The following is a 72,089-nucleotide window of genomic DNA, read 5'->3' as shown; positions in this document are numbered from 1 at the left end:
GCATCTTCTTCTCTGTGACCTGGCAAGACAGCCCCACGAGGGAAAGTGGTCGAAAAGCATGCAACAGAGTCCTTGTCATAGACAGCACCCTCTCAACTTACTGTGGGACCCATATGAAGATCAAAATGCCCATGTGTAGGCCTCCTAGGTCCAGGCCAAATACAGTCCTTCATTGGTGCTTCAGTTTCTGCAAGTCCCTCGGGGCCCAGGTTTTTCATCTGTGTGGTTTTTTGGGGGGGAGTTCTTGTCCCCTCCAGTCCTTCTATCCTCCCCAGTGCCCCCACTCTTCCACAAGGCTCCTTTAGCTCTGTCCCATGTTTGGCTGTGAGTCTCAGTATCCCTGTTTTCATCCTTTGTTGGATGAAGCCTCTTTAAGAGCAGCTTCCCCTCCCCCCCTTTAACATTTTTTTTTTAATGATAAGGAAATGTGTGGTTTATATATCTAAATATGCAAATGGTGCTCTGGAAGTATTTAACTATTGCATTTTTTTTCCTCACTTGAATCACTTCTTTGCAGTGCTTGGCCCCATTTTCTTATATGTTTACTTACCAGGGATTTTCCTTCACTTTTCTTATTCTCTGCTGTATGTCCTGTCACTTTCATCTTTAGTTTTCTTTAACATGCCTCATATTCACATTGACAGGCATAAACCTTAAGTATGTGATTGATGTCCTCATCTAGTGTGAAATGCTAGGTGTATAACATACACACCTGTGTTTAGCCAGCATCCAGATCTTGCATCACCGTATTGTAGCTTATACTGGTATCAGTTTGAATTTTTCACTATAAGTTCTCACCAAGTTAATATTGCCCTTTCATTTTGCTACTTGATTTCACTTTGATAATAAGTGCAGAGTGGGGAATATATGGTTTTGGCACCTATTCTCTTGACCGCCTTCAAGCCTACATGTTAAAAGTAGCTAAATGATACAAACTGGCCTGACAGATGTATTCTTCAGTATTCCAAATCATGTGTATGCAATGGACAGAATGTTATTTTGTAATAAAAATCTGGGGTAATATTAAATAATTCTAAAGCAAACTCACAAATTTAAATATACATTTATTAAGATTTCTACTTTTATTTTCTGTGCATGTGTATGCCTTCATGTGAGTACCAAGAAACATAAGTGAAGCAAAAGACAGCTTTAGGAAGTCAGTTGACTCCTTACCCTATGTGGATCATGGGGATTAAACTCAAGTCAACAGGCTTGGGAGCAAGGAACTTTAACCATTTTACCATTTCAACTATTAAATGTCATAAGTGTTAGTATTGAGCTAAAACTATATTACAGAAAGAAGGTTAATATAATTTTCATTCTTCCCTGAGACCTTATTGGTATCTCCTCTTTTCTTAATTTGCTGAATAAGTATCATCTGTAACTGAAAAACAAATAAAAAACCATTACTTTTCTTTCCAAAAAATAATGTTGTATTAATAACAAAAATTTCTAAACAATGAAGATATTTTCCTGAGGCTATTAAAAGCATATCTACTCTTATAAAAAATTACATCTTTCATCATCACATGTATTGCCAATTAACTTTATAAAAATTGACATCCTTATTCAATTCCTTTAATTGGAGGTTTGCCTTTACAAACACTGATGTGAAAAGTATATACTGATTTGGTGATGTGGTAGATGCCCAGTTCTTTGTTTTTGCATGGATTTTAGAGTACCAGCTGGTTAGAAGCTGCCATATTCAGAATAATGCAAGAGTATACACAATGTGACAGATAAGTCAAGGTTTTACCAGTACTTTTGTGCACAAATTACTTGTCTCTTCCAAAATTCTTTTAGAATTTCTATTCTTGAAATAATGAAGAATAGTTTTCAGTTGTCATGCCGTATAGAAATTAAGTCCTGTTTTCAGATCGGTCGTACAATCACATCATCTATGTATTTGGAGCTGACTTTCAAGAGACAAAACTGCCCATGTGGCACGTTTAAAGAAAACACGATCTTTTACCAAGTCATAGGTATCATTCTGCAGAGAATGTTACAGAAAGAAACTTGCTCATGTCAATAAGCTTATATTCTTGGTGCATACACACTGCACTCTGAGCAGCTGAAGGCACAGAGCCCAAGACTTATTATCCATGTCCCTTAGGTATGCAGATGCCACAACACAGAGTAAGACTAACTTAAAGCAGGTGAACAAAGAGAGAGATGCAAGAGTGACTTTGCTTAGAGCTATGTTTTCATCTTTACTATGGAGATTGTCACGTTACGTCTCCCTGGGAGAAACCAGATATTTCCATGAGAAAACAAATTCAGTTTTCTAAATGTAAAATGTGAATTATTTAAGCTTCATATTGAGTTTATGAGAATTCAGATTTAATTATGGGCAATAAATCCTTGTATTTACATAAACGACATTTAAAAATCTCTATCATGTCTCTGAGCATAGCAGAGGAAGCAAAATCAGGTGAAAAAAAAGTCCAATCATTTTTAAATTTAATAAGATTTTTTTTGTACATAAATCACCAATGTTCTGCCAGCACAAAGAAATGAAAGATTGTGGAATGTATTTTAGAAGTTGAAATTGTATGTTATTTTTATGCCTGTTTCAGCATGGATGTAGATACAGATTAACCTAATATAAGTGTTGAAGATTGGCATAGTGATAAATTTCACAGGTGAGTTGGAGGAGGTGAGAGGTGGTGTTGGCTCATTTCAGTATATGAGCAATAAACAAGATATATGAAACAAAATACTAACATTGTTCCTTGTGTGGCAATACTGGAGATGTTTGCAAGGGGGCGTGGCTTTGAACAATTTTTGTTGGACTTCCTCATAGCTTTAAATAGCTAGAGAAACAAATAATACCTGACAACTAACAGATTTTTTTTCTCTTGAGTGAAAGTCAAGCTAATTAAATTCTAGGAAAAAAAAAAACATTTTTTCTTCTAGCACCTTTAATCAGTCATCCTTTCTTATCTAAATAATTGGAGTTTTAAAATTTGACAGTAATATAGACAGGCACATGTATGTCTTTGAAACAACAATAAATATATTTTTAGCAGGTATAAAGCACTTTAACTAACCACAATAATTTGACTTTAAAAGTTTGTTTCAAAATGTGAATAGTTCAATAGTTCAGTGGTATTGTTGAAATTCACACATAAGCCTATTTTGTTAGATACCTGGTTCTCATGTATATTAAATATATGTGCCACTAATATGCTATTATACATTCTACTTACAAAAACATCTCTGAACATAATGAGGTTTGTATTTTTTCAGATGCTAATATCTAAAAAATATATTGTATTCATGTCAAATAAAATTCTCTGAAATACAAGTATGGACCTCTTTAAAAAGTGGAATTTATGTTTCCCCACCTTTATTTTACAGTCTCAGTACTTACAAAGTTGGCCTATACTATTATAAATATATAATTTATTTGACATCAAGTGTAAACAGATGAAGTCTCAGTATTAAAATTTCAGGTCACTGTTTTAATGTGAGATATCTTTGACAACTAATTCCTTACTATTCTCATGTTCCTTGCAGCTCTGAGTACTATTTATGGACTGGAGAGGACCTCACTTCTGTAGCCATGGTGAGGCAAAGGAGGCTATTACCTCTAACATCATATATGGAGTCGAGATACTAGAAATAAGTGAACTTAAACTAGGGATTTATGTAAGGATAAAATTGTGAAAGTAACTTTGGGCTTGCAAAAATGTAGATCAATTATTAGCGAAGCCTTGACAAAAGGGTCAAATAAAAGAAACAGACGTATAAAACATCATAATTAGGATTAATCTTAAGAGGAAAGAAAAATACCATTTTAATAGCCATTGCTACTCATTAGAACTATTACTGTCCTCCCTAATTTGCCTTTTGTTTATGTATTCATATACTTTTGCAGTTTCTGTTCATTATGTATCTCAATTTATTGTTCGTTTTTCAATCTTTTTATATCATCTAACTATCCATCATATGAAATTTAACTATCATTATCTATCATTTGCCTATCCATCTACCTATCGTTGGTGGTGTGTCTATTATTTATGTGTCATTTGTATGAATATGTGATATCTATTTATTAATCTATGTATCATCTATCTATCTATCTATCATCATATATATCTCACCTATCTATTCATCATCTATTTATCTATCAAATTTTAATCTACCTATTCAATATCTATTCATCAATCATCTGCCTAGATATTTTATTTTACATTTGCCTAATTGATTTTCTATTTAAAAACAGTTTAAGCACAAATACACTGTATTTCTTTTGTTATCTTTTCTACTTTCCTTATACTACATGTTTTTTCAATTATTTTCTTCACTAGGGACAAATGATTACAACTTTTCGGCATATTTCTTTAAGCAATTACCATAGTGAAGCTGTACAAGGATTGAGATGTGGGCAGTATATAATATATGACACTACAGAAGTGGAAGTGGGGGAGTGACACAAGTAACAAAAAGAGAATAGTGAATATCCACTTTGAAAACATTTTCAACGAATAATCAGGGAGAACTCTAAAATAGAGACTATGTAGAATCTTTTCCATTATAATCATTTTACAGACCAATTTTCAATGTCTATTAATTGAGGGATAACATTAATCTCTGTATGTTATCATGCAGTGACATTTTGTATCTTACAGATGGGACTAGGGAATGTCCAGAGAATGTGGAATTGGGAAAATGCACAGCAGTCAGTTTACTTGAGTAGCCTGTGGATATACAACAGCCGTAGTAGATACTGTAGGAAGCGTGGTATATTTATAGGATATAATGCAGAATAAAAAATGATTCATGAGATCCCATTTCCATCAGTAGATACCTTTTATTATATAGTCTTTAAAATGCAGACATTTTTGAAGGATAAACTTGTTTGTTATGAATAATAGAACAAACAATAGTGTATCTTATTACAACTTGCCTCAAAGTCACAATAAATGTAAATTGTATATGTTTTAAGTTTTGTTTACTTTTCAGTTATGCTGGCCTACTTAGAAAGATCCACCTCTTTCATCTTCTTGTCTAACCCAGATCAGTATTGTCAGTATGTATAGGAGCACATAGATAGCTCGGTGGATGCACAGAGCTGTGGGCCTGTTTATCACCCTCACCAATACAGAGCAGCAACTCAGATTCCACAGCATCTGTTGACCAATTCAGTAAATAATTTAGGTTGGTCCGTTGGTTTATTAGTGCACGGTAGAACTTAAGGCTTTAGGTCAACTGAGATAGTCTCCGCATCTCATCAAGGACTGATAGAACTTCAAGTCGTGAGGCCAGCATTTGTGAGGAAAGATTTATACCTTACTATGTAGGTGAGTAGGAATGACTACAAGAGAGGTCAGTATTTGTGTGTAGTGTGGATACTGAGAACCACACCATAATGAGTTTGTTGTGTTTCCTGTGCATTTAGGAAGAGGAAATTCCACTATCCCACAGTGAATTTCTTACCTAGGCTGTCACTGTTGTTAATGATTCCCATTATATGTGAGGATGAGTACTGATGAATGTGGGTACATGCAGCCAATGAAGCCTGTGTTCACAGCCCTGCTCCTCATTCATCAAGTAATGTGTATCTTCATTAATGGGGAGTTCAAAATGTTGGTCCCACATGCAGTTCTGCAAATGTAAGGAGAACTGAAATATTGATAGTGTGACAAAAATATTCATTCAGGTTGCGACTCACTTATGTAAGTTCATTAACTTTCTTCCATACATTCTTTTGTGTATAACTTACCATATGTATGCATTTTAGTTGCATAGATCAACAGTCAAACCATTTGTTCACCTGTTTTGTTGTGCACACTTCTACATCTCAGGCTGCTTCTTCCTCCATATAATACAGAACTTTTCTGCCTTATGCATGCATTGATAATTACCTGTTTTCTACCCAACTCTGTGCTTAAGAGACAGCAACAGGGTAGTTTCTCATGTATCAATAGTGCATGGGGAGAGGATTATGACTTTCTCACATACTCTAGTGCCTCACATTTGACCATGTCCCCTGGAGGGGGAGACCTGGTGGCACACAGAGGAGGGACAGCAGGTTGCCAAGAAGAGACTTGATACCCTATGAACATATACAGGGGGAGGCAATCCCCCTCAGGAACAGTTATAGGGGAGGGGAATAATGGGAAAATGGGGGGGGGAGGGAGAATGGGAGGATACAAGGGATGGGATAAACATTGAGATGTAACAAGAATAAATTAATAAAAAAAATTAAAAAAATGAGTCAGTACCCTCTGACTTCTGGCCAACGATGCAAAAAAAAAAAAAGTGCATTTATAACCTACAGCTATATTTCAATAAAAAAAGCACCAAATGATCAGCTCTAAAAATACATGTAAGTAACAGTATAAGGACTGAGCAGGCTATATGTGAAAGCAATAACAATAACTGAAAAGGGAACCATAAGTCATAAACTTAAAGGAGAGTGGGGAGGTCTATATGGGAGTACTTAGAAGGAGGAATAGGAAACAAGAAACATAATTGCATTATAATCTTAAATATAAATTAAACAATAAAACATGTTTTAATTGAGGAGTCATTGGATTGTGTTGTTCTTGTTTATTTATTATTTTTGTCTCTCCTCTGCAAGGCAATCCTGTAAAACTTTGCACAAGGCAAGTTGGGTGATAAATACTGCATAAACCTGATGTTAGTGTTCCCTCTTTGTGTGAAATACCTGCACTAGAGGGAACTAGTTAAGGACAATAATGAATCATAACAGAAAAGTGTTCAACTCTTCTAGGGCAAGGGGTAGGAAGCATGCATTTAAGCACTTGCAAATTCTGAAGATACTTCTAAGTATCCATGAAAGTGTCACTCTGGTATTGCACCTTCCTTACACCTTCATTGTTAGCTCTCTATAATATTTTTCCTTTGTGAATATTGAAATATCTGGAATGGGCCACTGGGGCCTGTGAATGGCAGCACACATACAATGGCCCCTATAACTAACACCTGATATTAGGAGCTATTAGCCAAGCTTCAGAGTTTCTATTAATCCTTGAGGAAATTTTTATATCAAGCAATGATACTCAGTGGTTAGAGGCAATGGATGAATGGTTCTACTCTCAACTCTGGAAACTAGTTGAGGTAAGCTTCAATTCCTTTGTCTGGATAATATTCTTTAACTCTTCATTCTATAAATGTGGACCACTGAGGGTATACTTCAATTTGGGTTCCCTTCCTCAGTGTAACTTTCTATCTTTGCTCAGTGTCCAGATGTTTCTGGACTTCTCTGGCCAGAACTGTCATTATTGTTCAAGACAGTAAGTTGAATGCAGATATTCTATTGTTGTCAGAGTAAATAACTCCCCAGTACTTTTAAGACTCATTTATTCTTTCTTTGAGTTACATATTAACTTTCCCCATACGTGATTTTCTTTACATATTTCATTCCTGCTTATTTTCTCCATTGCTTATTAACCATAATATTTCTAACTGTTTTTCATCAATTTTGTGAGTTTCAGCTATTCCTTTTCAAACATTCATTTTCTCTGTCACTTGTGACCCTGACCCCGACCCCACATTTATCTTCTCTTTAAATACCCAACCTCTTCTTAAGACTTCAATCTAGCTACTAGAAATTCTGACTGGGTTTTCTATCTTTAGTATATGATATTCATTTTCAAATGTTCTATAAAAAATCACTAATATTTGGGTATAAACATTTGAATATTGAACCAAAAGTACAGCTTAAGTTCTCTCTTCTACTCTACAGTAATCTTGGTTGAACTAAACTGTGAATATATTTGTAGTCAACTTTTGCTTTTTCATTGTGTCTGATGATTGCATAAAATAATAGAATGCTGACAGATAGTAAGAAATGCCCCACCCCCAGAAAAACTTTTCCACTTACATTCCTGTTTGAGTTATTCCGGCAAACATTAGAGCTCGAGCTAAGATCTAGGCTTAAATTACATGTCAGATTCATGGTCATTCTAATAGTGATGCCTTCACATCTCTGATAATTCTGCCCAAGAAGTTTTCTAATCCTAATCAAATAATTTGTCTTTTGGAAACTAGATGCTTTTCAACTTGAAATTTTTTGTTCTTACTGCTGAAATTGTGGTCCATTCAAGTTGAAACAAACATATGAAACCATAACAAATATTAAATATTAATTTGATTTTTAGTTGAAAATAGCAATGACACAAAATGCTTTCTCATTCACCACTAAAATACTTTCCAATTTTGCATGTGATAATTTACACATGCTTTTTTCTTTTGTGTCTCCCTTAAAATTAGATTCAAGTAACATGTCCAGTGTCTGTTACTTCCACATAATATTGAACATAACTGTCAATCCAAATCAAAAGAAGATAGATCAGTCAATTCTCATGAATAATGATTAAGGCTTGCATCAAAGCTTTGCATGAACATGCTATTATATAATAATAAATTTAATCCCTTTTATATAAATTATTAACCTTTATTCATAATTCCTTGTATGCACCTGCACATAAACACTCACACTCACAGAAGGCTTCCACTTTTCCTAGTCTGGATTACTTTGTATCCACTTCCTCACTGCCTCGGTGCCTTTAATTTATATTGTTCATTTATATTCAATGACATCTTAATTAATGATCCTTACTTGTTTAAAAGAATTTACCAGAACATGACTGATGAGATTCATTTAAGGTACCTAACATTTCTAGTACCTGTTTTATCAAGCAATTATATTCCTTTAGATTAGGTACTAGCCAACTATTGAAATTCAGAAAAAAACGCCCTACAAATTTTTCTACATTTATGCTTTTTGTATATTATACCATGACAATTAATTTTGATTATATATGAAAATTCTCTACATCTTATTTTCCTTATGCTAGTAGGGAGTCCTTAACATTCAGTTTTATATGCTCTTCAAAGCTAATGGCTTCTAGACATCCTACTTCATCAATAACTTTCAGTAACATTGTTGTGTCTCCATTGACTAGTGAGTAGTATTTAGCTCAGCAGACTGCTTTTTGAAGTTAAGTGAAAGAAAGCTATTCTATTAATATGTAATAAGTCATTACAACATCTTAAAATTTATCTCAAATGACAAAAATTAATCTCTCTCTCTCTCTCTCTCTCTCTCTCTCTCTCTCTCTCTCCCATTTGTTACATGTTACAAATTTAGTGGGTCACAAAGAGCCTAGTCATTTGGCTACATGTGGATGTTCTCTGATAAGAAGAGGACGTGACTCCTCATATTGAGTTAGGTAATGTGGGTAGCTCTCCTACAGTGAACACAGGGCCAGTTTAAGCAAGTACTTCTTCCTAGATTCTTCTATAAAAATATGACACTAACATTCAGCTGAATTAATCTATTTGTTTGTTTGTATGTTTGAATATATCTTAAGTATAAAAATTTAATACAATGCAATCATAGAGTGTGCTGTTTGCATTATAGGGAAAATAAAATGTTGCATTATAGGCAAAGCAGAACAGATCAACTTGACCGTGAAAGACTTTTCAGTGAACTCATACAAGTGAATATACCCTCTGAGACTTTTGGGGGCCTGAAATATGCATATATTAAGCCAAATTCTCATTATATGTCTCAGGAGAATAAGATTAATTATTTTAGATAAATATGACTATAAAAGATTGTTCCTTTGGGGTAAATTTAAGTAAGCGAATGATCAAGTGAGTTTTTCTTAAGTTTTAAGTACTTTTCTCAAATTGCAATATTTGCAGATGGAAATAAATTTAAACGACAAGGCCTCCTAGCCTTCATTATGAAAGAATCAAGTAAATTAAGAGGGAACACAGCAGGGTTTTATTATCAAGGAAGAAATTAGTTCAGTGTCTTTTTAAACACAATTTCGGAACTGTGAGTTCACTGGAAGGCAATGGAAGAAATATGTTTGGCTGTCAAGTAGAAGTGTTCATTAACTCCCATTTTCTCTCTAATATCTTTTGTAATTTTCTCTCCTTTTCTTGTCCCTGTTTCATTCCCTAAGTATACTCTTAATTTTTTCCCATTTAATTCACAGATAGAAATATAGAAGCCATTATGTGGTAATTATTATTACTTATCTTGTGTTTTAAGACTCAATATAGAAGCACTTTGGATTACATGTTTAACTGCCCTTGAGGCTTTAATAATTCAAAAATTAACATATATTACCTGCCAAGAACCACAGTTTGACAACATGTAACCTATCCAGTATATGTGTAACTGATTGAAATTTGCTGCATGGTGTTGCTTGCCAGAATTATTGGAAAGTAGCATTCCTCATGTTTCTATCCCAAGGTAAAAAGATCACATGTTTCTATCCCAAGATCATAAAGCAAATGTTGGAGCATATATGTTATTGAATTCATATCACTTCCATAACCTAATAAAGCTAACATATCCTAAACTGAACTGCTGTAAGTAAGGGATTATCAGTAAAAGCAATTGAAAAAAATTGAATACTATTTTTAAAACTGATTCACAAATCATTTTCTTATTGTTATATTTTGGAGAAAATGCATCTGGCAGAACTATTCATTTAGCCAGCCTATGACTGCAAGAGAGAAAAGTATCTTTTGTTAAGTTTTGCAAGATGCCTGGGGTGGAAAAATCCATTTATGCAGATAGACTCTGAGCGCCATTTGTGAAGTTAAAAAAAGATACCTAGGAATTTAACATACACTAAATCCAAATCCCTGAAGCATTCATAATCAGTCCATATACTTTCCAAGAAAGGATTGTGGTGAAAAACGGAACCAACCCTCTGAGCAATATAAATGGGAATTCTGGGATTTAAGGCAAATGTCTTTTATACAAAACTGAATGCTAGGACTGTTTGCAGATATCTTTGTAGGAGTTCTGTTAGCTATGTGACGATTTCATCTCATGGTGGCTACTGTGTCACATATGTAAGAGTGCGGCATACTAGCAACTTAGGTCAGAGGACAAAGTTAGTTTAGTCTATTATTTTCTTATTTTCCCTCAGTCATCACGCCTTTTTCTCTCCTTTCTCTCATATCCTGTTTTTATCCCCGTATATAATTTCTTTTCTCTCCCTTTCCCAGCCTCTTCTCTCTTCACTTAGAACCTATGCCAAATTATCATGTACTAATACTATATTAGTAAAGGAAATAAACTGTGAACAAAATACAAAATAGACAAACTTTCTGAGATGAAAGATTAAATATCTGTGCAAAAGTAGGGGGTAGATAAGTATCTGAACAACTGAATGCTTTACTCTCTGACATGGTGTATATTGTTATGAAGACAAATGTATCATCACAGACAATGATTGAGAGCATTTTGTTATCCAGATAGTCACCATTCACAGTTTAGGTCACTTTGACTAAACAAAAGAAGGCCCCTTTGCGAAGATAAATGGCAGTATTCTTTCTGGCACCAGGAAAGTAGATACAAAGGCATAAAGTATGAAACAGAACTCTGTACATGCAAGTAGCTAAGAGAAGGCAAGAGACTTTGGTCTTCATTTATCTGTAATCAAATACACACTGGTTGAATAGATTAGATGCAATAAAGGTACCTGAGCCAAACTTGTATTTATTCTAATGGTTAATTTTAACATAAAGTTATATGATATATTTCATTCATAAATAGCTTTTTAAATTAAAGACCAGTTTTAGATTGATATTTTTTCTTTTTAGCTTCTCATTTTGTTTTTTATTCTTTTAAAATTGATAATATTCATATTATATCACAATTCTTATCCCATCCCTTGGATCCTCTCATTCCTCCCTCTGTCCTGCTTTCACACTATTCCCCTCCCCATGACTGTGACTGAGAGGGACTTTCTCCCTCTCTATATGATCCTAGGGTATCAAGTCTCTTCTTGGTAGCCTGCTTTTAAATGGATATTTTTTTATTATAACATTTACATTCACAGAGGGTTTCTGGAACACTTAACAATCATTAAATATTCCTGTTGGATGCATTGATATTAAATAATTTAATATTTCTCTAAATTGTTTTAACATATATGTCAATATGCAATATTAATAAAATTTTTACTGATGTTCTTTCCTATGTTAACCTAGTGAGGAGTCATTATAATCTCTTTTATTCTATGGATTTTCAAAATTGTCTTTGTTTTGGTTTGTGGCTGTTTCTACAAAAATGTAAATAACTCAAAATTGAAATAAGCATACTGACAAAATAGAGTCTGTAACTGAAAGGGAAGAAAAGTATTTGAATATAATTCCAAAGCTATATTATGTAACAGTACTAGAAAAACCAGTTACAATTATATTTAGAAACCATGGTGAACTGACTAGCCCTCACACATATAAATAAATAAAGCAATAAAAGGAAAGATATGTACCCATGTTAAAGAATCTACAGGCCAAATGACTGAGTTCATGATTAGAGAATCAAAACCAGATTATTTTCAGTTCTTTTTGTCCTTTTGAAAGCCATTTATTTTTTACATTTATGTTTGACCCCTGATCTAACATCATTTTGACTATTAAAATGTTTTCCAAAGTGTTTTGAAGAAAATACCAGGTGACAACTGAAGGCTACAACAGGAATTTCTGCCTACCTCAAAAACCATCTCTTAAAACAACCTACAGATGTAGATTGCTGTTAGCCCTGATGCAAGAAATCCTAGGGGACAATTGAAGTTAGTAGAAAGCACACTCTTTTTTTTTTTTTTAATTGATTTATTCTTGTTACATCTCAATGTTTATCCCATCCCTTGTATCCTCCCATTCCTCCCCCCCCCCATTTTCCCATTATTCCCCTCCCCTATGACTGTTCCTGAGGGGGATTACGTCCCCCTATATATTCTCATAGGGTATCAAGTCTCTTCTTGGCTGTCCTTCCTCTGAGTGCCACCAGGTCTCCCCCTCCAGGGGACATGGTCAAATGTGAGGCACCAGAGTACGTGAGAAAGTCGTATCACACTCTCCACTCAACTGTGGAGAATATTCTGACCATTGGCTAGATCTGGGAAGGGGTTTAAAGTTTACCTCCTGTATTGTCCTTGGCTGGTGCCTTAGTTTGAGCGGGACCCCTGGGCCCAAATCTGCCTATCATATTGTTCTACTTGTAGATTTCTAGGACCCTCTGTATCCTTTTATTTTGCTGTTCTCCCATGCATCTCTCATTTAGAGTCCCAATAGGATGCCTTCCCCTCTGTCCCAGTTTCCTGGTAAGTGAAGGCTTTGTGGGACATGCCCCTTGGCTAGTATGCAGATATAAGTGAGTATATACCATTTGATTCTTTCTGCTTCTGGGTTAACTCACTCATTATGATCATTTCTAGCTCAATCCATTTATCCACAAATTTGGGAATTCCTTGTTTTTAATAGCTGAGTAGTATTCCATAGTGTATATGTACCACAGTTTCTTTATCCACTCTTCTACTGAGGGACACTTAGGCTGTTTCCATGTTCTGGCTATTATGAATAAGGCTGCTATGAACATGGTTGAGCAAATAGAAAGCACACTCTTATTAGCAAAGCTAGAGACTTTTTGAGGTGGGCAAAGCAAGAACAATGGCCATAGCACCATTGGCTGACGTGACTCTCTCAAGCTGGGCTGGTGACTGAGGTGACGATTGATTTCCTTATTCTATTTTTCTGCCCTCAGCTTCCTGATTCGATTTAATAAAACATATTAATGAGTAGATGCCTTTAGAACTTAAAATAAATATGGCTGATTAATTTTATATAGGAGCTTAGATTTGTGATTCCTTTAAGATCTTCATAAGATTACTTAAGAAAATTGATTCCACTCAACTGTAGAGAATGTCCTGTCCATTGGCTAGATCTGGGGAGGGGTTCGAAGTTTACTGTATGTATTGTGTTTGGCTGGTAGCATAATTTGAGCAGGACCCCTGGGCCCAGATCTGCCTATCATAATGTTCTACTTGTAGGTTTCTAGGACCCTCTGAATCCTTCTATTTCCCCATTCTCCCTTGTTTCTATCACCTAGAGTCCCAATAGGAAGTTTTCCCCTCTGTCCTACTTTCCTGTTAAGTGAAGACTTTCATGGGAGTGGATAGTGGGGACTGACTTTCACACGAAATTCGGTGCCCTATATTGACCAGTCTTCTGGACGGGGAGGCCTGGTAACACTCAGAGGAAGGATAGCAGGCTACCAAGAAGAGACTTGATACCCTGTGAGCATATACAAGAGAGAAGGTCCCCCTCAGTCACAGTCATAGGGGAGGGGAGTAAGGGGAAAATGGGAGGGAGGGAGGAATGGGAGGAATCAAGGGATGGGATAACAATTGAGATGTAATATGAATAAAATAATAAAATATATTTTTAAAAAAGGAAAATTGATTCCTTCTTTGCAACTGCAAATTGAAGCCTGCCAGTTAAGAAAAGTTGGCTGAGAAATTCCCTTGCTTGCTTATACTGTTAATATCTAACAAATGTATGTGGGTTCTCAGAAATAACTTGTTATTCATGTTTTTTCCTTACCCATAATATGTAAAACACTTGGTCATGTGAAGGTATTGTGAAACATGATTTTCTTATGTATATCCATTGTAATCATTTATTTTTAGAGAAATAGAATGTAAACAAATTGCAGTTTTTATACTGCTTGAATGACTTTGTTGGGATATATAAACTGTGAAAAGAAAAGGATAAAGATAGAAAGAGAAACAGAAGAAGTAGAAGAAATAGAAGAAGAAGAAGAAGAAGAAGAAGAAGAAGAAGAAGAAGAAGAAGAAGAAGAAGAAGAAGAAGAAAACAGATAGGAATAGGGATAAGGATGGAAATAAGAAGATAATAATAAAAGGAAGAAGAAACAACGTGTTGAAACCTGCCGGCTGGAGTCTGTCTTACTTCGTCATCTAGTGTAAGTGTGTGTGTGTGTACGGTTCCTTTCTCTACTTTTCCTTTCTTTTTTAGATGCTTGCCACTATCTTTGGAAGCCCATGCTAGGAACCATCAGCTCTAGCCCCTACTTGCCACTGTCAGTGGAAGGCCCCTCTAAGAACCATCAGCTCTAGCCTCAGCTTGTCATCATCAGTGGAGACTATTGCAGTTCCAGCTTGGAAGGTTGCCCTCAGAGAAAGTCTACAGAGTCATCAGCCAGTCAGCCACAGGATTCACGCCCCACCTTAGTTTTCCCCAGTTTATATTGAACTGGACTTACATAGGAATTGAACCAGGTCTGCTGAGCCATCTCTCCAGTCCCTGTTCATTAAAAGCTATGAAACCTAATTCATCCATGCACTGAATACTTTAACTTGAAGAGGATGATCAATTTGTATCAAATAGGTGATCTTAATTTACTTTAAAAATTTATTAATTAAATATTTTTACATATACATTTATATTATCACACACACACATAACTACCTACAGCAAGAAGAACCACAAAAAATGAGGAATTATATATACATTACATTATAGTGTTTTGGTTATTTGTATTTAATTTTAGTTTAAGGCTTTAATAAGATTCAAGCACCCCAAATTTGTAGAGCACATAAATACAGAAATCAGTAGTGACATGGACAGAAAGATCACTGAAAAAAGAAGATCAATGACTACTTGGAGGGGTTCATGGTTAAGAAATATGTCATTGCTACAATGTTGTCTCCCCCTTTTTCAGCAGTGTTCCTCAGTCTCCTAGGGGAGGAACATACTGGAGACTCCAATTTAGAATTCCTCTTTGAGAAATATATAGATGTGGGTCACTGCATTCACACCTATCTGCGACTGGAGAAAGTCTCACTGATGATGAATAGACAATGCACTGTTCTAAGAATATAAAAGAAAATTATTAAGATTATTAAGAATCGTTTCATTAATTTTTTTTCCCAATTCTGTTGGGTTCTATCTGAGGTTTTTAGGCTAGCCAGTGTCAGGTTCTTGGCCTGACAGGCAGTATAGGACATGGGCTCCCTTTTGTGGAATGGGCCTCAAGTTAAGACAAACATTGGTTGGTCAAGCCCACACCTTCTGAACCACCATTAGCCCTGCACATCTTGCATTGAGCACAGATTGTAGGTGGGCAATTTTTTGCATGTGTTGTAGTTCAGGTTTCTCTTCCAAAGATTATAGGAGTTAGAGGGCATGAAGGACACCTGGAGGACATGGTACACCGAATCAACTAAGGAGGGCTCAATGGATTTACAGAGGCTGAAGCAATAAGATGGGGTCTGCACCTCATCCTTGGTTTTTATGTTGTGTTCACTAACTTGGTGTTTTGTGGGACTCCTAACAGTGGGAACAGGTGTTTGTCTAATATTTTGCATGTACCTTAATTTTTTCTTCTTTTTTGATTGCCTTGTTCATTTTCAATATGAGGGCTTTTGCCTTTTTTATATCTTGTTGTGTCCTTTTAGGCTGCCCTTTCTTGGAGGCATGCTATTTTCTGAAGAGGAAACAGAAGGAGCAGAACTGCAGTAGATAAAATATATAAGTGATTTTAAAAACTGTTGGAAATATTGGAAATGACAAGTCAGGATGTGCAGTAAAGCACCTTAGAATTAAATTATTGGGACGAAGATGATACGTTTGTAGGTATACACAAAAAACATAAATATTGTCTTAAATTATTGCCTGTTACTCTTGTTATTATAGAAATTGTCATGACAATCAGAACCCTCCAAGTTCAAATTTTAATTATTACCCGCTATGGGATAGAACAAACCTTCATTGACATTAGTTCACTCATTTAAAATTCAGTGAATGTGTCTTTAATATACCCATGTGATAATTAAATAAGTCATCATTTGTGAAACCTTTGGATAGAGAATGTAGTGAAAGCAAAAATCACAACTGCTTCTTTCATTAATAAGTCACAAATAGAATCAATGAATTGACCTTAGGTAGCAAAAGTAGAACTCTATGACTGTGGTGATTAAGTACGGTTGTACTCTAGCAGATACGCTCAATTTTGAGAAGTAATTTTTTTAGCATGTCTTCTAGGTAATGGAACAGCAGTTCCCATAAAATAACAAATGTGTTTTTAATTACTAATTTATTTTCTATATTCCTTGCCAATGATGGATGATGTAACACAACAATGCTTTGTAAATTATACCTAAATTAATATTAACAGAAAAGTTTTGCATTAATTTACTTTTAAAAAATGACTGGCTATAGTTATCTAGTCTGTTTGTTCATCTTACATTTTATTTCTATTTATAATGAGGATTGTTTAATGTAGAAAAGACACAGCTGTTCCTTTTTAGTTGGATTTTCAAGTGATGACACCAAAAATATGAATTGAGTTTTCTGAATGTTTTTAAATTAGCTGCTTACTTTATGATTCATTACCCTGTTTATCAGTCCTTAAATAATAATTGCTAGGCATGAATTACAGATGAAGAATGTTTGTTTGTCCTATATATCAGGCATGTTCACATCAACATTAAAAAGTATCTGATCATGAAATATAATTTAAAATGAATAAATTGAAGGAAAGCTAACGGTCTTATTAATTTACTTTTTGTTTTTATCTATAGATATATCCTTAAAACTCATTCAAATATACATATATTTGTATGTATGCATATTTCCATGTTACCATCTATATACTCACTGATATACTGATATGTGTCTTTCTGGGCCTGGGTTGCCTCAGTGAATGATATCTTTTCTAGTTCCATGCATTTGCCTGCAAATATCAAGATTTCCTTGTTTTTAATAGCTAATTTATATTCCATCGTATAAATGTACAACAGTTTCTTTATCCGTTATCCAGTAGTGGGGCATTTAGGTTGTTTCCAAATTGTGGGTCTTATGAATAAAGCTGCTATGAACATAGTTGAGCAAAATGTCCTTGTTATATAGCAGAGCATCTTTCTGATATATGGCCAGGAGGGATATAGCTGGATCTCAAGATAGCACTATTCCTAATTTTCTGAGAAAGTGTCAGATTGATTTACAAAATAGTTGTACAAGTTTGCATTCCCACCAGCAATGAAAGCATTCCCATTTCTCCAAATCCTCAACAACAAATGCTGTCACTTGGATTTTTTACTTTAGCCATTCTAAGAGATGTGGAAATGGAGTCTCGGAGTTGTGTTTCTCAGCCATTCCATATTCATTTGTTGAGAATTCTTTGTTTATTTCTGTACTCCATTTTTAATAGGATTATTTGTTTTGTGGTGTTTAATTCTTTGGCCTCTTTGTATATTTTGGATATTACCTTCTTGTCAGATATCGGGTTGGTAAAGATCTTTTCTTAGTGTGTAGGCTGTTGTTTTCTTCTGTTGACACTGTCCTTTGCTTTACCAAAGCTTTTCAGTTTCATGAGGTCCCATTTATTTTTGTTGATCTTAGAGTCTGAGCTACTCTCATTCTGTTCAGGTAGTTGTTTCCTGTGCCAATGAGTTCAAGGCTCTTCCCCACTTTTTCTTTTAACACATTTACTGCATCTGATTTTATGTTGAGATCTTAATCCACTTTCACATAAGGTTCTATTTGTAAATTTTTTATACATAGGCATGCAGTTAGACCAGCACCATTTTTTGAAGATCCTATCTTTTTTCCATTATTTGTTTTTGATTTGTGTGTCAAAAATCAAGTGCCCGTAGGTGTGTGTGTTTATTTCTGGGTCCTTGATTCCATTCCATAGATCCACCTGTCTGTTTCTATCCTAGTGCCATGTCATTTTTATTACTGTTGATGTATAGCACAACTTGAGTTCAGGGATGGAGATAACCCCAGAAGCACTTTTATTGTATAAAGATTCTCTTCAACATCAAACTAAATGGAGAGAAACTGGGACACAAAAGGCTGTTCCCTCTCCATATCTCTTCAGTATTGTACTTGGAGTCCTATCTAGAGCAATAAGACAACTAAAAGAGATGAAGAGGATACAAATTGGATTGGAAGAATCCAAAGCATCACTATTTGAAGATGATATGATAGCATATATAAGTGACCACAAGACTTCTACCATGGAAACCTGACAGTTGATAAACACCTTCAACAAAGTGTCTGGATACAAAACAAAACAAAACAAAACTTTTTTAAAAATCAGTAACCCTCCCTAATACAAAAGACAGTCAGGATGAGAAAATAATTAGGGAAACAACACCCTTCACAATAGCCACAAATAATATAAAATACTTTCGTGTAATTCTAACCAAGCATGTGAAAGAATTGTATGAAAAAAAACGTCAAGTATCAGAAGAAAGAAATTGAAGAAGATATCAGACCATGCTCATTGATTTGTAGGATTAACATAGAGAAAAGGGCCATCATACAAAAAGCAATCTACAGATTCAGTGCAATTCCCATCAAAATGCCAACACAATTTTTATAGACCTTGAAAGAACAATTCTCAATTTTATATGTCTGCCTGTTTTTATTTTATTTATTTTTTTTTTTTTTGGGGGGGGGTGGGATCTTTTTTTTTTCTTTTTTTTTTTTTTATTAATTTATTCTTGTTACATCTCAATGTTTATCCCATCCCTTGTATCCTCCCATTCCTCCCCCCCCCCATTTTCCCATTATTCCCCTCCCCTATGACTGTTCCTGAGGGGGATTACGTCCCCCTATATATTCTCATAGGGTATCAAGTCTCTTCTTGGCTACTTGCTGTCCTTCCTCTGAGTGCCACCAGGTCTCCCCCTCCAGGGGACATGGTCAAATGTGAGGCACCAGAGTACGTGAGAAAGTCGTATCACACTCTCCACTCAACTGTGGAGAATATTCTGACCATTGGCTAGATCTGGGAAGGGGTTTAAAGTTTACCTCCTGTATGCGTGACCTTGTTTGAAGAGGTGTGTCCTTGAACGTGGTTTTAATGTATCCAAATACCGTGGTGACTCCCAGTGTCTTTCTCTCTGCCTACACTTGCAGCTCAAGATGGATATTCTGAGCTGCTTTTGTTCATGCCTTTGTTTCCCTATCACGATAAAAACAAAAACAAAAAAAAAAACCTTTGTAACTGTAAACACCAAACTAAATGCTCTCCTCTAGAAGTCCCTGTGGTTATGATGTTTTTTCATATAAATAGAAACTAGGTAAGACAACATTAAACAAGAACCACCAAGATATATGGGACACCATTTCATGAGCTAGACTCTGAACTGTACATTGTGAAGAAAGCTAGCAAAGTACCAGTGGCAAGAAGGAGATGTGTATACTCATCTTGTCTGCTTTTCACTGAATGTGATATGAGTAGCTGTTTGACTCCTGCCTTAGTGTTGATTCCATGATAGATTGTAGACTGAATTGTAAGCAACAGCAACAGAAAGGAAACTAGAAAAATAATTTTAACCCTTTCTTCGAAGAAAATATTTGTTTACTCTTGGTTATGATGCATATTAAATATGATGAAATATTGGAATTTAATTTAAAGGGGATGGGTGTAGTTGCAATGATCAGTTGTGTGTTAATTCATGTTGTGGGGTGCCTACATATATAGTTATTTGAAGGGACAGACATTTGAATTGATTACATTAGAAAAGTTGCTCTCCCTCCTCCCTGTGCAAAGACATCACATACCTGATGAAGGCTTGAATAGAAAGCTGTTCTTCCTTGAACTTTGGCTCATATCATTGATACCCCTTTTCTGTGTAATGTGATTGAAATATCTGTCACCAGTTTTCCTGAGACTCATGCTTATAGTGAGCAGTTAGTTGGCTGTCTCTGTCTTCATTATTGTGTTTCAATTTCTATCTGTATCACATTTCTTTGTTTCTCTGGAGCATCCTAAGAATCCCAAGATATCAGAATAGAATACCATCTTGCTTGGCAGGCTTTTGATTGTGTGGCTAAAACAACAAATTCTACATGCATGTCTTATGAAATACTATTTGGTTTCAAAACGTATATGCTTACTTTGTTTCTTTAAGGTGGGATTATGGAATATTATAATGGGCTTCCTAGCTCTGTTCATTTTCTTTCATAAGTCTTCCATATGTGACCTAATCAAATTTGAACATATGAATGTTGATGGTACCCGGTAGAAGCAGGGGAATGAAAGATAAAAAAAAAATAGTACAACTGAATATTTCATCACTTCTTTAGTAAGTATCCAAACCACTTTGAAATCTCCAGGTTTCGAATAATGTATCTTGTATTACAGAAAACAAGAAACATTTACCTAATACTCTAAAATTTTAGAATTCAGTTTTATTTGTGGTATTTCAGTGCTTTGTGAAAGATCCCTTATAGTAGTTATTGGTAACTTAGTATTTTATAATTTATCAGCATCTCTAAATCACCTAATAATGATTCTACACAAAATAAAATTGAAGTTGACGTGTATTTAATTTGAAAGCCGAATATTCATGAGATTTTCCATTGCTATTCTTATGTATTTAAAATGCTCATAATAGCTACTTTTGGAGAAATAATTGGCTAGGTCATTCAATCTGAACATGCATTTGATGGTTATTAAACCTAGACACATTTTGACAGAATTCAAATATCTAATTTCCATTAAAATTAAAATATAAAATCAACCTTCTATTCATAACGTAATTGTACTGTGTTTTGACAAGCTCATCATTACAATTTAACCATCATGTTTGAATATGCTAATACTTTTTCCCAAGAATCAAAGAATATGTTGTTCCTTTTTCAATTTGCTTATAACAAATCTTTTTTCTTTTTGTCCGTGACAAAAATTCTCTCATAAATTCAACCAATATTCAAATAGTTTGGCAATGTGGTCTCAATATTGAACACACAATATTATTTAAATGATTAGCATATTTCCTCTGGGTAAAACTACAATCTGTGAATTGATTAGTCTTAAATAAAATTATACAAGGCATAGAAACAGAGCTGATGCTTTGGGAGATGGGGTTTGAATGGAGAGTTTCATCTCCCAAGTTACTACCCTATTGCACGGATGAGGGTCAGTGTGATTGGAAGAATGCCACATTCATTATTCATGAAGCTCTATTTTCCAATAAGTTATTCACTGGGAATTCATTCACTCATTCTTTCCACTCATTTAACAAGTGTATTTGAGTCCTTACTAGGTACATACACAGTTGTAGATCATGTAAACATGAAAATTAATGCAGTAAAATGTTAATTGTCATGATGGTTAATATCAATATATGTATACATTACTGTAGAATACTTATAATATACATAATTGTATTATAAAAAATAAAAAATATGAAAGGCTGTGGTAGCATTTAAAGAGTTCCCCAGAATATTCTGAGTTTTAAAGCATATTTATTTGTATAATGTCATTCATTTTGACATGTGTGTGTGTTGATTAAAGGTGAGCAATGTGGAAAATGGCAAAGTACGGAAAGTTGTAGCTTGAGATCATCTCAAGCAACATTGCTAAGATTTGATTAGATAATTGAGACTTTGTAGTATCCCACTGAGAGTTTAGGTTCTTAGATACATCATGGGTGATGCAGATGCTTGCTGGCCACACGAAACCTTCTAAACTCTGTTATTAGAAAAAGAAGATTTAAGAAGTCAAAGACCTAGGGGAGGGAATAGGGTGAAATTGGGAGGGATAGAGGAATGGGAGGATACAAGTGAGAGAAAGACAATTGGGTTGTAATCTGAATAAATTAAGTAAAAAAGAAAAAAAAAGTCACACTGGAGAGCTTTGGGTGACTGCTGAAGCAGCAAACTGTCTTCGTTTTTTTTTTTTTTTTTTTTTCTTTTGAAGCTGCTAACCTGTATTTTACTCAGGTAATTCAAGTCTCTGATGGGGTTGAAGATCAGATAGGCAGATAGGCTAGTTTTACATTAAGCTTAGTTGTTTAGGGGTTAAGATGTATTTAGGTCTAGGTAGATGTTTCAAGTTGATAGAGATGAGATATGATAAATATTAATTTACATTCAGAATCTAAGATTATTCAAGATATGAAACATGTTTTCTTCAAGGGTACCAAATACAAATAGCCAAAACACTACAAATGTAACATTAATATAATTCCTGATTGTTTCATGGATCTTTTTGCTGTATGTAGTTTATTTTTACATAAGTGTAATAATATAAACGTAAATGTAAAAAACAAAAATATTTAAAATAAAAAGTAATTCACAATGGAGTGTGAAATGTACAATATAAATCTATTTGCCTTCATTCTTAATTTCTGAAATTTGACATCTTTCTCCAATATAAGCTTTTCTGACTGTTAGAGTAATGTGGACAGGGATAAATAAAGTCAATAATCTTATCATGAGGGAAGGATCTGGTGTAAATATTATTCTGATGTGTGATTCTGATACTATGGAGTAAGCAGTGGTGGTGATAATGTCAGTCTTAGTGAGAGGTAGGATTTATACATACATACGTACATATATACACACATACACACACACATATATAATATAGATATATACACATATACACAAATACTATATATATACATAATACACGTGTATTTTCTCATCAGACACATTATAGAGAAGATTAATAATCATATGTGTATTCTAAAATAAGAAGTAGTAAGTGAGCTATGGATTTGAATCATCTCTGTGCAATCTGAAAATCGCTCAGAGGACATCTTATTCAGTCTCATATTAACACATTTAGTTTCTAATAAAATACTACTTGGCATGTCTAAGTTGATTGCTGCAAGCATGTAATAGGAATTAAGATATTCTGTGCAATCCAGCTAGACCAGAAATTTTATGTATCATAGTAACTAATTTTATTGTGTATCATTGGAAACAAGAAAATAACTACCAGCTGGGCGTGGTGGCGCACGCCTTTAATCCCAACACTCGGGAGGCAGAGGCAGGTGGATCCCTGTGAGTTCGAGGCCAGCCTGGTCTACAAAGTGAGTCCAGGACAGACAAGGTTACACAGAGAGACTCTGTCTTGAAAAACCAAGAAAAGAAAAGAAAAGAACTCCCAGAATGTGAACAGTTATTTGCTAATAGAGTAACCACCAGGAGATCCTACTGTGTCTCTTCTGTTTTTAATAGAGCTAAAACAGAATTGTCATTACCACAGTAACCTCAGTACAGAATCTTGGGTTAATGAAAGTAGTAAGATTGCAGAAGCTGCATCTTAAGACATCAAAACACTAAGTGGGATGAAGCACAGCAAACCTTTCCGGACTCTCCCGTCCCCCTCCCTCTGCTCCCCAATCTCTCTCAATCTCTTTGTCTGCCTGTCTGTCTGTCTGCCTGTCTGCCTGCCTGCCTGTCTCTCTCTCTCTCTCTCTCTCTCTCTCTCTCTCTCTCTCTCTCTCTCTCCTCTCCCTCCTCTCTCTCTCTCTCTCTCTCTCTCTCTCTCTCTCTCTCTCTCTCTCTCTCTCTCTCTCTCTCCCTCTCTCTCTCTGTATGTGTGTGCATGTAACATGTATGCTGGTGCTTGTAGAACATAGAAGACTGTGTAGGATCTGATCTTAAGTTAGAGTTATAGACAGAAGCCTGGAACTGAACTAAACTCCTTTGTGGTAGCAGCAAACATTAACTGATGATCCTTTCTCCAGCCACCTTCACTGACTAGTAGAGGGACAGAGAAGTGATTTTGGTTGAACATGGGTTACTTCAAAAATTTTGTCAAATATTTCTATTACTCTTTTAATGTAAACAAAAACAATATGTTATGGGAAATGCTAATATAATTTTTTCTTTAATGACTCAATTTCTTTGATATTTTATGAAATCAACAGACGCTGTTCTCTTTAATATTTCCTGGGAATTTATAGTGATGTATAATTCAGTGTAGGAAGAAAAGATTCAAGCTGAGCATCAAACAACAAACAGAACTGCCCAACCTGTTTATGCAAAAGTTTTGTGAACAGTGTTTATTACATTTATCTTTGAGCTACAAGATTTGCCTATATTCTAAATTAATGTTGTGTTTCATTTTCAGAGTTGAGGACCTAACTCAGGACATTGTACTTGTAAAGCAGTGTTCTACCACTACACTAAGATGACACTCTCCTATATTCTATATATTTATTAAATTTACAACTTTCACTTTTAATAATATATGCATTTATTTAGAAGTCAATTATCAAATGTTTAGGCATTGTCTAATTAATTTTTATGTGAGTATTGTCATGAAATAGGTGGAAGATATTTAACACCAATACACAGTTCCTATATGGTTGTATATATTTTAATAAAAGATCAATTGTATTCAGAAAATAAATAAAAATCTACTTAATGAGGGTATTAAAATTAATAAGTTGAGAAAGAAATCACTTCTGTCATCCTTCAGTATTTCATCACTTCTTAGCACTTACCAATAGCACAATATAAATAAATAAAACCAGTTATGCACAGGTGAATATTCTATGTGGAATATAGTACTTTGATCTAAATAAATCTCCCTTGCCATTTGTGAATCAATAGTCTGTCTAGTCTCCATACAGAAACAAAATGAAGATTTCAAAATTAATTCATTTCTACATATTTTCTTATTTGACTTTTACTGAAAGTAAAACAAAATCCCAGTACCTGCCTGACTCACAAGCTCCAAACAACTTCACTTTGTAGCTTCTCAAGCCCTTGTGTTACTATTGTTACTATTCAAATCAGGTCTTTCAGACTACTCCTCGTTCATCTCATTTACTATGCATACCCCTAGAAATGTTGCTCATATCATTATGGTATCACCTTTCCAATTAGCATGACAGCATTTCTGGGAAAAAAAATGAAGAGTGAAGGCTTCATTTTTAAATTATTTTTCTTCCTTCCTTCTTTCTTTCCTCCCTCCTTTCTTCCTTTCTTCCTCTTTCCTCCCTCCTTTCTTCCTTTGCCTTTGAAAAGATTTATTAACAATTTACTTTAACTCACATTTTCGAAGCTCTCACTCCCTATAGAAGGACGAATATATTTGAAAAGAGATGTTCACGTTACTTCATCCAAGACAAGAGAGCCTTTAATGAGAATATAACAATTACTTTTACAGAGAAAAATGAAACATGAAGAATTTTGTTTTTTCAAAGGAATTGAAATTCAAACCTTTAATAGCTATAAATATTTTTTTTCTCACAGAGTCTTCCTTTTATTATCCTAAAATTCCACAGCATATTTTATGAAACAACCTGAACTGCCTTAAGAAATTTCTACTTTCTTTGGAAGATATGTGAGGTTCTAATCGACTATATACCATTTCTCTACGTTACAAGTTAAAAAGAAGTACCAAGTCAAGGGAACTCACGAAATCAGTGAACTTACGGATAAGAATTTAATGTTGAATCATCAAATTTATGTAAATGTCTGTATGATTTGTATTAATGTTACTACAATCTTCTGGTTAAGTATGTTTAAAATTCCCCTCATCTGTATTAAATACAAGAGTTTATCTGCATTTTCAATGATTTACTAAATGCTAATAAAGTTATATGTTATTTTATAAATATTAGCCAACGGTTTAAAATTCTCATAAATGTTTATTTATCTTTATATGAATTTATATGATGACAATTGGGCATCAAGGGAGAGAATAACATTCAAAATTGGTTTAGATGTGTATATGTAATTGTACAGCAGTATAATGAAATTTAATTAGGTCATCCCATCAACTTCATAATGTAAAACTTTAATGAAACATTATATTTAACAAAATAATGCTTGTGTAGAAGAGCTGTATATATCTATACATGTGTGTGTGTATGAACTAGCCTTAATACTCTATGATTAGAAATCAAAATGAAGTGATCAGTAGAGAAGGCAAAAAAAGTGATGCAATTAGGAGAACTCGTTAAATAAATAGTGTAGGAACCTTGAAGAATAAAAGACATTTTACATATAAAAAATAGAAGGGAGTATTCTAAGAAACTTGTGAGAAGAAACAAAAAAAAATTTGACAAATGTGTTTGGAGATTTTCTGAGGAGTTCTTATTTACATGTAGTATATTGTGTACAAAGAAATGGGCCAGAGTATTAACTTTTCTGATTTATATCTTAAAGGTATTTCTTTTAAACTTTTAAATTATAGTTTATTCCCATTCCTACCTGATTGTAACCCCCTTGCTCTTATTTTTCTGTTTCCTCCCACCATTCCTCTTTTTCTCTATTTCCCTCCACTAGATCTCTGACATGTTGAGTCCTCCTCCCTCACCTTCTGACCACTGTCTGTCAGGTGTCATCTGGACAGCCTGCATACCTTTCCTCTGTGTCCCTAAAAGGCAGAGATCAAATCATGGGCCCCAGAGTTCATGTCAGACTCAGTACCCTTCTCTTGCACCCCTATTTTACATGCAGAGAATGAGCTATCTATCGCCTATATCTGAATAGGGAGTCTAGGTACTCTGCAGTATCATTTGTTGCTGTATTAGTTTGTGCCTTGTGTATCAGATGGCCTTGAGTCTTCCCCTTTCTCCACATCCTCACCATCATGTGCTGTCTCTTGAGTTTTTTAATCTTAGCCATTCTATAGGTATAAGATGGAATCTCAGAGTCATTTTGATTTGCATTTTTCTGATGATTAAGGACCTTGAGCAATTCTTTTTTTTTTTTTTTTTTTTTTTTTTTATTAATTTATTCTTGTTACATCTCAATTGTTTTTTTTTAATTATTATTTTTTTTTATTATTTTATTCTTGTTACATCTCAATGTTTATCCCCATCCCTTGTATCCTCCCATTCCTCCCCCCCCCCATTTTCCCATTATTCCCCTCCCCTATGACTGTTCCTGAGGGGGATTATGTCCCCCTATATATTCTCATAGGGTATCAAGTCTCTTCTTGGCTACTTGCTGTCCTTCCTCTGAGTGCCACCAGGTCTCCCCCTCCAGGGGACATGGTCAAATGTGAGGCACCAGAGTATGTGAGAAAGTCGTATCACACTCTCCACTCAACTGTGGAGAATATTCTGACCATTGGCTAGATCTGGGAAGGGGTTTAAAGTTTACCTCCTGTATTGTCCTTGGCTGGTGCCTTAGTTTGAGCGGGACCCCTGGGCCCAAATCTGCCTATCATATTGTTCTACTTGTAGATTTCTAGGACCCTCTGGATCCTTTTATTTTGCTGTTCTCCCATGCGTCTCTCATTTAGAGTCCCAATAGGATGCCTTCCCCTCTGTCCCAGTTTCCTGGTAAGTGAAGGCTTTCGTGGGACATGCCCCTTGGGCTAGTATGCAGATATAAGTGAGTATATACCATTTGATTCTTTCTGCTTCTGGGTTAACTCACTCATTATGATCATTTCTAGCTCAATCCATTTATCCACAAATTTCGGGAATTCCTTGTTTTTAATAGCTGAGTAGTATTCCATAGTGTATATGTAAGTGCTTCTGAGCCATTTGACATTCTTCAATTGAGAATTCTCTCTTTAGCTCTGTACCCCAATTTGCGTTATTTGGTTTGGTGGTGTCTAATTTCTTGAGTTCTTCAGATATTTTTAGATATCAGTCCTTTGTTGGATGTATGGTTGGTGACAGTGTGCTTTGCCTTACATAAGCTTTAAAGTTATATGTGGTCCCATTTATTAAATATTGATATTAAAGCCTGGGCTGTTGGTGTTTGGTTCAGGAAATTTTCTTCTGTGTCAATAAGTTAAGGCTTTTCCTCAATTTTTCTACTAACAGATTTAGTGTGTCTCATGTTATGTTGAGGTCTTTGAGCCACCTGGACTTTAGTTTTGTGCAGGATGATGAATATGGATCTACTGCTTTTTTCTATGTGTAGACCTTCTGTTGGGACTTTGTCAGATGTAAGGTTGGGGAAGATCTTTTTCCAGTCTGTAGGCTGCCATTTTGTTCAGTTGACAGTGTCCTTCGCTTTACAGAACCTTTTCAGTTTCATAAGGTATCATCTATTTATTTTTCATTTTAGATGCTGAGATGTTGGTATTCTGTTCAGGAAGTTGTCTCCTGTGCCATTGAGCTCAAGGCTCTTCCCTACTTTTTCTTCTAACAGATTTAGTGTGTGCCATTTTATCTTGAGGTCTTTAATCTATTTGGATTTCATTTTATGCAGAGCAATAGATATGGATCTATTTTCATTTTTCTACATGTAGCCATCCAGTTAGACCAGCAGAATTTGTTGAAAATGCTATCTTTCTTCCATTGTATAGTTTTGGCTTCTTTGTTGAAAATAAAGTGTTCATAGGTGCATGGGCTCATTTATGGGTCTTTGATTCAATTCTGTTGATTAACCATCCTATTTCTATCCTGGTACCATGCTGTTTTTATTACTCTTGCTCTATAGTATAGCGTGAGATCAGGAAAAGAGTTCCTGAATATCTTTTATTGAACAGGATTGTTTTAGCTATTCTGTGATTATTGTTTTTCTATATGAAGTTGAGAATTGATCTTTCAAGGTCCGTGAAGGATTATGTAGGTATTTTGATAGGGGCTGCACTGAATATGTAGATTGCTTTTTGCAAGATGGCCATTTTTGTACTGTGTTGATTGTCCTGACCTATGAGCATAGGAGATTGTTCAATTTTCTGATACCTTCTTCATTTCCTTCTTCTGAGACTCATAGTTTTCTTTATACAAGTCTTTCACTTGCTTGGTTAGAGTTATACCAAGATGCTTTATATAATTTGTGGCTATTGTGAAGGGTGTAGTTTCCCGTACTTCTTTCTCAGCCTGCTTGTCATTTGTATACCAGAGGGCTACTGATTTTTTTTTAACGAATCTTGTATCCACCCAGTTTGTTTAAGGTGTTTATTAGTTGTAGGAGTTCATTGGTAGAATTTTTGCGTCTGTTATGTATACTGTCATATCACCTGCAAATAGTGATAATTTGACTTCTTCCTTTTCAATTTGTATCCCCTTGATCCTACTTGTCCTATTGTTCTAGCTATGAATTCTAGTACTATATTGAAGAGATATGGAGAGAGTTAACAATCTTGTCTTATTCCTAATTTCTTAATCCCTCAATTGCTTTAAGTTTCTCTCCATTTAGTTTGAATTTGCCTATAGGCTTGCTTTATATTGCCTTTTTTCTGTTTAGGTATGTGCCTTGTATCCATGCTCTCCCAAAGACTTTTCAATATAAATGGGTGTTGGATTTTGCCAAATGCTTTTTTGGCATCTAAGCAGATGATCATGTGGGTTTTTTGTTGTTGTTGTTGTTGTTGTTGTTGTTTAGTTTGTTGATATGATAGATTGCATTGATGGATTTCTCTATATTTAACAGCCCCTGAATGCCTGTAATGAAGCCTACTTGGTCATGGTGAATGATATTTTTTATGTGTTCTTGGATTCTTGAACTCAGTTTGCAGATATTTTGTTGAGTATTTGGCATCAATGTTTATAAGAGGAATTGATGTGAAATTCTCTTTCTTTGTTGAGTTTCTGTGTTTGGGATATCAAGGTGACTGTGGCCTCATAGACTGAGTTTGGTAATGTTTCTTTTTGTGTGTTAATGTTCCTCTATTTTGTGTAATAGTTTGAAGATGATTTGTACTAGCTTTTATTTGAAGGACTGGTAGAAATCTGCTCTGAATTCATCTGGCTCTGGGCTTTTTTTTTGTTGTTGTTGTTTGTTTGTTTTGTTTTTTAATGTGAAGGTTTTGCTGACTACTTCTATATCCTTAGGAGATATAGGACTATTCAATTTGCTTACCTTATCTTGTTTCAATTTTGGTAATTGCTAGCTATCAAGAAAATTGTACATTTCATTTTTCAAATTTTGTGGCATTCAGAATTTTTTAATTTTATCTTTTACATATATATTTATATTATTACACATATTAAAATACCTACAAAGAGAAAAATCATGAAACAATCAGGAATTATATAAATGTTACATTCATAGATTTGGCTGTTTGTATTTGGGAGCCTTGAAGAAAACATATTTTCTATCTTGGTGTGTCTAAAATTCTGAATGTAAATAAATATCTAATATATCTTATAATTATCAATTTAAATGTCTATCTAGACCTAAAACACCTTAATATCTTAACATCTTAACAAAGCTTAATTCTAAAACTAAACCATCTGGTCTTCAACTCCATCAGAGACTTGAGAAGAAATAGAATTAATTTCCTGAGTATACTTCTTAAATGGACTCTGGGACCCCAACATTGATCACTTCCCCATGGCAGGACGGACGTGCCAAGCCAGAGAGGAAGAAGCCTGTAGGCTTTTGAAGTAAGGCCTAGTGATTCTTTGGATTTCCCTGGTATCTGTAGATATTTCTCCCTTTTCATTTCTGGTTTTGTTTATTTGAATACTCTTCCTCTGCCTTTTAGGTAGGTTGCCTATGGGTTTGTCCATCTTGTTGATTTTCTCAAAGAACCGGCTCTTGGTTTCATCCACTCCTTGAAATGTTCTCTTTGTTTATAATTTATTGATTTCAGACTTGAGTTTTATGATTTCCAGCTGTCTACTCCTCTTGGATGTGTCTGCTTCTTTTTGTTCTAGAGCTTACATGTGTGCTGTTAAGATGCTAGTATGGGATCTCTCCAATTTCTTTTTAAAGGCACTTTGTGCAATGAACATTCTTCCTATCACAGCATTCGTTGTGTTCCATAAATTTGGGTAGGTTGTGCCATCATTTTTATTGAATCCTAGGAATTTTTTAATTACTTAAAAAATTTTCATTCCTAAACCAGAAGTCATTGATTTGGGAGTTGTTCACTACATGTTTGTAGTCTTTCTGTTGTTGTTGTTGTTGTCGAGTTCCAGCTTTGATCCAGGGGGGCTGTAATAAAACACAAGGGTTTATTTTGATCTTGTATGTGTTGTGGTTTGTTTTGTGAGCCAATATATGTTCCATTTTGAAGAACGTTCTATTAGGTCCTTAAAAGAAGGTATACTCTTTTGTATTTGGGTGAAATAATCTGTAGATACCAGTTAGGTTCTTTTGATTCATAACATTTATTAGTTTCATTAATTATCCATTTAGTTTCCATCTTGACGATCTGCCTATTGGTGGAGAGTGGGATGTTGAAGTCTCCCACTATTAATGTGTAAGGTTTGATATGCTGTTTAAACTTTAGTAGTATTACTTTTATGAATGTGGGTGCTCCTGCATTTAGGGCATAGGTGTTCAGAATTGATGTGTCATCTTAGTGCATTTTTCCTTTGAAGAGTATGAAGTGTATGTCCTGCCTTGTCTCTTTTGATTAGTTTGCATTAAAAGTCTATTTTATTAGATAATAGATGGCTACTCCAGCTTGTTTCCTGGGTCCATTTGTTTGGAATACTGTTTTCCAGACCTTTACTACAAGGTAATGCTTATCTCTTTTGCTGAGGTGTGTCCTTGAATACAACAGAGTGACGGGTACTGTTTCACATCCGTCCTGTAAGCTTGTGTCTCTTTATTGGTGAGTTGAGGCAAATGATTAAGAGCTATTAATGAGCAGTGGTCATTGGTCCCTGCTTTTGTGATGTTGGTGGTAGGTGTGTGTGTGTGTGTGTGTGTGTGTGTGTGTGTGTGTGTGTGTGTTGTGTTTCCTTTCTTTTGTTTTTTTGGATGTGGGGTTATTTTTTCCTTTGATTTTCTGAGTAAAGTTAGCCTCCTTGGGTTGTAGTTTTCTTTCTAGTATCTTCTGTAGGGCTGGATTTGTGGATAAGTACTGTTTAAACTTGGTTTTGTTGTGGAATATCTTGTTTTCTACATTCAGGGTGATTGAAAGTTTTGCTGGGTATAGTAGTCTGGGTTGGCATCTGTGGCTTCTTGGTGTCTGCATGGCATCAATCCTGCTCTTCTGGCTTACATAGTCTCTGTTGAGAAGTCAAGTGCAATTCTGGTAGGCTTGCCTTTATATGTGACTTGGCTTTTTTCTCTTACAGTTTTTAATATTCTTTCTTTGTTCTGTAAGTTTAGTATTCTGATTATTATGTGGCAGGAGAATTTCCTTTTGTGGTCCAATCTATTCACAGTTTTGTAGGCTTCTTCTACATTTATGGACATTTCTTTCTTTGGGTTAGGGAAGTTACTTCTATGATTCTGTTGAAAATAGTTTTTTGGGCCTTGGAGCTGGGAGTCTTCATTTTCTTCTATTACTACTATTTTAGTGTTCATTCTTTTCATAGTATCCCAGATTTCTTGCATGTTCTGTATCAGCAGCTTTTTAGTTTTAATATTTTCTTTGACTATTGTATCGATTTCTTAAATAATTTGCTTTAAAAATCATTATCCACTGAAATGTCTTTAAAATTTTTAGTGTATTCTTTGTTTCATTTATCATATACATTAACTGACATAAATAATTAAAATAGATTCTTATTATAATAAAGCTGTAAAAATAAATAATTTATTGTAAATCTCTCAAACCATGAATTACAAATCCAATCACATTTGACTTTATTTCTTGTGATATTAGCTATTATGTAATATTATATTTTGAAACATCACTCAAAGCCATCAGAAATCACATTGTTTGAAAAAGCAGTAATGTGGGCCTAAAACGATTTTGCCTTTTGAAGATGTATAATTAAATGAGCATCAGGCTTGATTGAAATTTCAAAGAAAAATTACCCTGCAACATATGAAGGAACATAATTTACCTTGACACAACATCATTATTTGTTAAGATAAATTAATAAACAGCACCTTTGGGTGCACAAATCATCCAGTTGCTGTCACTGTTGATTACAATATCTGTCTTAGCTATAATAAACTGTGAACATATTAGTATATAATGGGTCTTTTTGTTTATTTAGTGTAAAGCAATTCCAACTAACTCATTATACCGATCATGACTGTTCATGAGTGAGTCTGTCTCTTTCTTAAGTGTTCTAGTGAGCAAGGCCATTAGTCACATTTCATGATTAATCAAAATTCTTATTTAGTCTGAATTAGAGATGGAGTTCTGATATAAGTAGGAAGCACACAACCTTACTTATTTGTTTAAGATGTATATGAATATTAATAGTAGAGAAGCAAAAGTACCACAAATGGAACCAACAGTAATGAATCATATAACTCTCTTGACCGATTAAAGTAACATTCAATTGTAATATTCTATTAATAATTTGCATTAAATATTATGAGTTTTCAATCCTTATTTATTAACATTTGGGGTTGTATAAACATTTTACTACAAATCAGTTATGCTTTATCACTGTATTATCATAATTATCATTTAAAATTACTACTTCTATAATACATTTACAAACTAAAGACCAGATAATATTAGAGATAAATCTAAAAATAACTACTTTAAATTCACCACAAAGAAATTTCAAAATGTATAAAACAAACTGTTGAAAGAGTATTAGATAATTGGCTTTCATATGCAATTCAACTTTCATTAGATTAGCATCAGTTTTATTAGAGGAATCTTTGCAGCCAGTGTGGGATGACATATTCCATGTCAAAAGTCATCAGATTAAAGCCTCCTTTAAAACTTAAGGAGAAAAGACCTATCAGAAACTGGTAGGTTCCTATGGGAGTATCAAATTGAAGATGACTGCCACTGGCCCAGATTCCTCCTTGATCCATGGTTGGCTGATGACACTGTCACTCTTTTGCTGGCTAGTAGTGGCATCAGCACATTATGCGAAGCCATCATTGTACTGACTATATCACATCCAAAAGACAGCATTTCATAGACCTCTGTCTCTCTTCTGGCTTTAGCATTCTTATCTCACTTTCTTTCAAGACATCCCCTGATGCTAAGAGGGTGATATAAGGTCCTGATAAGGGCTAAGAATTCAATCGTAACTTATTCTTAGAATCCTGAAGATCTGTGAGGGTCTATAATCATCAAATCACACAGGTGGTCCTGGTTGAATTCTGTGAGTCATAAAACAAACAGGAAATCCCTGAACATGAAAAATGTGTCTATAGTGGAAAATGCAAGTTGATGGGGAAAGGGGAAGATAAGAAGTTTAAAAATCAATAGAAATACTGAGAGAAGATAAAATTGCTATAAAAGGCCAACTAATAGCATATGTTAATAAATACTACAAAATTCTCTTTAGGCTCAATTTTCTTAACAAATATATTTTATTATGAACTTATTAACCAAGCATACATCACTTATAACCTAACTAACCTAAACAATAAGAAAGGAAGATTAAATAATACAGTAACAAAACCGTAAGGATATCAGTTCCAAGGAATGATTCTCCTAGTGTAATCAGTAGGATTTCTTCACTGGAAACTGGAATAACCAGAACCTGGAACCCCAGCAAGAGCCCGGAGCCCTGAAGCATTCCCGTGAGTGGTTCTTTCTTGGAGTGTCTAGAGGTAGAGCGATGAACCACCAAAACTATCCCAAGTCTCCAAAAGCCACACCTCTTGTTTCTGGATCACTTATATATCTCCTCCCAGGGTCTGTTCATGGATCTTTGCAGCTGGCAACAATCAAGCTCCTGCACTAGGTGGTTTGCCTTCTAGTGGATTAACATCACCTGTTCTCTCACAAGACCATTCCCCATCCCACACTTGGGATTATAACAAAAACAAGTTTATCTTTCCTTCAATTCTCAATAAAAGAATAGGCCACATGTGATAGAATTTTATAAAACAGTTGAAAATACCTTGTATAGTTGGGTATACATTTTAAGTAGTACTTAAAAGATTCAATTTTGTAATAGTCAATATAAAAGGATGCAATTTATGTAATGAATGAGTTAAATGAAAGGTATTAAAGATACATGAAATAGAATGTTTATATCTGAACAAAGTGGTTATCCATTAAAATGCATTGTTATAGCTTTAGAAAGTTTATAGAAATAAAATGATCATGATAAGTAAAACCATATAATATGTAAGCTTGAAATGAGAAGAGTGAAACTTCAAAGTTACACACAAAGGATAATTAAGGTTGATTTGAGATAATAATATAAGATAGAAAAATAGCAAATTAACCATTTAATAAATGGTTCTGCTTTGACACGAATCTCTTTGGCAAGTTCTTTTGAGACATATTTCTTAGAGGCCTTTTCTGACCAGCTGATGATGACCTCTTCTTCTAGAAGGTCTGAAGAATCATTTGGTGGTGAGGAAGAAGATGAAGATGAAAATATTGAGGTGGTATATTCAAAGACTGCCAGTGTACCAAAAGTTGAAACTGTGAAGTCTGACAACAAGGATGATGACATTGATATTGATGCCATTTAAAAGGATGGATGCAACTTAGCTTAACAGTGTAATGCTGCAAAATATTCTCCATTATCAGCCAGAAGTGCAACATGTATGTGCAAGAGCTAAAAAGGCTTAACATCATGCTACACTTGATACTAAAATTATTACTGTGAGTGGTCTATAATTAAGCTCAATGAGACATCTAGGGAGTCCATACCTAACAGTGAGCAGTTGTAGTTTGCTTATTTATAGCATGTTTCTTTTGGAAAACTAGTGGTGGACACATTTGGATCACATTTATACAGTTACAAAAAAAATAAAGATTTGATTTTGGTCATTCTTCAGAAAAAAAAAAAAAAGAAAAATAGCAAATTATTTTCTAACTACTAGTAATTACTTTTAATAAAAACATTAACAATTCAACACTGAAAATATACAAGTGCCCAAAATAAAACACAGCAAGATTTAGTAATATATCTAAAATGAGTTCACTTCATATTCAAAAAATAATCCACCTAAAATTTAAAGGGCAGAAGAACTTACTGAAAAATGTAGAACTCAAGAATAAATCAGCTAATAGAAATATAGAGCAAATAATGAATGATAAGTCACATTTCCAAGAAAATGTAATAATTATTCAGTTGAAAACAAACTACCTATATGTCTGATATACACATAATCAGAACTCAAGGTAAAAATAGTCACTAAACATTTGTTTGAGACACTAATTCACTTTTCGGCACAATATGCATAAGATTGATTTTTTAAATGTAAGCTGGATATGAAGGTTCAAGCTTGTAACGCAACATTCAGTAGACAAGAATTGGGAATTGCCATGAGTTTGTAGTTGACCTGAGACCCACTCTCCAAAAAGGAAACAAAAACTGAAAACCAAAAACCAAAAACCAAAACCAAAACGAAAAAGAAAAGAAAGGAAGGAAGAACTATTGCACATAAATACACAGAATAGTGGATCCGACAATAGGAGAAAACATCTACATCTTTATATGCTAAGATAGATTTAAAAAAAACATTGAAATTTCTAGGCAAGGTGGAGCATGCCTGTAATCCAAACACTTGGGGAAGATGTCCAGAACAGCCAAAGCTACACAGAGAAACTCTGTCTCCAGGAAAACACACACACACACACACACACACACACACACACACACACACACACAACAGTATAAAACAAAGACAAAAGAAAAAATATTGAAATTACAACAAAGTTGAAATAGAAAATAATAGCAGAAATGGAATGAAAATAGTGAAGTCTGCAAAATGCATACTTAAAAACTAGAATCCTTCAAAGAAGAGTTCAGGTGATGTAGAGACAGAGATGAGAGAGAGAGTCCAAGATGGTGGTGCCCAGCCTGCAGAATAGTTCAGTACTAGGAAGTTAATCTCAGTTACTGTAGAGTGAATGTGAAGCTGGGCTGCTAACTGTTAAATGTCAGTATCTGTGTTTCTCCAGTGAAGGCTGGCAGGGGATCCTGGGCCCAAGAGACAGGGTTCCTGCCTCCAGCCCATGGATCTACCCAAATTTCTGCTGAGAGATGCCAGGACCCCAGGAACACAAGATTCTGGCCTCTGGTCCTGGCAAAAATTAAGACAATCTACCACCCCTAGGATGGCTCCCAGGCTCTATGGATCAACTAGGCTCTGGTCCCCAGGTACTTTCTTCCCTAGGAGGGCTCCTGGGCCCAAAAACACACAGCCCCAGTCTCTATTCCAAAGCTCTATCTACCTTCCCAGTTCCAGCCTTCATGCAGACCTATGTGCCTTTGACATGATTAGCTGTACCTCAGGATTATTCAGGTTAAACACACCACAAGTCCCCTACCTATGGGTTCAACTGGGACATAACCAGCAGAGAATAGTTGTTGGCTATTCTCTGAGATCAAGCCTCCAGCCCATGGCACTATCCATGATCCCAAGCGGGGCTACTGGTCCCCAGGAACATCAAGCCTCTGACCCAGGGCTCTTTCTGCCTTCTGAAGAGTCCAGCAGGCACCAGGAAAAACAACACAATAGCAGGGACAACTGGATGGGTAAAGGCCAGTGTAAAAACACAATCAACAAGAATGAAGGCAAAATGGCACCACCAGAACCCATCTAATGTATTACAAGCACTGGAAATCTTAACACAACTGAAATACAAGAAAAGGACTTTAAATCTATTCTTATGAAGATGATACAGGCTTTAAAGAGGAAATGAATAAACCCCTTAAAGAAATACAGGAAAATACAATCAGGGGGCATTAAATAGAAAAAGGATAAATTCCTTAAAGAAATAGAGGAAAATGAAATATAATCAAACAGATGAAAGAAATGAATAAAATAGCTTAAGAATGAAAATGAAAATAGAAACAATAAAGAAAACACCAACTGAGGGAATCCTAAAGATGGAAAACTTAGGGAGGAGATCAGGAAATATAGAGATAGTCTTCACAGACAGAGTACATGAAATAAAGGAGAAAAACCTCAGGCCCAGAAGGTTCAGTTGAAGAAATCATTGCATCTGTTAAAGAAAATGTTAAATCCAAAAATTCCTGACACAAAACATCCAAGATATGGTGCTGTTCTAACTGGAAGTCCTTATCAAGAATGTGAATAGGTCCATATTTATTACCCTGCACAAAACTCAAGTCCAGTTGGACCAACAACCTCAACATAAACCTGGGTACACTAAATCCAGTAGAAGAGAAAGTGGGGGAAAACCTTGAACTCATTAGGTACAGGAGACAACTTCCTTAATGGAACAGCAACAGTTTAAACTCTGAGATAAACAACTAATAAATGTAACCTTACGAAACTGAAAAGCATCTGTATGGAAAAGGACACTGTCAATAAAACAAAAAGGCAGCGTACTCAATGGGAAAAGATCTTCATCAAGCTGATATCTGACATAAGGCTAATATTAAAAATATATAAAGAACTCAAGAAATTAAACACTGACACACAGATGTACAATTTAAAAATGGGTTACAAAGCTAAACTGAAAATTTTCAGCAGAAGACTCTAATGGCTGAAAAAAAAGAGAGACTCATTTTATTAAAAATGAGGGAAAATCAATCAATTGATCAATAAAAATAAATATTAAAAGTCCTTAGTAATCAGGGAAATGCAACCAAAATGACTCTGAGATTCCATCTTACACCTTTCAGAATGGCTAAAATCAAAACCTCAGGTGGTAGCAAATGCTGGTAAGGTTATGGAGAAGGAAAACACTCCTCCATTGCCGGTGTGAGAAAAATTTGTGCAACCATTTTGGAAACCAATCTGGTGCTTTATTAGAAAATTGAGAATAGCTCTACCTCAAGACCCAGCTATACCACTCTGGGAACATACCCAAAAGATATTCCCCATACAACAAGGACATATGCCCAACTATGGTCATAGCAGCTTTTTTCATAATAGCAAGGAACTGGAAATAACACTGATGTCCTCAAGGGAAGAATAGATAAAAGAAACTTTGGTACAGTTTGACAATGGAATGCTATTCAGCTAATGAAAAGAAGGACATCATAAAATTTGTAGGCAAATGGATGGATCTGGAAAAGATCCACCTTACAGGGATAACCCAGACCCAGAAAAATATGCATGATGTATACTCACTTATAAGCAGATATTAGCCATACAATACAGAGTAACCATACTACAATCACAGACCTACAGAAGCAAAGTAACAAGGATGATCCTAGGGAGGATGCCTATTTCTCATTCAGAAGAGAAATAGAGTAGACATGGAAGTGGATGAAGGGAAGAGAACTGGAGAGGAGAGAGTGTGGGGAGGGCACTGAGGGTGGGCAGAGCAGAGTTAAGAGGTAAGAAGGCTGAAAGAGAGATAAGGGAAACTGATGGGGGAAGTCTCTGAGATAAGCTGGACACCTGGGACAGGGTATGCTCCTGGGAGGATTTGGACATAACTCTAGCTGAGACTCTTAACAGCAGAGGACATGGAAACAGAAGTGCCCATCTCCTAGCTGTGTAGGACTTCCTGTGGGAGGAGGGGCACACCAAGCTACCAAAAACAGCTTTGACTGAAAATTTAGTTTGCCTACAAGATGTGCAGGGATAAAGATGGAATAGAGATTCAGATAGTGGCCAACCATGTACTGGCCCAAGTTGACACTCACTCCATGTGAGAGAGCCAACCCCTGACACTGTTAGTGATACTCTGCTATGTTTTCAGATAGTAGGCTAGCATAGCTGTCCTCTGAGAGGCTCTACCTAATAGCAGATTAAAACAGATACTAAGACATATATCCAAGTATTAGGTGGAGCTTGGAGAATCTCGTAGAAGAGTGGGAAAGGGATAGAGGGACGCAGAGGGACAAGAATGCCACAAGAAGACCAACAGTGGCAATTAACATAGGCCTATGGGGCATACAAAGACTGAATCACCAACAAAAGAGCATGCATGGAATGGACCTAGGTCATCTACACATATGTAGCTGATGTGTAGCTCAGTCTTTAAGAAGGTCCCCTAGTAATTAGAATGGGGATTCTGACTCGGACTCTGTTGCCTGCTTTTGGTTCCCTTGCCTAGTCTACCCTTAGTGAATGAGGATGATCTTAGTCTTGATGCAACTCGATTTACACTGATGGACCGGTACTGGGAACCTGAAGGGAGCTCCACTCTTTTGATAAAAAAAGAAGGATAAAGGAGGAAGAGGGTAAGAGTTTGGGATTGGGATGAGAGGAGGGAGGAAGCTGTGTTCAGGATGTAAATTGAATAAATAAATAAATACATTTACATAAAGAAAGTATGGGACACTTAGGAATAACAAATATAACAAAATATAAAGGAGTAATAGAAAAACCCAAAGAAATGCCACTGAGAAGATTGCAGCATTGCAGAAAATAGAGAAAGAGCAGCCAAACTGACCCATCTCTAAAGGAGTGGAAGCAGAGTAGAGTAGATCAGAGATAATGCAATAGAGAATGAAAAATGAGCTTTACAGTTTGACAAAGCTGGCATATTCAAAGATCTCTAGCTATACTAATGAAAAAGACTGAAGTGAGATTTGTGAAGAAAGTATACATATTAGTAGTAACCATACATAGGCAGAGGTATAGGCTGGCCCATCATGTGCAAGACCAAATTCTTCTCTTACCAAAGGAAAAGAACAAAAATCAGTTATAAGAGATACCACTGAAAGTAAAAGAGAATAAGATGGACAACGTGAACAGTTGTGTACATATATCATTCAAAAATAGATGCAGTCTTTAAAGCAAAACAAAAAACAAAACAAAAAACAAAACAAAGGAAAACAAAAGCCTTCCATAAAAGAGAAGCCAGTAGACAGGTGCCTTCACTGGAGACCTGAGACTCAATACTACATAGAAACTGAAAATCTTTAAAGAAATATTATTCTCAAACTCTGTCAAAAATATTAAAAATACTCCAAAATGAGTTCTCCAAGACTTGAAAGTCACTATTTTACTAAAATTAAATATTAAAGAAAGAATTACAGGACAATGTCCTGAGTAGTGATTGAGGCAATAATTCCCATTAAAATACTAGGAAGTTGAATTCAACAGCAAGCTAAAAGAATTATCTGTTCTGACCACCTGGAGTTTACATCTTCAGGCAAGAAGATTTAAAGTAAGAAAATAAATGAACTTTTAACACTCGTCAACAAAATGGAAGACATGAAGAGTGCCTATGAGGGATTTTCGTGACTGGATTATCTCTGAACAGAAGGCCTATCCTGATTCTGAGCCATATCTTCTGGTGTCACACTACATAAAATGGTTTGGAGGAAGGAGACTTTCCTTTGGCCAGCCTGTCCTCACTTTCACTCTCAAGTTCATCTATGCTTTTTCTACTTGTTCCTGCTCTTCACTGGTGTTAGAACCTACATCCTTCAGATTCTAACAGACTGAATTTCCCTGAGATTCAACACCAGATAGAAACTTCTTAGTTGTCTGAACAACTACAAGATCCTTTCCACCAGAAGATTAAGATGTAGGACAACCCTGACCAAAATGTCTGAGTCACTTTAATAAATTCACATATATGTATAAATGCTTATGTTTATATGTTTGTGTGCAAGTATGTGTGTATGTATTCATAATGTCTATTCTATCAGTTCTGTTTCTTTAGAGGATGCTGACAAATATACAAAGAAAATTCAAAGTGAAGCCAGTCCAAGATGTAAAATGAGGCTAGGCCATGAGGGTAGAAACAGAAGGTTTGTGCTCTATTTTGATCACGTCTTGTGTTATAAATATTGATCGTTCTTGGAAGCTTTCTGTTATATATAAAAATATGTAACTTCTACAATTATCAAACCTTGCTTTTGTAAAGTTGGAAAGCATTAGTTGATCTTGGATTGAATTTTCCAAGAATATAAAGTACACATTAATTCAACATTTTCAAATAGTACAGTTTTACCATAAATAAAAATATAGTGATAAAATACCTGCAAGGCTATGTTTATAGAGGCAGCACTGAAGAATGACTGTAAATCTTTTTATGGACAGAAAACTACAGACCCTACAAATCTCTCATTACCTTAAGGTAGTCAAGGAGTTAAGGATATGAAAGAAAATTTCTGAAAATATTTCTCAGTGCCTTGATAAATGATGTTATCCATCATCTCTAACGTGAGCTGAATAAAATTAATTATTTTTACATCATGAACTGACTCAAGGATCATGGTCAGGTTATTACATCAGTAAAATATTGACTAGTTGTGAATTATTCTTGAGGAGACATTCAATCCTCAAATCTTGAGAGATGGAATTCACTGGAGTCCTATAAATAATTATAGATTATAAGACATTACACACAACAGTATTTCACAGCTCCTACATACTGCCTCTGTAAAGAATAATATACATCTATTTTTAAAAAGCCCATTGGCAAATACTAAATAGCAGAATGGTATGTTAAGATATATTATCATATATATATGCATATATTTTATGTGTGTCTGTGTGCATATGTTTTAGTTGATGTATATCCACATCATGAGAAAGGAAGGGACTGCTAATCTCTATAATTATATAACATAATTATATAATTAATATAATTATTTGATAAAATTTAAGTTAATTTCACACACTTCTAAATTATTCATGCAAAGATATCTGAAATTCCTTTTTTTTTTTTTTTTGAAATTACTATTTTTTTAACCAGTGATTTCATTGATAAAACACTGATTGGATGATCATTAAGGAATATGAAACACTGGATGAATTGGCTCTAGGTTAATAATAGTTAAGTCAACCAATTGAGAACTGATTTTGAAAATATTTAATTTTTCTAGCCCTAAAATTAAGCCAGACACTTCTATAACTATATTAATAAAGTAGTGAAATACAAGTACTTTAATTTCAGTACTTAGCCTGAGCAAGTTTGAGATATTTTCCTTTTCACACATAACAATTTACTGCCATGCATAATTAAGTCTCGAGTAAAATTGCTTCTCAATAATTTCTTAGGGAATAAATGATTAAACCACCATACCCACTTTTATGAAGGAAGGGACTTTTCTAGTAGAATTGAATAAAAATGTCTTTATTATTTAAAAGTTATTGCAAGAAAGGATTCCAAGTATTCCACTTTGGTTTGTAGCATGGCAAAAGCTGAAACAGGAAGATTATTATACAAGATAAAGACTGATCCAAGCATAGAAAGTTTCAGAACAGCTTCTGGTCCATAATGATAGACAGTGTCAGAGGAACAGAAAGACAGAGAGAGAAAGGGAGTCAGAGGAATGAGGAAGAAAGAGACAGAGAAATAGACCATGGGGCAGAAAGGTAGAGAAGACAGAGAGACAGAGACAGAAGACCTAGATAGAGACACAGAGACAAAGACGGGGAAAGAGGCAGAAAGAGATGGAGACAAAGTGGTGAGGAGCTAGATGAGGGTGGGAAAAAAGGGTCCTTTAAGCAGCATTACAGTCCTAAAATTTGTAAGCCATTGATATGAGATACAATTACTGTCATGTAATACAAAGGTTATGTTCAGGATAATGTGATACATTAACATAAATTATACCCATCTTGATGTGCCAAAGTACATAAAACATCTTTTGTCCTACTCTTTTCAGTATCTCGTAGCAAGTCATTACTGTTAATTTTATGATATCCACGCATTATGATTTTATCATGCGAGTTTATTGTAACATGATGTTAAAATGGCCTAAAAACCAAAAAGCCATTTCACAAAGGTAATGTACAAAGTACCAATATACATATGAAAAGAATGTTCAATGTCTATATGCATTAAGAAACTAAACACCAACTATAATACTTTTTCTTTCTAGTAAACAATATTATGGGACAGATTATAAAAGATATCAGACATTGGGAACAACGACTAGTTTTTTTTTTAACTGACAAAATTATTAACATAGAGGCCCAATCTTCAGCACTCTGGATTTCAAGAAATATAAGTAAATGCAAATTAAAAAATAGAGATGCAAACAGCAGGGTACTGGCACGGCAACAGGCTGGCTGATCAGTGGAATCGAATCGAAGACCCAGATATGCATCTACACACATATGGTCACTTGATTTTTGACAAAGAAGCCAAATCCATTCAATGGAAAAAGGATAGCATCTTCAACAAATGGTGCTGGTCTAACTGGAGGTCTATGTGTAAAAAAATGCTACTGAACCCATATTTGTCACCTTGCACAAAACTCAAATCCAAGTGGATTAAAGACCTCAACAGAAAACCAGAGACACTAAGTCAGTTAGAAAAAAAAATGGGGAAGAGCATGGAACACATTGGCACAGGAGACAACTTCCTGAACAGAACACCAACGGCCCAGGCCTTAATGTCAACCATTAATAAATGGGACCTCATGAGGCTGAGAAACTTCTGTAAGGCAGGAGACACTGTCAAGAGAACAAAGCGACAGCCTACAGACGGGGAAAAGATCTTCACCAACCCTACATCTGACAAAGGTCTAATATCCAAAATATATAAAGAACTCAAGAAATTAAACACCACCAAACCAAATAACCCAAATGAGAAATGGGGCTTGGAACTAAAGAGAGAATTCTCAACAGAGGAATATCAAATGGCTAGAAACACTTAAAGAAATGCTCAACCTCCTTAGTCATCAGAGAACTGCAAATCAAAACAACTCTGAGATTCCATCTTACACCCATCAGAATGGCTAAGATAAAAAATTCAAGTGACACCACATGCTGGCGAGGATGTGGGGAGAGAGGAACACTCCTTCATTGCTGGTGGGAATGCAAACTAGTACAGCCACTTTGGAAATCTATCTGGTGCTATCTCAGAAACCTGGGAATAGGGCTTCCTCAAGACCCAGCTATTCCACTCCTTGGAATATACCCAGAAGATGCTCCAGCACACAACAAGAAAATTTGCTCAACCATGTTCACAGCAGCGTTATTCAAATACCCAGAACATGGAAACAGCCTAAGTGTCCATCAGTAGAAGAATGGATAAAGAAACTGAGGTACATATACACTATGGAATACTACTCAGCTATTAAAAACAAGGAATTCCCGAAATTTGTGGATAAATGGATTTGACCATGTCCCCTGGAGGGGGAGACCTGGTGGCACTCAGAGGAAGGATAGCAGGTTACCAAGAAGAGACTTGATACCCTATGAGCATATACAGGAGGAGGTAATTCCCCTCAGGAACAGTCGTAGGGTAGGGGAATAAGGGAAAATGGGAGGGAGGGAAGAATGGGAGGATAGAAGGGATGGGACAAACATTGAGATGTAACAAGAATAAAAAAAAAGAAAAAGAAATAATGAAACTAAAAAAATGGACATGCAAAGATAATTATAGAGCTTAAAAAACTTATACCCTTGACAAATGACTCTGGTGAAAATTACCTACTGCCCTTATAGATGATCCAAGTTGCACATCAGACAACTCACAGCTGTTGGAGGCGCAAAGTCTCATGTGCCCACAGTTCACTAGGTAAACCAGAAAAGCTAATCTCACAGGGTTGTCTTGTAAGAATGAGAAACTACCTCTTTTCCAACCAGAATTTTTGGAGCGGATTTTTTATGACCTGTTGACCTTTACTATCTGTAGAGTCAGCCCTCACCCAAATACCCCAGAATATTTATCCAAGACTCTCCCTTCCTAAATCCTCATCCTTACCTTTGGGGAGATGTCACTTGTACCTTAGAGTCTACTGATCTTTATTCTATCTTTGTCAGAGACCACATCAGGTCCTATGCCCTTAAGTGACTGAACCCATCCTTGTAATCAAATGTACATTGAATTTTTACATAATTATACCTTCTTGTGCACCAGTTATTGTGTAGTACCTTGAAACCAAAAATACAGTGTTTAAATATGCTTACAATAAACTACATGATGTCAAAGTCTCCAGAAGTCTGGACCATCACTAACTAAATTGCCCTGAACAAAGTTTGTTTGTTTTTTCTTGCTTCTTGATTTTGTTTCCTTGCTGGAGGTAACACTTGCAGGGACCCTGTAAACACCCCTCTGTAACTCTACTTCAGGAGGATCTAGTACCTTTGGCCAGATATACATGCATATAACCAGAGAACACTTAAACTTACACATACCATTATAAGTTAAATAGAAACTGAAAATATAAGTCTTTAAAGCAATAAAGTATTCAAGTAAGTTGGTTAGAAAAGAAGTATCATTCATGCTTTAATTTGAACGTAAGATCTTTTCTATACTAAATAAAATTTCACTTGTGTCTACAATAATATCATAACATCAGATATAATAATATGTAAAAATAGTCACAACCAATGGAATTGCCCAAGTGCTCATTTTAAGTAGCAATGGAAAAGTATGAATTATTGTGTAAACTAGAATACAGAATGCAGTAAATGTTCATACAGTGGTGATATAGCATAAACAACTGCTGTGTAAAAACAGATATATAGAACTTTAAGTAGAATAAATTATATGAACAATAATTTTAATCTAAGATTAACAATGACATTTTTATTTTTACAAGTAACTACAGAGGCATAGCAAGGCTCATCCAATATTGACTTTGAGTTCTTCTTACTGCCCTCATTATTAATTAAACAGTATAGATGTATTTTGAACTTCATATGTGTTGAAGTTTAAAAATAAGAAACTAATTTTTAATAGTTCATCAACTTTTATATCACCTTTTTATTACAGATGTATGAAACCATCAAAAATTCACACACATAACAAACAACTCCCCTCCTGGAAAATTTTTGGCCAGAAATACATGATCTTACAGTTTTATGGGTTAAATTATCAACCCTATTATTGATCTAAAATAATGATGCTAGCAATACTGTTTCTCAACTGAATCTCTCCCAAACTCTTGGATCATTTTTTATAAATCATTCTAGCTTATCCTTATATCACTTAATTCAGCACTACTTCTTTTTTTAATTTTTTATTTTCTTATTAATTTATTCTTAACATCTCAATATTTATCCCATCCCTTGTATCCTCCCATTCTTCCCTCCCCAGCACTACTTCTTAAGTCTTCAAAACCAGTTATCTGTTTAGTCATTTTAGAATTCTTTCACAGTAACATTACCCTTTGACTCTTGGTTGTAGTTGCTCTTGGTCACAGACTTGATTAGACTGAGAAATTGGAGATGAATGCAGCTCCAATGTGAAATGTCAGTGAGTGTGTTTACAGAGGGATTTAGCTGAAGGGAAAGGCCAGCATTGGATAACCTCTTTTACTAGGCTAAGGTCCTAGAATGAAGTTAAGAAGATAATTTTGAAATGAGCAATATGTCTCTCTGGGCTTTCTAGGTACCATGTGGTGAACAACTTTGCTGTCCCACACCTTCTTCCTGTTATGATACCCTCTATCACTACTGACATAAAATGTAGAAAATTATCATGTATTGAAATTTCTGAACTTATAAACTCTGATAAATATTTCCTTTGTGTATACTTTTTAAAAAATATTTCTCAGTGTAATACAAAGTCTAACAGACTTTCTTTTACTGTTTTTCTTCTGTATTTTGAAAGATACTTTTAATTACATGGTCTCATCAGAATAATGAAAGTGAATATCTTTGTTGTAAAGTCAACTGATAGGCAAACTCTAATCAATTTGCAGTGTTAAATCTCTTTTTCCTTAACATTACCTAAGATGTTCACAGTTACAGTGGGAATGGGCTTAGGAGAGACACTCTGGGATCCATTGTTTTTCTTAGGAGAACTTTAATCACTTATCATAGTAAGCAGGCTGTTGGTCGTGTCCATAACATATTTTTATACATTTGTAGTCAGAAATCCTCCTATGTATTATATTTTAAGTTTAATGAAATCCACGACAGTGATAAAAAACCAATTCGCCAAAGATAATGGTGAGTTCACTTTCTTAAACTATCTTTGTAAAAATAAACATTGAATAGTAATTAGAATTTAACTGAAATAAAATAATTATTTTTACATACTCACATCTCATAACACTTTTCAACATATAATCTAATTCATTGTCTTTTCTCCATATATGTCAAAAAGTTTCCTAGGATATATTTTATAAGCATATATTTTGTTTATTTATTTTCTTGTTATTGGTTTTTTGGAGGCAGGGTTTCTCTGTGTGTAGTCCTGGATGTCTTGGAAATTGATGTGTAGACCAAGGTGGACTTGAACTCATAGTTCTGCCTGCTTCTGCTTCCCAAATGCTGGGCATTAAAGGCATGTGTAATCATGCCCAGAATAAACATATGCTTTAACAGCATATATCACTCTTTTATGGAAGAAAATCAGAAATTATGTTACATTTACGCAATGGAATACTACTCAGCTATCAAAAACAAGGAAATCATGAAATTTGAAGGAAAATGGATGAAACTAGCAAAGATCACCTGCAGTGAGGTAACCCAGACCCAAAAAACCCACACATGGTATACACTCACTTATAAGTGGATATTAGAGCAACACAGATGTCCTTTGAAAAACTCCACTCAGCAGGCGATCAAAACAGATGCTAAGGCTCATAGCCAAACTCTGGGCAGAAGACTGAGAGTCATATGGAAGAGTGGGAGGACAGAAGGACACAGAGAAGACAAGATATTCATAAGGAGACCATCAAAACCAACAAATCTGGATCCGGGGATTCCTGCACAAACTGATGCACCAACCAGAGACAATGCTTGAAGAGAACCTAGAACTCCATTTCAGATGTAGCCAATAGACAGCTCATTCTTCACATGAATCTCTTAGTAAGGAGAGGAGGAACTACTTCTGACATGGACTCTGGATCCCAAAATTTTATCACTTCCCATTGGCAGGCAGCCTTGCTAGGGCACAAAGGAAAAGGATGTAGGTTATCCTAATAAGACCAGATAGGCTGTGGTCAGATGGTAAGAGAGGAGGGGTCCCCTGTCAGAGGACTAAGGGAGGGCATGGGGGAAAGAGGGAGGGAGTGTGGGGTTTGGAGGATAAAGGGCAAGGTGGTAACAATTAGGATGTAATGTGAATAAATTATTTTTAAAATGTAAAAAAGAGTTATAAAGGAAATTGAAATTTCTTAGCCAATTGATTTTTACTAATTTGAAGCTTATAGAGAGTGTTTCTAATTTTTTGATGAAAATTATTATCAAGAAAACTACATTTTTAAAAAAAGTTTTATGCTTAATTTTTGTTTCAGTTAACTTCAAGTACATCTGTTTAAATCAAATTGTTTAGAAAAGAATTATTGCTGTAAAAATGGCTTAAGATTTTAATACTATCAATAGCTTTGTGAATTTTATACTAAAATCCATATTTCTATTTGGTTCTATATATTTGTATGTATCACTATTTCTAAATAACCTCACACTAAAAATCTTTACAAATTCCTGCAGAATTTCTCCAGAATTAAATTCAGTTTATATATCATGCTTTTTTTCTCTCCCTGGATATAGTTTTCTACAGTCATTTCCTTTTGTTTTTCCATTTCAAATTTATGCTTCCATATTATTCTATTTCATAATCCCTCTAAAAATATAGAAAGAGCTATTGTGCATTTTTTGTTCTTTTTTTTTATGTTTCTTAATTCTATAGCTCATTCATTACCTTTATGATATTTATCACAGTAAAATTCTACAAATGACCTCACACTGTGTCTCTCAGATGAACATCTCAAATGTACAGTATTTATACAAATTTAATCCTAATTATCCAAATTTTTTCTAGAATAATGACCCCAAGAATATGACCCTACTCTATACACATCTTCACATACTAATAGAGCATGGCTACTCTTTTTACCTTTCCTCCCGGGTGAATAAAAATGCAAAACTCCCAGCACTTTAATGCCACTTAAAAACAGACCTAGTGGTGGGTCTCAGCAGAGCTTATTAAATATTTCTGATCTGTTGAATAAGAAGAAAGTCCAGATCATAATCACCTTCATGTTTTCTTTATGAAAAAATTCACACAAAAGGAGAAATCAACCACGGTAATGAAAAGAGGCAGTGGGTGAACTTTTCTGATGGCAGAATGAGCCTTATTACATCAGCTATTTTAGCATTTCTGCAATTTTCATGAATTTTGAAAGAATTGCGTGTGAATATATATATATAAATATTTGTAATTAAGTATAGAACTAGATGATATGCTAATACTCCCAAAGATAACTGCATTAGAAAGCAATGCCTTTCATTTATTTAAGGAAAATTGATTATATATATATGTAATATTTTGTTAACGAATTTCCATTTTTGTGTGCGACATGCATGTTTGACACACATCTACTCATGGTTTATATTTTCTTTGATATGTGCATACCCAGTTGTATATTTGAGGAAATAGGAAAGAAATATCACTAAATGCTTTGAATCACACACACACACAAAATGCGTTTTCTCAAAACAATCTTTAATTTTAATGGTATATTCATGATGAGTTTACTTACCTCTTTAAAATTATGCAAATGCAATCACAAATGCAGGTACGTTTTTAAGGGTTACTCAGTTTTTACTGACAAAACTAAGAGAATGATGTTTGTTGAACAATGAATATGATTTGCTTGTTTAGTGTTGCATTGGAATAAAAATAGAATTCGAAAACAAGAAAAAATGAACAAAGTTAAGCAGATTTCTCGAAGTTTTAGCCTAGGTGATACAGCATTATTGATCAATTAAACAGTTGCCCAAACTCCAAATGGTTCTTTAACAGATATTGGGGTACATATTAATAAAAAAACATGATATTGGGGTACATATTGATAAAAAAGCTTGAAGAAGCTATACTCTATTTTTATGCATTTATTCTTTGGAATGCTGTGATGAACTGCCATTTGATCTTTATCTCCATAAATCCAAACTTCATAAATGAGCTTAAAACTTTGTAGGTTACATAAAGCTGCTTCTCTAACAGTAGAAACTGAAAAACTCTCAGTGGAAGTATAAGTTGGAAATTGCCTGTTCAAAGAAATTTATGATTTTATTACAGCTACATATTGACTATTCGTCTAGCAACCCGCGGGCGGAAAGTAACAGTTTATTTATTCAAACTGCAAATGAAATTGGGCAAGAAAAGTAATTAGCAAGCAACAAACAAAATAATGGAAAAGCACCATAAAAACAGTTTGGAATTTATATGGGTTGTCAGATTGTTAGAAAAATAACACTTTAATTTTAAAAGCAACTAAAGTTTTGGTGGATGTGTATATATGCATACCTTTTGCATAAAATCCCAACATCCAAAATTTATGTATACAGTTTTTAAATACAATATTAACAAGTATTCTCTTGATTTTTAAGTCTTTAATAACTTTGAGTTCTTGATAAGATGATAAATATTCTGTTTAAAACAGACTTATTGTGAATGGTTTGTTTGGGTATAAAGGATATATTTTGTGACCCTGTATTTTGACATGTCTGTGATAAGTTTTCTGTAAACCTAATATATTCATTAACATTGCAAACTGCTGAACTAAAACTTGGGTTTGGGGAACACAGCCTCAGAAAAATGAAAGTTATTTGTAGTACCACCATCTATAAGGTATCAGTAGAACTGAGATGCAGCCTCTTGCCATGAAGAAATGTGTGCATATACTAAGGAAAGTTGTACAGTGACAGACAAAACTCTAGGGAAGTTAAATATTACACTTAAAAGCAATTTAACCATTCCTTAGCTTCTGGATTTGTAGGCACGACTATATGCATTTACAATTAGCTCCTATTTCTAATTTTTTAAAAAGATTTATTTATTTATGCTTACAGTGTTCTGTCTGTATGCATGCCTGCATGCCAGAAGAGGGAACCAGATCACATTATAGATGGTTGTGAACCACCATGTGGTTGCTGGGACTTGAACTCAGGACCTTTGGAAGAGCAGAGAGTGCTCTTAACCTCTGTGCCATCTCTCCAGCCCCTAAAGAATGCTTATTTTTGTCAAGCAGGTATCTAGGGATATGTCAAAGATTGTTAGTATTTTAGTGAGGTGGTTTCAAGCCTTATTCATTTTTTCCCCATTAGTCATGGTGTTTGTTGCATCTCTAAAATAATTCAACTTTTCTCAATTTGTACCTGAGAGTGTAACACTTATTTGCCTGACCAAGGCCTACTCCTAGAATCTTCTAGCCTCCATCCAATCTAATCTAGGTGTAGAATGTTTTTATCCTGAGATTTATTGCATAATAAGCTCTCTCTTTAATGTTCTTACTGAGCTTGAGACAGTGTGGTTCAATTTAGCTACTCTGATTGAAACTCCTCTCCCCACTGACTTACTCAATCTGGATTTTCTCACTGTCTCTGAATTGCTCATCTTGATCTCAAAGTAACTCCAGCAACCTGTTCTAATCTTCTGGTTCCTTCTCATTCTCTGGCTTGTTCCATCTTCACGTGTAGTCTTTCTTTGCAATCCGTCTCTATTACTGTCCTGGTAAAACTGCCTCCTCTCTCTCTCTGCATTGCCCCTTTAAGTAGCTTTCCTTTCCTATCTCTTCTCTAGAGAGTTAGGCATACGTATCCTAGTCTGTCAAATTTTTCTCTGATTCATCACTTTTTCTGCCACTCTATTAAACATCACTTTCAAACATGGGTGCTTCCTTCTACAAACTAAAGTTACCATAATTGTTTGGGGTTAATAGTGTATATGACCATGCCTGGACCTAAACTTTTCTTTACCAGAAGTCTCTACATAATTAAACAAAACCTCAAATACTTTTCTTCTTGAAAATTCATAATTAATTCTTTATAACAGCTTTTGGGAGCATTTTACTTGATATTTTAAGTGACTGAATCGAGGATTACTGATTTATTTTCTCTACAGCTGAAATAGCATGCAAAAATGAGAAATTACAACTTGTAAATGAAGCTTAATGTAAAACCCCTTAAATGGTGTGTGTGTGTGTGTGTGTGTGTGTGTGTGTGTGTGTGTGTTTACTGACAATCAGCAAAGTATACTAAGAAACTTCTGAAAACAAACTCATTCTGATTATTGGAATGGGCCATTTAATTTAATTCACTATACATAAAAAAGTGATCCTGTGGAGTCTTTCAATTAGCTTGATTCCAGTGGTAATGCACTGGACTAAAAACATAATAAGCTATAACAGCAGCAAAGTTTTCTCAAAGTGTTTTACCCTTTTTGAATGCCAAGGTCACTGTATGGACAGCATAAAGACAGCAAGTGGGAAAGCACAAAGAAGCACAATTTCAGTGTTGCTTTTGATTATTTTGGTTTGGCGGAAAAAATGGAGAATGGGTCAAAGTAAAAAAGAAATGTCTTTGTGAAGTGGCTCTGGTTTTTAGCATGAGAAAAAATCAGTTATGCCCCCAGATGGCATGGTCTATTTATAGCTATATAAAATCAATGATTCTGTGGTGAGAATTAAGTGTAAAAAAGCAAAAAGTGGTTTTTCTGTTGTATGACAAGATTAGGTTAGATCATAGCAACTGAGTTGTCAGTTACCAATTTAAATTTAACAGAAAATCTTGTATGTTCATAGTAATGTACAGTGTCCTAGCCAATAAAAACAAGGCAGAGAAATACCCCAGTATGTCGGAACTCTCACTGTCCTTTTAACCATTTCACACATCAAGTGCCCCCATTCTCTTTATATTTTATAACATATGTATGTCTGTGCATATATAAATATATGCACAGTCACATATAACTCTGTGTATTTATTATACATAAAATCACCTAATATAAGTTGTTAGAGTGACAATCCCTTACATAATACGAAGATATGCCCCTGTGTTTTCAATGGGACTGCAATGTAGGCAGTGAGTTCCACGAGGAGGAGCTGGGATCAGGTAGAAGCTAGCTAAGAGATTCCCCCAGAAAAAGACCAGCAATCCTAAACTATACAGATATTTCCCTGTGTATTAATTAAACCTCAAGCAGGATCTGAGAAAGCCTCACAATAATAAGTAATATCTAATACAACTAATATGTATTATAGTCTTTCTTATGTATTATATATTTATTATTGTTGTTCTCCTCTTTAAACAAAATATGTTAATTACTAACAAGTAATGGAATTTAGTTTTAACACCAAAGGAGAATAACCAAGTTTATCAGTGTTTGGAAGTTCCGGGCATGTTACTCTTTGAGGTTTGGGGACAACACATTAGTATCCCAGGTGATTCCTGGAGTTTTCAAACATATATTTTAAACATACTTAAAACTTTGTTCACACTGTGTAATATAAATACATAAAAATCTGGTTTAAAGAATAAAATAAACACTATGCAAACATTTTCCTGCTCTTTCTTCTTCCCTGTTCTTAAATGATGTTTCTCCTGTACCCACGCCTTCACGGTGTTAGTTTCTTCCCACTTTCTTTTTCTTTTTTGTTTAATTTTTTTCCTATTTGCTTTGCTAAGTTTTACTATTTCACAGATTCTATTATCTTCACTTTCCAAAATGTTTACTCTCATATTTTTGCCTCTTAAATTTCTAAGGCTCTTAGATTAACACTTTTTGAACAGAAGCCCTGATAGTATAACAAACAAATAAACAAAACCTTAACAATAGCAGCAGCAGAAACAATAACAACAACAAACTATTAGACTAAAGAATCAAAAATTAGGGAAGAAAAATTGTATGCAATTACGGGTAACCTAAATCAATATTAGCTGATACATTGTTCTACCTACAAATACCCAGATGGCTGAAACAATAATATTTCTGTGCACCAGATAATTATTCTTTGGCCTCCATGCTTAAGTAGTCTTTATTTTTCCCTCATGAAACTTAAGTACGGAGAAAGAATAAAAATGATTGAACCCAAGGGCCAATTAACAATATTTAACAGTGTTTGTATGGCAAAAATTATCTTTACAGGATCTTGTATTTTTACTTTAATGTCTTTTTATTAAATATTTTATATTTACATATACATTTATATTATTACACACATATACAATAAACTAACTGTAGCATTATCAGGAATTCTATACAAGTTACATTCTTAGTGTTTTGGCTATTTGTACTTGGCAGCCTTGAAGATAACATCTTTCCTATCTTGTTGAGTCTAAAATTCTGAATGTTAATCAATATCTATCATATCTCATCACTTCAAACTTTAAACTTCACTTGCAGCCTAAAAATATATTAACCCCTAAACAACTAAGCTTGATTGTAAAAGCAAACTATCTGGTCTTCAACCTCATCAGAAACACGAGAAGTGAATAAATTTAATTACCTGAGTATACAGTGGGTGTAAGTTAGAAGCTTCCCAGATGAGAAGATGACAGAGACAGTTTGCTAATTGAGTAATTACCCAAAATTCTCTATAATGTTGGAGCATCTTCAGCCTTCTGGAACAATATATCTGACAGACATATTTGTGAGGCAGAACTGTTGAGGACTTGCTTACCCTGTCTTGGAAGAGTTTGGCCATCAACTCTGCCTGCATCCAAGCTTGCCTTTTTTTAGGAAGAATTCTGTGTGTGGTAGAGATTACATTTTTCTCAGTAGTTTGTTTACCACATTTAAGCCATCTCTATATGAAGGTTCTTTGATGGTCATCATCATGTTTAAAGTAGTCTGGGTGTTGCCAGGAGTTAACCTGTCTCATTGTCAATGAATCTTTAACATAATAAAAACATCTTTAAATGGCATATTCTGTATATCTTGAGACATACTTTATCTAACTATTTTACCTTTATCTTTCTACAGATCATATTCATCATATCCATCTGTTGTACTGAAGATGTATATTCTTGGGGTAAAAAATAGACTAGTAATTGATATGACCAATTTAAATAGAAAAAACCTATAGCATTGTCTATGGGTACATATTATTTATGTTTACAAAATTCTACACATAGAAAACAATGAAAAAAATCTCCTTTACATTCTGAGTATTGTGGTACTTCCACTCACTGAATACTTAGCTATGGGTTTTGTTTTATTTTGTTTTGTTTTCATATTTTTCACATCAAATTTGCCTCCTCTACTGAGAACTGTTATTTCTTTAAAAACTTTTTGGGGAATTTCAAATATTTTATTTTGATAATGTTCATCTCCCACTCCTATTTGCACTCACATCCACCTCAATTTTTTCCTATTAAAAAATAAAAGTCATTAAATATATTTAGAGTTGCCTATATATCATTAAACTATCCACTTGGCTCATTCACTTCAAGAAAACTGATTCTCCTTTCTCCAGCAGCTTGTTATCACCTCAGGTAGGCATGGTAGCTCATGCTTAATAACTTTCTTTAGTTCTGGAAGTTTTTCTGTCTTGAATTAGAGCAAGTCTTGTATACGTAGTCATAACAACTGTGTTCTTTGCCACCACATATTAGCTATTTATCTATGAATCATTTATATCTTACAGTTAGAAAACATAAATTATATGTTTTATTCTATTTACTTTATTGCAATTTCAGGTCATAACACTTTGACATAATTTGTGTTGTATACATATGAACACATGCTTATTGCTGATGCTAAACGCCAGAAGAACTTGTGCTCTTAAATTAATTTCCTTTAGTTTATATGGAAAAGGATATTATGGGGAATATTATTTGTAATATCCTATGTAGCACTACATATATTTCCTAAAAGTACAGTAATGAAATCAATGTCTCAAAGTCTGTAAATCTAGTATTAAGTAGCAGAACTTGAAGCCAGATTTTCTAATCAAATGAGATTTTTAAAATGTAATTTCAATGCTACAGTCATGATTTCTGCTTACATCATGAAAACAAGCCTAGCTAAATTTTCATTTTCATCTTCCACTGGAAAAAAAAAAGAAGCTTAACAAAGTTACTGAGAAAAAATAATTTGACCTTTGCATAAACCTCTTCACATTATCATGATATAGAATATTTTCATTAATAAAACATCTGTAGTCCTAAGACCTTGGAGTTTTGTCTGAACGAAACAATGGCACAAACTATAGATTGAGAATTCACTCAACCTTTATAAATCATAGTTTATCTTTGTATTTTGCTTGAATTACTCAAATTTCAAGAGAAATATGCTGGATTAGATGTAGAAAACAAAACAAAACAAAATGTTAGCAAGGAATTGATATACACATTATATTTTCCTTCTTTTTCATTGATTCCTAAATTTTAATAAATTATTTTCTATGAAGTGTTTTTAAGCTACATTTTAACATGTAGCAAATATTTGCATGTTTCATGAATGAAGCATTTATTATCCTATCAGGAAGTATTTGTTGCTGGCCAATGATAAGGACTGTAGAGATTGTAGAGGAGGTCAATACTCAGTAAAATTGAAATTTTATATCTGCTTTCTTTCTCTGTAGCAAAGAGATAATTTTACTTACATGCGATTAAGAGGATAATTTGGAGGATAAATGAGTAAAATTAAATAGAATACAGATTTTGGTATAACTACATGCTGATAAATCACACCCACAAATATTTATTTTAATAGACCCAGTGGAGAAAAAAAAGTACATGCCTGTGCACATTTTAGACTCATTTGCATCTACTTCTTTTTTGAAAAATTTTGTACAATGCATTTTGATCAGTTCACCAACTCCTCCAAGATCCACCCATCTTCCCTACCAATCTAAAGTTTTATAGTCAATTTTCTTTTCTTTTTTAAAAATATATTTTATTAATTTATTCATATTACATCTCAATTGTTATCCCCTCCCTTGTATCCTCCCATTCCTCCTTCTCTCCCATTTTCCCCTTACTTCCCTCTCCTATGACTGTGCCCGAGGGGGACTTCCTCCCTCTGTGTATGCTCATAGAGTATCAAGTCTCTTCTTGGTAGCCTGCTATCCTTCCTCTGAGTGCCACCAGGCCTTCCCCTCCAGGGGACGTGGTCTAATATGGGGCACCAGAGTTCGTGTGAAAGTCAGACTCCACTCTCCCCTCAACTGTGGAGAATGTCCTGTGTTTCGAGTGGATCTGGGTAGGGGATTGAAGTTTACTGCATGTATTATATTTCGCTGGTGCCATAGTTTGAGCAGGACTCCTGGTCCCAGATCTGCCTATCATAATGTTCTTCTTGTAGGTTTATGGGACCCTCTGGGTCCTTCTATTTCCCCATTTTCCCATGCTTTTCTCACCTAGAGTGCCAGTAGGATGTCCTCTCCTCTATCCCACTTTCCTGGTGAGTGAAGACTTTCATGTGGCATGCCCCTTGGGCTAGTATGCCGATATAAGTGAGTATATACCATTTGAATCTTTCTGCTTCTTGGTTAACTCACTCATTATGATCATTTCTAGTTCAATCCATTTGTCCACAAATTTTGGGAATTACTTTTTTTAATAGCTGAGTAGTATTCCATACTGTAAATGTACCACAATTCTTTATCCATTCTTCTTCCACTGAGGGACACTTAGGCTGTTTCCGTGTTCTGGCTATAAAATCAGAGACACTAAATCTGTTAGAAGAATAAGTGGGGAAGAGCCTGGAACACATCGGCTCAGGAGACAACTTCCTGAACAGAATTCTAACAGCCCAGGCCTTAAGGTCAACAATTAATAAATGGGACCTCATGAGGCTGAGAAACTTCTGTAAGGCAGGAGACACTGTCAACAGAACAAAGGGACAGCCTACAGACTGGGATAATATCTTTACAAATCCTACATCTGACAAACGTCTAATATCCAAACTATATAAAGACTCAAGAAATTAAACACCACCAACCAAATAATCCAATTAAGAAATGGGGCTCAGAATTAAACATAGAATTCTCCACAGAGTAATATCAAAAGGCTGTGAAACACTTAAAGAAATGCTCAACCTCTTTAGTCATCAGGGAAATGCAAATCAAAACAACTCTGAGATTCCATCTTACACCTATTAGAATGGCTAAGATCAAAAATTCAAGTGACACCACATGCTGGCGAGGATGTGGGGAGAGAGGAACACTCCTTCATTGCTGGTGGGAATGCAAACTAGTACAGCCACTTTGGAAATCTATCTGGAGCTATCTCAGAAAACTGGAGATATGGCTTCCTCAAGACCCAGCTATTCCACTCCTTGGAATATACCTAGAAGATGCTCCAGCACACAATGAGAACATTTGCTTAACCATGTTCATAGCAGCCTTATTCATAATAGCCATTTTTCTTTTCAAAAACCAACCAAGTCCAACTTGTGCAGCCCAAATACTCAGATATCTATCCTTCTACTTGATCATGCTTGACTTTCCAGGAGATAAATCATTAAGGAAAACCTACTTTTCTTCTCCTAGAAGGTGTCAATCAGCATCAGGTCTACAGCTATGGATAGGCTTCTTCATGTTTGGCTTTTGCTTGTCCTGATCTTGTGAAGATTTTAACCTTAGTCGCATGAATAGTGTGAGACCATATGTGTAACTTTCTTGCTGTGTTCAGCAATCACTCCTCCCTTGTAGTCACCATCTACTGCATCTGGCTTTTACAATCTTTGCATTTCCTTTCCAGCACTCACTCTTGAAAGTAAGAGTAAGGAGATGTGATACAATGTGACATTTAGAAATAAGCACCCCAGATATCCTTGTTGTCTCTACTTTGACCATTGCCTATCACTGTTTTAGGTTATCTAACACTTAAAAATACTTCTTTGTCAAAGGAAAGTGATTTAAAAGCAGTCACTAGAGTCCATGTCAGATACATCCCCCACACCCGTTACTGGTCCCACATGAAGACTGAACTGCCTATCAGCCACTTCTATTGTTGCTGACCTTGGTCCAGTCCATGTGTGGTCCTTAGTTAATGTTTCAGACTCACAGGCCCCTCTGGATCTTGGTGATTTGGTTCTGTTGGTCTTCTTGTGGAGCTCTTGTAACCTCTAGGTGCTTTTATCCCCTGCCCCAATTTTCCACTAGACTCCTTATGCTTCCCCAAATATTTGGCTGTGAGGCTCAGCATCTGTTTCAAGGTTCTCTTTGTTGGAGCCTCTCAGAGGACATCTCTACTAGGCTCCTATCTACAGCCATAGCAGAGTATTGTTAATAATGTCAAGGGTTGACTCTCCGACTTGCCAGGCCACAGGCGAAGAAGATAAACTGAATCATGATAATCATGATGCAACTTGATGAGATAAGGTGGGTGGGTGGATAGGGGGCTCTTCTTTTCTGAGCAATAAGAGAGAGGGGATGAGAGGGAGGGTCGAACTGGGAGGAGAGGTGGGAGAGTGCAATGGCCAGGATGTAAAGTGAATAAGTAAATAAGTAAATAAATTTTAAAATAAGAAAGAAAATAATACTTCTCTGCTAAAATGAAGGTTGAGAGACATAGTGATACGTGTATACAAAAGTAAGTCATTAGAAGGGACATGAATGCCCTGTCCATTTACCAGAATAATAGTAGTAGTTGCTCACGTAACTCCCAAGTCCTGTGTAGCCACAGGTTCTTGGTCAGAATGACAGTACCAGATATGATATCAGCTTGTGGAACAGACCTTAAATGGAATCCTATGGTGTTGGTAACACTGTTGCACCAGTGGGCATGTCTTGACAGGTCTATAGTTATTGTAGTTCTCGAGGCTCACTGAATATTAAGAATAATGATTATTTTTCTTTTCTAACATGCATAGCACTTCCAGCATGATGAAAGCTGGCAGGTGGGGATAAGGATTCCATTTGAGTACCAGCCTTATTACTCCATATCTTTTTACTATAAAGGAATTAGAGATATATGTCCATATCATTTTACCATAAAGGAATGAGAGAAATATATCACATTTGTCTTTTTGTATCTCAGTCACATATCTGAGAATAACCACTTGGATATGGATATATTACACTTGCGTTTATCTTAACAACTGAATAATATTCCATATGGTGAAAGTGGCATATTTTTAGTATACATTTATCAGCTGATAGACACATCTTGCTTATTTTCATTTGCTAGATACTGTTAATAGAGAAACAATAAATGTGGGTGAGCACATTTAGAGCTATTTTTTTTTTCTTTCTGAGATACCTCTATAAGGATTTTTATGGTGGCTCCACCAATTTCGACTCCCATGAGTGGTGAAAAGATGATTCTCTTTTCAAAAATGAATCCTTATTTATTTTTTAGATTTTAGACATTCTGACTAGGGCAGGATGAATTCTCGAACTATCTTTAATTTGCATTTTCCTGATGGTTAAGGATATTAAACATCTTTTGAGAACTTCTTATTTGCTTCTTTATCCCAGGTATAATTGTTTATTTTCTAAAGTTTAGTTATGTTTTAGTTATTTATGTATTCTAGACATTCATCCTTTTTCAGATGGGTCAATAAAGATTTATTCCTATAGTGTAGGCTGACTTTTTATGCAATGATAGTATTCTCTGCTGTACAAAGAGCGTGTTCAACAAACAGCACTGGTAAAAATTCCAAAGGGATAGCTACCTGTCAAGTAGTGAGATTAAATTATTTTAACTTTAAAAACTCAACTCCAGAATAGAACAAAGATTCCAACATAAGACTCAATGGGATGAATCCGATGTAGAAGACAGGGGATATGCTTGAACTCACTGGCATGGCAGAGGACTTTTTGCACAGGAACAATGTAGCTAAATAATTAAGATAAAAATTGACAAATGGGGAAACCTCTTTCTCTCTACATATAACATTCTTAGAAACAGATGCACATTTGTCATCCAGCACAAAGCTGAAAGTTTAGGACATAACTCTTTTAAGTTCTAGGACCAGGCATAATTTCCCATGTAACATATACTCATATATTGTTCCACATTTGGTTTGGAAAATTCATTACTAAGCTTTGTTCCCCTAACAATATTAGAGTGTTTTCTGTAAACCTAGATGCTACCTCCCATAGATTTAAGCTCTAGCTGAATGATTCCAAAGGTAATTGCAAACAAAATAACATATTATTAAGGCAAATAGTAGAGAAAATGAAGGGGGAAAAAAGAAAAGAAAGAAAAAAGAAACCAAAGCAGAATACATTGCTGACATGGCATTCTCTTTTATAGTAGACATTCTATGATACATAAGAATACCATAAAGGATGACAGGCAGATCTGGATCCTGGGGTCCTCCTTAAACTAAGGCACCAGCCAAGGAGAATATAGGCAGTAAGCTTCGAACCCCTACCAAGTCCTAGCCGACGAACATGATACTCTCCACCGTTGAGTGGAGAGTGAGATCTGACTCTCACACGAACTCTGGTGCCCCTTTTCTGACCATGTCCCCCAGATGGGGAGACCTGGTGGCACTCAGAGGAAGGATAGCTAGTTACCAAGAAGAGACTTGATATTCTAAGAGCATATATAGGGGGAGGAGGTCTCCCTCGGTCACGGACATAGGGGAGGGGAGAAGGGGAGAAATGGGAGGGAGGGAAGAATGGGAGGAAACAGGGGAAGGGCTAACAATTGAGATGTAATATGAATAAATTAATAATAAAAAAAGAAAAATATATAAAATTAAAAACAGATGATTTAACAGAATATTAAAAAAAAAAAGAATACCATAAAGGAAAAGTGAAAATATGGTTTAAGATGGTGAACCAGTGACAGCCACTTATCATCACTGTCATGTACTTTACATAATTATATGGGTTTTTTTTTTATCTACTTAGCCACATAGCATATTTAAGCCAACATCAGTGTAAATAAGATTAACTCACTTTTATGGAATATGGTGATAGTGGCGATACAGTGAAAGGGATATAAATTTTGCCTCTGATTATTTTATTCTCAGATTGTTCTTATATATGCATCCTGTCCTCTGTGGTAATTTGTTATCTACTTGATTTTATTTATTTAGTAGTAAAAGTCTCATATTAAATTTATGTTATAAAAATCAATGTCTTCTTTCCCTCTAATTCAGTCTCTGTATGACCATCCATGAAGGTTGGCTGTATATACATACTTGACTCTGAAAATTATAATTTTTCCTTTTTCATGTTTCTTTTTCAGATGTTTCTCAAAACGTATGCTTTGACTGATATTTGGGGCTTCCTTCTATTTCCCTTAAGCCTCAACCTTGCCTGTCATGTGGCTACCTGCTGCTGTGTGGGAGACTTCCAGGCAGGTAACCTAAGTGGTGTGGCTATTTTCTTTCTCTCCTTTGTTTTCCACCTGTGGACAGCTGGTGAGATACACCAATTGTGGCTTTTTGTTTCTTTTTACTTCCTCTTTCTTTTTTATTTATTAAATACTTTTAAATTTTTATATATACATTTATATTATTATACACATATACAATAAACTACCTATAGCAAGATAAACCATGACACAATCAGGAATTCTGTAAATGTTACATTCTTAGTGTTTTGGCTATTTGTATTTGGCAGCCTTGAAGAAAACATCTTTCCTATGTTGTGCGTCTAAAATTCTAAATGTAAATCGATACCTATCAGATCTCATCATTTTCAACTTATAACATCTATCTAAACCTAAAAACACCTTATTCCCTAAACAATTAAGCTTAATTGTAATGAGGTCTTCAACCTCATCAGATACCTGAGTAGATAGGAAATGCAGGTTAGTCATTTTACTATTGACAAGACGTCTTTGTTTCTTTGTTCCTTCCTCCCTTCCTTCCTTCCTTTATTTACTTCTCTCCTTTTTTCTTTTTTATCTAATAGAATTGTTCTGGGGTTTTAAAAGTTATTCACCTTTTCCTCCAAATTTACTCTTTTGTCTCCGCACATTTGGTTGTGTGATGTGAAAATGGTGGTCACACCTTAGTGAGGTTACGTGCTCATATGCCTACAAATGAGTGCTTCTGGATTGCTCACAAATGTGTTTGTTGAGTCAGTTTCTCTTTCTAAGTGTGCAGTTCTTGGATTTTCATCAACATTGGCATTTAGCTTGCCTCAGGGATGTGTGTTGTCACTATAAGCAGGCAACATACATTCCTCCTGCTCCTGCTCCTCCTCCTCTTCCTCCTCCATTTCCTCCACTTGCTCCTCCTCCTCCTCCTCTTCTTCTTCTTCCATCTTCTCTTCCTTCTCATTATTTATTATTCTTATTATTGTTGTTGATGTTCCGTCATACATTGTATTCTGACTATAATTTTCGGCTCCCTTCACACCTCTTTCCCATAGATATGCTCCTCCTCTGATTCTCTTCAATAAAAAGCAGTCCTTCCAGGCATAGCACTCAATATGGAATACAAAGCTACACTAAGTCCAGGTACAAGCCATATCAAAGCAAGATGAGGCAACCAAGTGGGAAGAAAATGGTGCCAAGAGCAGGTAAAAGAATCAGAAACACACCCATTCCCATTGTTAAGATTCTCACAAGAACTGCGGTCCAAACTCCAGTTCTCATTTTTCCTTTGGAGCAAGCATTTTGTCAGCTAAGCCATCTTCCTAAAAAAAAATTTCATTGTCTTAAGTTTTGTTTTGTTTAGTTTTCATTTTGTGTTTTGTTTTGTTTAGCTTTCATTTTGTGTTTCTACTCTCAGCACAAGGGGCTTGCATTCACACTAAAGCTAATGTCAGAGACTCATTGATTCCTCTGCTTCTTAATATATTCAGTTGAACTCATTGAAGCATCTACCCATAAGACCTTTCTTGGGCATCTACTTTAAAAAGATCTTATTCTTTTCTTACAGCTCTCTGATTCATACTCACATTCTAGCCTAAAGACCATCTTTAAAACATGAGCTGGAGGCCTGGCGTGGTGGTGCACGCCTTTAATCCCAGCACTCGGGAGGCAGAGGCAGGCGGATCGCTGTGAGTTCGAGGCCAACCTGGTCTACAAAGTGAGTCCAGGATGGCCAAGGCTACACAGAGAAACCCTGTCTCGAAAAAAAAAAAAAAAAAAACCAACAAGAACAACAACAACAACAAAAAAAAAAAAAACATGAGCTGGAATATTTACTATTGACAACCTCTAAACATACCATAGAAAAATTATATCAAATAGGTTTAAATGTTATGTCATCCTATGGGAACCTCCAGCATCTAGACTTCTCCTAACTCTCTAGGACACAAGTATCACTGTGTTCTTTACCCATTTTCTCTTCCTTCTCAAAGATTTAATTCTTAGAGCCTGTTTTCTTTTCAGCTATATATTTAGAGATGTTCTACTTGATGTCAAACCAATCAAATAATTGATACTATCATAAACAACTTACTTCTTATTGTTTATCGTTAGCACATTATTAGGTTTCTTAAGCTCTAATATTTTTAATTTATGGTTCCAAACTTTCTCATCCAAGTTAGTGTATAATAGGTATTTATATAAATTAAATGGATACTATATATTCTTACAATTGATGTACTTTGAAGTCTTAAGCTTCCAAATATTTATACCAGGAGAGAAGATTTTAGGAATGTAAATAGCTATGGAACTAATCCATGAGTGCATGGAGGCTTTTATGCTTTTTGGAGAATTCATATATGATGATAAGTAATATTTTGAACAATAAATAATTTTGTGTCTTACAACTTTTATCAATTTTTAAAGGTTCTTTTCTTAAAATAACCAAAATTAAAGTCATTAAATAATGTACTGTTAAATATAAAATATGTGAAAGCTGAAGAAATGACTCAGTAGCGAATAATACATATTGCTCTTGCAAAGGATACAACTTTGGTTCCTAAGACCCTGATCGAATGGCTCACAGCAGGCTTTAATAGTATCTCCTGATGGATCTGATGCCTCCTGACTGCATAGGTACCTGCACTCCGCATTCATAAAAACACAGGGATACAAATATACACATTCTTTAAAATAAAATTAAACTTTTTAAAACCAAAAATTTAAATGTGAAAAAAAAAACAGTTATATATCTGAATGAAGTCTGTTAGTATTGTTCAAAAATAGTTCAAAGTCAAAGCAATGTAACAATAGTTTTTATTTGAATACTTAAATGGAATTATTATAAATTGCTCATTTGTTAATTTATATCCACATTTTCATATAATTTAGAGGCAATTGAACTCAAAATATTGTCATTACTTTTCTCATTGATAGAAATGTTATTTAAGCTTAAACATATCCTAAATAATTATTAGGAGACAAAATATCAGAAGCTTATTTGCATGTATTTAACAATACAATATATAGCATACTTAGTTTATTTATATATTTTCAATTTTTTTTTACGTCAGGCTTTTTTTTTTCATTTTTTTTTTATTAATTTATTCTTGTTACATCTCAATGTTTATCCCATCCCTTGTATCCTCCCATTCCTCCTCCCCCCGCCATTTTCCCATTATTCCCCTCCCCTATGACTGTTCCTGAGGGGGATCACCTCCCCCTATATATTCTCATAGGGTATCAAGTCTCTTCTTGGCTACCTGCTGTCCTTCCTCTGAGTGCCACCAGGTCTCCCCCTCCAGGGGACATGGTCAAATGTGAGGCACCATAGTATGTGAGAAAGTCATATCACCCTCTCCACTCAACTGTGGAGAATATTCTGACCATTGGCTAGATCTGGGAAGGGGTTTAAAGTTTACCTCCTGTATTGTCCTTGGCTGGCGCCTAAGTTTGAGTGGGACCCCTGGGCCCAAATCTGCCTATCATATGGTTCTACTTGTAGGTTTCTAGGACCCTCTGTATCCTGTGGGGAGAGAGGAACACTCCTTCATTGCTGGTGGGAATGCAAACTAGTACAGCCACTTTGGAAATCTATCTGGTGCTATCTCAGAAAAATGGGAATAGGGCTTCCTCAAGACCCAGCTATTCCACTCCTTGGAATATACCCAGAAGATGCTCCAGCACACAACAAGAAACTTTGCTCAACCATGTTCATTGCAGCCTTATTCATAATAGCCAGAACATGGAAACAGCCTAAGTGTCCCTCAGTAGAAGAGTGGATAAAGAAACTGGGGTACATATGCACTATGGAATACTACTCAGCTGTTAAAAACAAGGAATTCCCGAAATTTGTGGATAAATGGATTGAGCTAGAAATGATCATAATGAGTGAGTTAACCCAGAAGCAGAAAGAATCAAATGGTATATACTCACTTATATCTGCATACTAGCCCAAGGGGCATGTCCCACGAAAGCCTTCACTTACCAGGAAACTGGAACAAAGGGGAAGGCATCCTATTGGGACTCTAAATGAGAGACACATGGGAGAATAGCAAAATAAAAGGATATTTTCAATTTTTGAAACAGGTTTCTTTTGTGTACCCCTGGCTGTTCTGGAACTTACTTTGTAGAGCAGACTGGCCTAAATTTGAGATTTGCATGCCTCTGCCTCCCGGCTGCTGAGATTAAAGACATGCTCCACCATACCTAGTTAAACATATTTAGTTTAAATTTAAACAGTAAGGTTCTTAAAATAGTCACAACATAAAATCAGTGTCATAAATATAGGAAGACTTTCTGTTGTGTTTTCATGTTCACTTTTATTTCTGAGATCTTCATATTAGAAATTATTTTCTGCTCTCATTATTGTTGAATTATAATTTATTACATCTCCTTCTTACATTTCCTTACTCTAAACTATTTCTGCACCCTCTACTGTCCCCATTCTCCTTCAAATTTTTTGACATCCTTTTTCATCAATTGTTATTGTGTCAACTGAACAAAGATGAAACCAATGTAGATTCCAAACTGATCAAGAAATGCCCAAGAGGCCTTACTTACACAAAAATACAAGGTACTGAAGAAAGATGGGGAGGTAGACAGGTGTTCTTCCCCTGCAAAAACACACCAACTTTTTGTCTGTTGCCAAATGGTTGTCATGAATACATTGATACAAATAACATTATACAGACTCAACAGGTTATATTTATGCAGGCTCTTTAAGCTTCAGTTTCCTCATTTGTGATATTAAGCTTATAATATTTACTTCTAGACCAGAAAAATTACATTTATTTATGGCAGCAATTAGTAGAGGCTTAGACTCAGATAAGAATACCAACATTAACCTTTCAATATGAAAATCATATATATATATATATATGTATATATATATATATACATATATATATATATATATATATATATATATATATATATATATATGGCATCTCTCAACTTTTGAGACAGATTCTGCTTAATGTGGGTAAGTTGCTCATTTGAGAGAATGAAATGCTGCTGGATAATTTATGGAATTTTTGACATTGTAGATTAAGCTATTTTAATAATGCTTTATAGCTTATAAACAAAAACTGAAACATGTTTTCTATCCAGAATTAAATGAGGCTAAACAAATTAAAAACAGTAAGTTCAATAGAGAGGGAGGAAACAAATCAGGACCACAGGTAGGGTATTATGTAAACACTAAATTTAAAGTAGCCAGAACTGCTGGTTTTAATTAAATTTGAAAATCCCACTTTGATCCAAAGTGCCCCATACAGAAGGAATGGGTTGATTGAATCAATCATGGCTTTTAGTTTTGATTAAATGTAACTTCTCTGCACAGCTTCAATTGAAGCAATCAATGCTGGCACACTAGTATATAATTAACACAGTTATCTGAGATTTAGTGCTTATATATAAACATATAAAATATTACTTACCTTGAGAGTAAATGAAGCTCATAGTTTGAGGCCAAAGCTTGTTTCTTTCATATGGTAACAGGAGATCTCACAGCAGAAGTGTGAGTCTTGGTAACAGCAAGTCTCCATAGAAACAAACTTGAAACCTTCAATCACACTATTATGAACAGAAACATAATTACCTGCCCAGTACCCACATTTTCAGACCTTTAACAGTACAATAACTATGTCCAAATACAGCTTAAAATGTCAATGTTTTCCCCAGGGTGGAGATTGGGAAGGGAGTCCTCTGCCTCAATATAATCACCTAATTTGTTTTTGTTTTTGTATTTTTAACGTTTTTTCTTTTGGTAAGCAACAAGGGCCCCTTTTTTATATATTAGCTAAAATAATTTATTAACAGAAGAGTTAACTTAAATCATATATGGCTTAAATCATATACCAATTCTTTATTTTTTAAAATTTTTTCATTTTTTACATATACATTTATTTTTTTAAGTTGATTTTATTTTATTTTATTAACTTATTCTTGTTACATCTCAATGGTTATCCCATCCCTTGTATCCTCCCATTCATCCCTCCCTCCCATTTTCCCCTTATTCCCCTCCCCTATGGCTGTTCCTGAGGAGGATTACCTCCCCCTGTATATGCTCATAGGGTATCAAGTCTCTTCTTGGTAACCTGCTGTCCTTCCTCTGGGTGCCACCAGGTCCCCCCCTCCAGTGGACATGGTCAAATGGGAGGCACCAGAGTACGTGAGAAAGTCATATCCCACTCTCCACTCAACTGTGGAGAATGTTCTTATTTAATAAAATAAGTCATTTCTTATTAGGATGCTACTGTTCAAAAATGCTATCAAATTCTTATAGCTACATGTGACAAACAGAATCTTCATTATGTATTTTAAATTTTCTAAAAGCCATTCAGTGGACATCAAGATACAGAGTGAAAAGTGGTCTAAAGCCTGCACACATGTTTCAAATGATGTATACCCTGTTGCTATGCCAGCTTCTGGCTCATAGTCTACATAATGCTCAAAGTCGAGGCAAGGAAAGAAATGGGTTTGTTTCATATTTAACCTAGGAATACCTACAGAATATAATCTTTAAATATTTTACTGACTAGTCTCATGAGGTTGATACATACCAAAATTAAGAGATAATCCCAAACTGACTTTACTTCTACATGAAAGGCAAATTTTCTGAATTTTCTGAAAGCTGTTACACTTATAGATCAGTATTTACAAAGATAAAACGAAGACATTATGCTGGGCCAAAGAGGAGTAACACATAGGAAAATTAAAAACACCACCAGGTTTTCTGCTTGTGACGCAGCAAAAGAATTCTCTTTTTTGCCCATTAGCTCATTAAAGTGTTTCATTACCTTCTCATTACTTTTTTTTTTCCATGAGCCACTTGATTTTCTCTTGTCTTTACATTGTCTATGTATCCTTTGGCTTTCTTTACTTTAAAATTCTGATGTTAATTGTACCACTCTTTCTTCTTATTTTATATTTTAAAGCAGTCACTCTCCATTACCAGCTTCTGATGATCCCACAATTAAAGTCTATCACTCTTGATTAATAGCTATCTTTGTAACCGCTTCATTTAGATGGCTATTGTTTAAAATTTTACCAGAAAAAAAAAAAAAAGACACTTGATGCCAAGGACATAATGCAGAAACACAGGTATGTTAAAATAACAATAATAACAAAGGACTTCAAATTTCCAGATGTATCGTTTATTAACATTTTTCTTTAACAATTTCAAAAATGAATTACTCTCACTCCTAACTCTTAATCAGATCTACTTGTGTGATGGTAGATTTGTTGCTTTGCCCCGGAGAATGGTGGGCTAATCAGTCAGCACACAGCTGAAGATGCATTCTATGACTTTAATGTTATCCTCTGCAAGGGTGTTGAATGACAGTCTTCTTTATCTATTAAAAACAATTAAATATGATAACATGCTTTAAATTTACCTACGGTGTTTATATATTAACTATTGAGAAAGATAAAATAATACAGTAATAAGTAATTTAAATATAATTAACCCTAAATCTTGCTATTCCGATGAAGTAAATAACATGGTGATACCTTTACTTACATCTGTTCTAACAGTAATAAATTGATACAAGTAGTATCATGTGATACCTTTTATAAACATAACTCTAAAAACTCTTCATTACTAGGTGTGGCAATGTTTTTACTGATATAATTTTGTTGTTTCATCAGCTCCATTTACATAGCAGAGATGCAGCAAGATCTTTTAAAAACTCTCCTGTATATCAGCATTAGTCTTGGTGAAATTTCTAAGTAATGCCTTTATTTCTTGTGAACAATGAGGAAATGTGGTCTTATATTTCTATGTCCCCAAGGGCATCTCACAAAGGTTACGGGTCTGTGTCTGTTATTGAAGGTTTGTGGAGATAAATACCTGTGCTCCTTTCAAAGACCTGGATAGATAAGTATGTCTGTCAAATTGCACTCAGACTCTGTCAGAATGAAGCATGACACACTCCTTCAGTTCCTGCTCTCTGCTTTTTCCTTACTATTCTTTATGTGCAGTCTGTTTGTGAATTGTGTAGCTATTCTGAACTGCTGATGATAGGGAAATTGAACAGTGTAAAATGCTTCTCATTCTAAGATTATAATAGTTAGTAAAGCAAGCTCTTAAGGTCTTCTAACACAGAAGTTTTCAAGATACTGTCTTATGGGGACTTAGATGATTAACAATAAAGATGTAAGTTAAAGGCAGAGATTTTACAGTGGTATCCAATCCCTGAATCAAAGGATGGAGCAAAGGAATTAGATTTCACTTTTTGTGTGAGCCAAATGAGTCTTTAAGTGGCCAAAGCTGACTTCTTGCAGTTCTCGTCCCTTAGCCTTTGAGGATTTGGGATGTGTCATAAAACAGAAAGAAGAAAGAAAGAATGAAAGAAAGAAAGAGAGAAAGAAAGAATGACCGGGAGCCCTGCTAAGTTCGGCCATGTCAGAAATCCCGTGCTTAGGCTGCACGTGACCATCCAGTTGCTGAGCTTTCAGGGAGGAGGTCTTTGTGTTCCAGGCTATCCTTGGACTATTTACCTTTGAGAGTAGTAGGGAAGTCCCTACTGAGAGACACCCACAGGATTAAGGAATTCCTTACAGAGAGCTACTCAGAGGATTAAGGAAGTTCCTACATAGAATTACTCAGTCTATTGTGTTCTTCTTGCCTGGGACCTAGGGAGAGAGAGATCAGAATAGAATATACTGACCTTGCTATAAAAAGCCATACTCTTCACCATTAAAGAGAGTCTTGATCAGATATTTCCAGACTTGACTTGTTATTTCTCACATCTCTGTACCCTCCTTTCAATCCCCAATCCCTCTTTCAGGTGAACCCTGATTCAATTAGTCCCATGGGCCAGGACACGTCAAAAAAGAAAAGAAGAAATAAATATTTTTTAGGAGAGAAAAGGGGTGACCTGAAAATAGTGTTCCTCTGAAAATTGATGGGAATCTGCATGGCTAACATAGTGTTTGGAGGACTCAGTCATGATCTGACTGCATTTTTCAGTGCAGCCATCGTTCCCACTGCATCT

The sequence above is a fragment of the Acomys russatus genome, chromosome 23, assembly GCF_903995435.1.
Source record: "Acomys russatus chromosome 23, mAcoRus1.1, whole genome shotgun sequence".
In the NCBI taxonomy this organism is placed as follows: Eukaryota; Metazoa; Chordata; class Mammalia; order Rodentia; family Muridae; genus Acomys; species Acomys russatus.
This window is presented reverse-complemented; position numbering follows the sequence as displayed.